We start from the raw sequence: 67,967 nt of genomic DNA, 5'->3' as shown, positions 1-67,967 counted from the left end.
TTCGGCGTTTAAATCCGAGATAACGACGGCCCTGAAACCTCAAATTCCCCAAATCCCCTTCAGCCGTTTGGCCATATTCTTCGCCCTGTACTTCAAATTCAAGCCGGTCTCCGCTTTCGACTTCAAAGGTAATAAAATAACGGGTAACGGATCGGTGGGTCTCCGAATCGCTGCTGTGCCGGTAGCTTACCTCAGTTCTTTTGCTCGTAACCGTTGTAATCACCGACAGAACTGGCTGACGGTTGTTCTGAACCCACCTGTAAATCCCGCTGCCGGCCGAAATCGCCAATATGCCTAGAATAACAATGAAAAAAACAGGAATGACCGAACCCATCGTCCGCCGAGTCGTCATCAGACGCACGCTCGCCATCTGAGCCGAGCTCACCGATCGAAGACCCAGTGAAGATATGGATGCCTTGACGATTCAGCCGAGGTGGAGCACCTGGGGCATAGGCAGGAGGCGCTTGTTCAGCAAGATCGAAATCCTCTTCAATCGCGTCGTCAACAACCTGAGGATCCATACCGCGCGGAGCGAAAACTAAGAAGTCCACGTTCCGAGCGCGGAAGCAAGTATTGTATGGATGGACCGCCGGGTCAGTCAGCCACCAAGCTCGCCAGGGCTCGGCTAGATCCACATCGTGAGCACACTGGACCCAATCTCTCCCGGAAGGAACCCACGAAAGGTTAACGGGAGAGTAATGGGGAACGGACGGATCGAAATAAACTTCTGCGTCCACTAGAGGAGCAGGTTCATCGCCGAGCTTCTGAGTGACCGCCGAGTAAAGCTGGTCGTAGACAGCAACAACCAGAGATCGCAAGGTGTCACTACGACGTTTGCGCTCGCGCTTGTACACCAGCCACAGTTCGTATACCTCAGCGAGCTGGGCGGGCGTGGCAGCCGGGTTAACGTCAGGGTGGAGACCCATCAACACACTCGACTCGACGATCCAATGACGACGCTCATAGAGAGCTACGAAGTAACGAGTCATTTGGCCGTCAGTCTGGATGGGCCTCCCCGCCGAGTCCAAGGGACTGTCGCCGCGAAGCTTCACCCACATATCTCCAAGAACTTGCATCAAAGTTCGAGGTCGGGTCAAAGAAGCCAAACACCGCCGAGCTTCCTCCAGTATCGACGGAGAAAAGAAGAAAGGAAGCTCGGGGAGCATCCGACGAAGACGCTGACATGGATGGCTCGGGTCGAAAACGTCCATGAAAGCTCGAATGCCGTCAAGAGAACACGGCGTAGACGGCACACGACTCTTGCCCCCAACGAGCTCCATCTGCACCCCTCCGCTCAGTGTATCCAATAATGCATTCCAACAACGAGTTGAGCCGAAATGCATGAATGGTACCTCGCGGAGTTGAGCCATGTGAAGAGTCAGGCGACAATCCTTGGACACCGCTTGCGAGGCTCGAGTCCGTAACGTCGCCAGCGGAAGTGTAAGAGCGCTGGGAAGGGCGACCACAGCCGGACGTGAGGCAGTCGAACTCGGCTGAGCGAGAATCGATATAACCGGGAGCCTACTCGGCGAAGGAGCAGCCGGAATGGGCTGAGCCGGAGCTGGATCAGGAGTCGACGGAAGCTGCCGATGCTTGTGGTGTCGATGCGTCTTGTGATGCTTCTTGTGCTTCTTGTGCTTCTTGGATCGCTTCGACCGATGACCGGTAGGACTCGACGAGGCACGACGCTTGCGATGCTGCTGCTTCCCCGAAGCCGGCGCAGAGGCAGAACTCGTCCCGTCACCAGAGTCCTTCGATGAAAGCCGCGAGGAGGGGCGATCACTCGGCGGCAAAGACTCATCACTCATCTCATCGTCAGAACCAAAGATCGCCGCATGAAGACCTCTCGCTTGGGCGGAACGACGAGCATCTGCGGTCGCTGAGTCGGAACCGGAAGGACTGCCAGCCGAGTGCTCTGATAAGGAAATGGGATTCAAGAGCGACCCAACGGCAGGATTTGTCGAGCCGGTGGACGGAACAGAACCATCACCAGGCCCTAACACCTCGTCGTCAGACGCGTCGAGATCCTCAAGCAGCTGAGCAGTCACAGTACGGGCGGTCGCAGCCGATCTCCGAATAGGACGCCCAGATGGGGACGTCAACACGGCCGTGGTCACAGGGAGAGACGGTCTGAGGACACTCACGGCCGGAGTCACTAAGTCAGTCGGCGTGGTGGATACGCTCAGACCCCGAGAGGGCGACTGGGAGTGTCCAACCACCGTTAGCACGACGCTGAGTGGTGCGCTCGACTGGGGCAACCCAGCGGAGATGGGCGAAGTCGAGCCTGGGGCACCCACGCTCGTAGCCGGGACAGGCAGTGAGGCCACGACATCAGATGAAGATATCGGCGGTGGGCGAGTAGCCGCGACCGACGAAGTCACCGGAGGGCCAGAAGACGAAGAACCCACCGAAGTCGTCGAAGCGACTGCAGGAACGGTGTCGGCGGGCGGCTCAGGCAACTCAAACTCAAACTCAGCTTCGCTCGAAGCGTCACCGTCGTCTTCAGAGCGAGCAGAGACAGCGGGCTGAGTAGCAGAACTCAGCTGAAGGTGACGAACCTTCTTCCGCCGAGTCCGACGACGGGACTTTCCAGAGCGAGGCTTTCCCCCATCGGATGCAGTAGCTTGAGGCGAACTTGAGTGCAAAAGGGCACTGATAGCCTCGTGTCCATCCTCTCCGGGGAGTGGACAAGCGTACGGTTGAGGCGGATGCGGCCCGGCGTACGCTGACGAGGACCTGCGGCTGTGGGAGACTTGGGGTTGGCATAACGCCGAAGCTGCTGAGTCGAGGTCAAGTTTGCCAAAGGCGTACGGTGAAGCTGAGCAAGAGTCGGCTCAGCCTGAGTGGTTACCGCCGCCGAGCTGACTGGAGCCGCAGCCGAGTCTGCCAATGAAGTCGTCGAAGACCCTTGACTAGCTGAGGGAACCACACCAGGACCAATAACGGAACTCGCCACTGGAGCATCTCGGCGAGGATGGACAATCAACTCCAACCGCCGAGTTTCACCAGCGGGAATGTTGAGAACCTCAGGAAAGCGAGACTCCAAGACACGACACAGCCGGGCGTTGAGGAGAAGGTCGGACGGATCAAGCCCAGGAACTTGCAAGCCACCGCCAGCAGCAGCAGCCATGTGAGGATCGTGCATCGGAATAATACCATTCCGACGGATGAGCCGCTTCTGTCGCAAGATCACCGCTCGCTGCTCAGCGATCACCGACTGAGCGTGCCGCAAGGGTTGAGTACCGGTGGACTGTACAACCGCACCGACTCCTGCAGCTGTTCGAAGTGTTTGGAAGCGATGCCCTGAAGAGTAACGAACGCCGCATCCCTCTCAGAAATGGATCGAAGAAGGACGTCGATCTCGGCGTCCCGATCCAAGACTTGCTGATGGTGGAGCTGGGCCTGACTCAACGCAGCGTCGACCTTGCTCTGCTCAGCTGCGATGGCCCGAGCAAGTTTCGCCTCACTCAGAGCTACAGCCTTCCGCAGCGACGCGAGGAGATTAGCCGATTGCTTGGCAGCAGCCTCCAATCGAGACACTTGCTGTTGAGCCGACGAGAGCTGAGTTGACAAGTCGACATTACTGAGAGCAAGCGAGTCCAGTCGCCGAGTCAATGCGCGGTTCTCCTCCTGAACAGCTTGGTTGTCAGCTTGGAGATCGCCGATGATCTTGGGGTAATCAAGAGCGGCGTAATTGCCTTTCAGGATATCCAACAGTTCCCCCGCGGAAGCAGCATGCAAAATCGCTCGCCGCTGTACAGGATCGGAGGGTTCCACGGAACGAGTGAATCCGTAAGCCATGAGCCTCGCCAAGAAGGTCAATTCTTCTCGGCGATCATGCCCTTGCTCGTTAATTCTGGCCATGAGGGAGTCAAGACTCACTGGAGCAGCCGAGCTTGGCTGATTGGTGGCGCCCGAAGTGGTGTCGCCTGGCAAGCTCGGTGGACCAGGAAGGCGCACGCGAGAAGACCCCGCCGACTCCGCGTCAGACTCATGGGAAGTTGTCAGGTCGACCAGCCCAGCTTCATGCCGGTCGCTGACCCCACGAGTACCGACGGGTCGAGGAATCGACTCAGCTGGCACGCCTTCACCTCGACGAGGAGTTGGAGAAGAAGGATGGTTCCACGGGTTGTGCTAGAACAACATGCGAAGAGTAAGGAGCTGCCAAGTGAGTGACAGCGGAAGCAACGAACGTACCAAAGAAGGTGGTGGGGAGCCGCGAGACGTCATCAGCCGAGTACGGACCAACGGTGGCAGAACAAAATGAAGGATTAAGACACTCACCAGCTCGGCTCGTATCATAACCGGGGCAGTTGTGGTGTAGGGATTTCCAGATTCGACCATACGCCGACCTACTTTAGGTCAAGAATCGGCTCGGTCTGATAACCCAGAGCTTAGGAGCCAAGGATCACGGTAAGTACTCGGCGATCTGTCCGGATATGCTATCCGGATAGCCGCTGAGCTCAACGGCCGCCTGAAGAGTCGGTAGAGATCCGAAACGACTACATTTCACTAGATATTTGTATGAGAAGCATAGGATTAAATAGGAGGAGCCGAAAAGGCTCCCAGAAGATAAGAGAGCAGAATTTTCCTAGTCCAAGACACGTGTACACTTTTCCGGTAAGTCCCTGCATAGGGCTGGATTATGCCTGCCGTCAATACTCGAGAGGCATAGCTTGTAGGGTATTGACTGGTAGCGCCAAGAGATTAGGTCGGTCCGGGTAGGACAAAGTCTCGCTACGCGCGAAAGAAAGTCCCGCATACTCAGCGGGCCGGTACGTCGGATAGCCCGGGTGCCGTAACACTTCTAGCTGAGCAGCCTCTGCGCTCGGTGACCTGTAAAAGCGCTCGCGCGCCGTCGTCCATCCTTTGGTGGAGGGCACAGGGTTGTGAACGAGCTCAGCCGAACCAAACTCGGCGGAGCCTCGGAAGTGATCTGACTTGGTTAGTCGGAACCGAGTGGAAGCGAGCCACTCGTCTGTCCCGGAAGGGCCGGACCGCGAGGGGACCACCCTCTGCGCAGGCCATACAACCGCCGACCTAACTCGGCGATTCGTTGTGGTTTGTGTAAGGAATCCACATCTGACGATATTTGTGTGTTCTACTACACCACAAGGGTATTGGCCTCCCGAGGAGAGCTTTGGGGCTTACCTCTTCCTGGAGATTCTCGTCGCTCCTCGTGACATTGCTGGTGGCCACACCTCTAAGGGCGTCTACGAACTTACCCTGGTCCAGAAGGAGCAGTTGCTTGTCGACAACTTGGAGGCGGTCCGGTGCGTGCTTCTCGCGCCGCACCGAATCCCTGTAAAGGACATCACGACTTGTCGTAAGAAAATTGAGAACCGGGGTGGTCTCTACCCTCTCCGGGGCTATCCCTGGGTTCTTCCCGATAACTGTCCCAACTAGAACTCATGTGAGGACATGTTCTGGGCTTGGGTGGAGTCTCTCAAGTACGCAGCCGCGGAGTTACGGGAACTCCATGAAGATCAGCTGCTGTGCCATCTTTGACCAGCGTGATCTTCGTGTCTGGTTCGCCCGCTTGGTCAGCAAGCCCATGCTGCCAAGCGACATTCTGAAGCGAGCGGCTTCTAGCGCTCACGATGAGCGCGGGAACGGAGTGTCGTCAACGTCCGTACCCCGTTCGGGCAAGAAGCCCCGGACTACTTATGCCGCCTCTGTTCCCAGATTGCGACAGCCTTCGCGCAGTCAATCAGGAGCCATTCAATCGGCTCCTACGAGTTCTCGGAGTGGGTATAACCTTTCCGCTTCACAAGGAGCTGTCGCTTACCGCGACGCCGTTGCTCCTGGAAGATCCGCTCCACGTGGAAGTGGACTTCTCCATTCCGGTCAAGCAGGGGCGGAGGTGCCCTCGTACGAGTACGAGTACTCGGCGCCTCCCGAACGCCACTCTCGTCCGAGTGCTTCTCCTGCAGGTCCGACGTAGAACCCTGAGGTTGACCGCCTTCGTCAACGCGTCATCGTGCTTGAGATTGCACTTGGCCTTGGAACTGGCGGTGATGCTGCCGCCCAGACCGGGAATCAGGGCGTACTCGCTCGTCTTGCGCATGTTGGAGCGTGAGGTCTCGGGTCTGCATCTGCAGGTGGACCGGCGGGCCTCTTCGTCCGATCTTGACGAGGCCTTCTGCATGATCCGACGTATCGAGGCTTTGCTGTCACGTCAGCAACCCCCTCCGGATAGTACGTCCAACGTAGAACGTCGGGTGTGTCGCAATTGACTTAGGCAGGTCGATGGTGTACGACGCACCATGCCTGACCAGGACGGCGAATGGTCCAATGAAGCGGTGCTTCAGCTTATTGCTGCCGACAGAACTGACAAAGGTGAGCGGTAGGTTCCTCGTGTCTAACAGCACTAAGCCCCCCACCTTAAATACACTTAAGTTTCCTCTTCCATGTTTGTCAGAGTACTCTTTCTGTCTGGCCTGGGCCGCTGCCATGGCATCGCGGACCCTGCTGATAACGCTCAGCTAGGTATCCACAAAAAATTCCACTTGTTTCCGCAGCAAAACTGGTCTCACATCTGAGACCTGGGAAGAAAGAGCTTTACGAGCCTCTCTCTACTTAGAATAGAGGGCGCAGTGTCTCCTCGAAGAGTGAGACGCACTCTGGGGTGACGGAAGCCGTTCAAGTAGAGCGGCGTGAACCCCATGGACGCGTGCACAGCGTTGCTGAGCGCAAACTCAACAACTGGAAGCTGCGTCGACCACGCACGTGGTGCTTCCGCGCACACACTGCGCACAGTGTCCTCGCGCACGCGATTGACGCGCTCTGTCTGGCCGTCTGTATGTGGATGATCCGCAGTGGACATCTGCAGACGAGTTCCCCGTAAAGGAAGCAGCGTTATCCAAAACGCAGCCGTGCACCGCGGGTCTCGGTCCGATACAATCGTTTCCGGGAGACCGTGATAGGGAACACGCCATCGACGAACAATCTCGCGGTTTGTTAGCCTGTAACGGGAACGGGAACTGGGATTTTAGTGTTGCCGTGTCCGTAGGCGGGAAGCCCAAAGACGAAGTCAAGACTCATCGACTTCCAATAGTCAGCCGGAACGGGCAGACTCTGTAGTGGAGCCGAAACGTTCCCTGCGGGTTTTACCCGCTGACATGTTTCACATATCTTCACGTACACTTGTACATGTGGGTCCACCAGAAGACCTGAGAGACCGACAAGAAGGTCTTCACGCGGCCCAAGTGGCCGCTGGAGGGTGCGTCTTGCGCCTCCGCGAGGATGTCAAACTCCAGATCCTCGTCGTTGGGAACGACCACCCGTGGAGGTTCATTGGTCTTCAACCGGTAATAGAGGAGGCTATCCGTCAACTCATATCGTTGGAGCCGGGAGCGCTGTCGCGACGAAAGCCAGTCGGATTTCGCGTTCCTTCCTGCTGCGAGGAACTTGACGATAGGCGCGACAGCCTCATCGCCCCGAAACGCCATGCGTATTCGATCATATAGACCCGTTGTCACCCGTGTGATGTGGGCCAACTCGCAATCTGGACTCTGAGAGAGGGTGTCCGCAAGCACGTTGAGCTTGCCCGGCTTGTACTCAACGCGGAAGTTGTACTCCGCGAAGAATGACCGCCACCTCGCCATCCGTTGGGAGAGGTGAGGCGGATTTTTCGCCGTCCTCAAGGATGCGTGACCTGTGTAGATAACGAAGGGCCATGAGCCCAGAAGGTGAACCCGAAACTTCACAAGGGCATACTTCATTGCAAGGAGCTCCTTGTCGTGAACAGGGTAGTTCCGTTCGGCGGCTTTGAGCTGCCTGGGCTGGAACGAGATGACTAGTTTATGCTCAGCCGTGTCGGCCTGCAGCAGCGCACAGCCGATGTCATAGTCGGAGGCATCGCAGACGACGCTAAACGGCTTCGTCTCGTCCGGCAGGGCCAGGACAGGGGCCTCTTGGAGACTGGCCCTGATGCCGTCAAAAGCATCCTGGTGCTCTTGGTCTCAGCGCCAGTGACGTCCTTCTGAAGGAGGCCCGAAGGGCTTAGCGAAGCCCGCGTACCCTGCGCTGTACTTGTGAAGATAGCTGGACCACTTTCGAAGATCCTTCTGAGATTGGGTCGTTGGCCATGCTGCTATGGCCTTGACCGTGTCTGGGTCAACCCGAACGCCCACGTTGCTTACGAAGCAACCGAGAGCCTTAATCTCTGGTAACGCGAAGACGCACTTGTCGATGTTGGCGTAGAGCTTGTTCGCTTGCAGCACGTCCAACACTCGACGGAGGTGCCCCAGACGCACCTTCATGGCCGTCTTGCCCCCCCCCCCCCTCGACACGGATATGGATAAAGCTGTCGTCAAAGTACGGCTGCACGAAGGCGCGCAATGACCCGAAGAATTGCGTCACCAGGCAGTTGAACGTCGCCGGGGCATTTGACAAGCCCTGCGGCATGACGAGCCACTCCCAAAGCATGCCGCTTGGAGTGCTCGCCGCGATGAGCGGGATGTCGCTCTCGCGCATCAGGAGCTGTTATTATCCGTCTACGAAATCGAGCACACTGTACAGTACGCATCCGGCCATGTTGCTCAACAACACATCCTTTCGTGGGATTGGTGTTTGGGCCGGCACCGTTGAGTGCGGGGACTTCGACTCCTGTATCATGCTTGCCTTCGCGTTCACAGCGAAGAAGGCATCGATGACCTCGCACTGTTCGCGTGGAAAGGCCATTGTCTCGTGACACAGTACTTTGTACCAGGCCCGATATCGATCTCATACCGTACGGTGGGAGTTGGGTGGGTGGGTGTTTGTTCACCACGTCCGCATACCCCGTCACCAAATAATACACACCGGATCCTTGAGGCTCTTAAGGATCTCAGAACCCAAGCGCGTCTGACGCTGCTTGCTCAGCTTTTCCAGGACGTCCTCGTCCAATACAGAGGAGAAGTTCAACTCCTCCGGAGCGGTCTCAGGTCTTAAGAACACCATCTCGGCAGCCTTCCCAGCCTTGAGGTTGACCAGGAAAGACTCGACCGTCATTTCCTCGAGGTTCATTATCTCTACAACCTCTGGCAACGGTTCCAAATGGACACCAGATGCCTTGACGGGTAAACCGGTCTCGTCATCGAAGATGTGATAACACTCTTCCACCAGCCGTGTCGGAGGAGCCCGGGCCCTGGACCCCGAGTCGCTTAAAGCGACGTCGATCTGAACAAGGTTTAGATCAGACTCTCGGCGGCGGCGGCGTCGTCGTTGACGGCAACCGTGACTAGGAGCTTTGTTACCCACGTCTGGGGATGTCGGAGCGCTGACATCCGAGGCACTCGAGGCCTCGTGTGGTACTGTGTTACTCACACAGGAAGCGTATCCGACGTCTTCCTCTTCAGTTAAGGTCTGGGCGACCGTGTGGGGAGCTCTATTACCCACCTTGAACACGGTACTACCAGCGTTCGTGACAGCTGCGCGGAACTATGCTACCCTCTTGTGGACCTAAGTTACCCACTTGGCCAGCGCCTCCTCCACCATCGAAGTGGCCTCGGAGTCGTCATATACGTCGGCGACTCCCAAGCACCTGTTGGATGCTTCAGTACCCTGGCAGCCTTTGCGGGCGCCCCGGGTCCTGACAGAGGTGGGAACATGACTCATCAATGCTCTGTCGGACTTCTCAGGGTGGCTGGCACCCATTGCCTTGTCTCGCCAGTCGATCCAGGGCTCGTGCTTCTCGATGCCCAGGATCATATCGTAGGGATCCATGCCGAGAACAGTGAACGGTCCTAGGCTGTCAAAGTCCTCCAACATGACGGCCAGATCCACTTGGACGTTGGGGACAGTGCCGACTTCCCGTCAGTCAGTCGCACTGACACCACCCCGTTGCCCTTGCTTTCTCTCAAAGCATCGGACAACTTGTTGCTATCACGAGCAACCGTTTGGCGGTGTGCGAAATTCTTCGACGCCCCAGAATCGATCAAGATTCTAAAGGGGTGATCGTATCCCCGTACACATTCGTGTACTACGAGCAGCCCGCCACTGCTCTTCGCCGATTCGAGAGTACGAAGACTCTCAGGGGCCAAGTCCCCATGGTACACGCCACCCACGCACCCCTCACGAAGACTTAAAACTTCCCCAGTAGGGCGCCCCGCCCCTACTGGTCTCTGGCGCTCCACTGAGCCGGGATCCTGGCTTCTGCCAGCGACCCTTGAGGGCGGGCTTGGGGAAGGTCCGCGTGCGGAGTCTCTCCGCCGGGCAGTCGCACTTGAAGTGGCCCAGCTTCCCGCAGCAGAAACAGCGAATGCCGCGCTGCTCGGCGGACCCGGGTTTCATGGGAACTGGTCCGTTGAGGTTTGCTCTACCGGGATTCGACAAAGCATTCCCACGCCATGCTGAGACCGGCGTGCGCGCCTGGCGATGGCTGAATTCTTCCTGAAGAGCCACTTGAATCGCCTCTTCGAGGGCGCTTGACTGCACCCAGAACAGCTGAGTACGCGCTGGGCCCACTCGAAGGCCGTCAATGAACAAAGTCTTCTTGACGTGTTCGTTGAGTGAGTTTTCCACTATGGACGCCGTGAGATCCCGTATCTCTTGGACGTACTCGTGCAGCTCGTGCATTCTTTGCTTGCATGAGAGGAAGCGCGAGCGCTGGCGGTACTCGTAGTTCGCCGGGAGGAACGCGGCTCGGACTGTTCGCACAGCTGAGCCCTCGATGTGAAACATCCAGGGGATGTTGCCTCCCGTGTGTACAACCAGCTCTTAGCACGACCGCTAAGGTTGGAGAGTGCAAAAGCAACACGAACTTGCTCGGTCGAGATCAGAGCCGCGTCTATCGCGAGCTCTACCTCTTGGACTTAGAAATGAAGGCTCTCACCATCCTTCCCTTCATACGGCTTAACCTTCAGCCGTATTGGCTTCGGGTGTGGTGGGTTTGTCTCCGCCATTGGAGCCTGCAGGTTTACCCGCACATGTGCGATGAGCCCCTGCTCGTAAGCGTCAAACGCATTGACGCGCTCGAGCTGCTCGGCCGGTGTTGACGCCACCAGGCTCTGCAGGGCCTCCATCCCGAAGATGCCAGCCATCTTCCGAACCGATTCGAACTGTGGGTCGTTCAGATGGAAGAAGTCATTCATATCCATGGCAACGAGCTTCAGAGAGGTTCAGGTAGTCTACCCACGTTGGCGTGGATTGACTACAAGTGCTACCAAGTGTGACGGGGTCACACAGCACCTTGCGCTAGAGGAAGTTGGCTTCCGAGAGTATACAAACTCTCAGTGAACGGCAGTTCACAGGCCCCTTTTACCTATAGGGAGCGAAGTGACCAATTTAAGGTAGATTGTAAACTGAGTATATTTAAAGGTAGGCTAAGCTTAAGTTAAATATACAACTATAAGTCACCCATATAAAAGCAATGTCATCAGCCAATGGTTGGTCTCCGACGACCCTACCAAATATTCCGAAGTATGACGTGTCACACTCCATGTATCTAGGGGTACACTTAGGACTACGTACACCGTTACATATTAGATATTAATAATCTTTGTTTTAGAAGATTCTTCACGATGCCTTTCGATTGGCGCCACTCCTTGCAGTTATACCCAGTGTCCCACGAGCCCCAAGCTGCGCCAGCCCAAGTTTGGTGACGCGGCTTCATCTGGATCATGCACTTTCTTGGGTTTCTGCGGAGGGATCGCCGCTTGCGAGTCTCTGCTACGGCGGGGAGGCATCTCCACAAATGCTAGACTCTGATAGGAACTGTAAACTCCTCCAACTATTTTTGCTAGGATATAATAAATAATCCAGCTTGACCTCGGTTTTGCTTGCGGGGACCGGGGTTCCCGCCTAACGCTTCAGATGGTAAATACAGTATTAATTGTATGAGAGGAACCAGCTCGAACTTGCTGTTATCAGTCTACTACGGAGGAGATGTTTCCATGTTTAGTTAATCTCCCCCGAACGTGCTGCTCTCCTTGGGGGAAAACAGTTCATTCATTAATTTGCACAGTTTTTATTACATCACATACAAGACTAAGGCATTCGCAAAAATGTCTCGTCAATCTACTCCACACACCCGCTTAGCGAATCGCGACCGTGTCGAATATGTATGTCTGAGCTTCTGAAGCGCCGGATCGAGCGTGACTAAGACTTCGGTCAGTACCCGACTTCACGCTCGCACAAGGTCGACGCGTACGTCTCCAACACACCGATCATGGACCCTTTTCGGGAGCACGGGGTCAAATTGGAATCGCCGGCACGACCGATTGTTTTGTTACGAGAGCTCAACGAGCTCTGGCTTTCGGAACGGGACTTCGTACTGGTCATTACGGCGTTGGGAGGGGAAAGCGGTCCAACGTTAGACCTAAGCATCATTTGTTCGTGACACCGGTCTTAAGCAAATGAGGAGGACTTGGGAGAGCATTACCAGGTTCTTTCGGCTACCGACGACACGTTTACTACGTCGAATCAAGTGGGGATGTTAGGGTTGAACTTCGTTATCTACCTCACTGAATGTTCACTGCTCGACACACGAGAACGCGTGCTTAGGCTCAAATGACAGGAATAGTGCGACCTGGTTGGCGGATCTTTCGCTATTCTGGATTGTGATTGGACGTCAAGTTCAACTCGGCCTACCACGGGACCTTTTGGTAGAGGCCAAGCATGACATGTGGCGTGCACACTGTATACAAATGTGTCCGTTGCAGCTTACTTTTTCATATACGCGGACTGTCCGTAAAAGAAAATTCTAGTGGCTGTATGTAGGATGAAGAAGAAGTGTTTGTACTTCTAACTTAATCAATCTCAATGTCAATTTCCGTGTATCGACTTATATAGACTACTAGCCTCGTTTGCATCGTCCTACACTCTAAATTTGCTTTCATAATATGTCAATATTGTGCATTTCAATGCTTTTGGTCTTTCCACTTAACCTGGTGCTCAATTGTTAATAAATAGAAGTCGTTTTATTAAATCGAGATCTATAAAGTACAAATCGATTAATCGACCATATATTCACATCGACAATGTCGAATATTACTCTGATAATTGACTCCTTTTGCCGCTGAGAAAAAAAATATTTGATCACAGATAAACAAATCGATTCCCGTCTTGTTTTTTTATGCATGATTTTATGCTCCGACTATGCACGATCTACGCTATAAAACGGAGTGACATATCATCAGCAAATCACAGTAACTGGGTCACTTATGATTGAATTGATATCAGACTACCCAACAGCACGTATGTTACAACGAAGTATTGCAAAACAATTCAAATATAAATTGAATTGAATTTATTAAGAAGTAAAAAGTATTGCCCGATTAAACTGAAAATGCCTTATAGAGGTATGGACAGCCACACCGGATCAATTCCACGGTACTGTGGAGATCAAAACGCGTAATGTAATGTGGTCAATATTTGTGTCACCGGCAAAAAATATCTGATGAGAATGATGGATTCGTGAGTTGTTGACAAATTGATTTTTGGTCTGCTTTTATTTTGTTCGTTTCATGTAATCTGGCATCTTGTCTGAAGAGCACTAAACCTCGGACATTTGCTCACAAAACACAGAAAAAATATAAAAAATTGCGTTTAATTGTACTAAGTACTGTAATATACGAGTGTACAGGAAACGATGAAATGAACAATGACAGTTAGAGAAAATGCAAAGAATACAAGTGTTCCCTGGAGCGGCAGCAACTACGGAGCACACGCGCGTCTTGGACCAATTGTGGTCGATCCACGTGCCGTTGCCAAAGGCTTGTGAAGACAGATGTCACAATCTCCCCTTCTTGGTTTACTTCGAATCGGTGAATGCCTTGACGAGTACGTTCCAATGCGAGAGCTTTCGTAGTTTGGAGATCGGCTCCCAGGAGCTCTGCGAGGTGGGTAAACAAGCCATTTGACCAGATACTGAGTTTTGCCGCTGCGAATACGTCGTTTTTCCAGGCGTTCCGCCACGTAAATGCGCTCTCCGGCAGCATCGTAGTTTGCTGGCGCGGCCTTGGCAATTACACGGTGCTCGAACAGAGGCGGATTCTTTATCGAGCGCTTCAGCTGATCCACGTTGAATGATGGATGGCGCCGGGACATTGCATGAGGCAACTTGAGGCGATAAGCGTTGGTACCAATTCGTGCACTGACAGGATACGGCCCGATCCAGCGCGGCAGAAGCTTGTTCACGGTTGGGTCCTTAGTCGGTCCGTACGCAGGCTGACTAATCTCGCTCAGATTGAACACTTTGGCGTCAGTGTAGACCAAATCACCCACTTCGTACGTCACTTCCTTACGGGTTTTGTTGTAGTACTTGGTTTGACGGGCTTGGGCTTGTTCCAGGTGCTTCTTGGTGTTACGAAGTAGTTCCTCACGGTGCTGGACGAACTGGCCGTGGGGCCCAACAACACTTCGGGTCACGCGGATTGCAGTAGCTGGCTGGCCACCGGTGTCTAGCTCAAAAGGTGACAATTTGGTAGATGAATGAATAGCTGTAGCATGCGCATATTCCACCGTCGGAAGAACATCAGCCCAGGCATCATCATAGCGAGATACCTTGCAGCGTAGTGCATCCCCTCCAACGTTCGCACTTGTTGCTCCGACTATCCGTCCGCTTGAGCTCATTTGCTGACAGTCCTTTTCAACTTCACCCCATGCACTTCGTGAGCGCTTGACAAAACTTGCTGCAGAACTTGGAGTCGCATGCCTTCCCACACAAACCATTGTCGAACAGCGAGGTATGTCTTCGTAACTCCAAGGAGCGCTGATACAGCACTGTCATGATAGCCATGAAGAACACGAAGAAGAACCGTGTCACGGACTGGAAGACGGACTGGTGCCATGCAAAACGTACCCTTGAGTATCAGGAGTTCACCGTCGTAAGCGTAGGTACTATCGATGTATTCGGCCCCCTGCTGGAAGCGTTGAGCTAGCTACGCACAGCTCTTATCAAGTTTGTACTCATTAATGATAAGCTGTCGAAACGCGACATCCAGCTGTGTAGAGATCACCACTGCGCTGATTGCTGCGCGTGGCCGGGGAGAGAAACAAACATTGCCCAACACCAACATTTTTTTCAGTCGAGAAGAAAACAGGCTGTCAAAAGTCACTGTCATCATTGGCACAGGTGGGCGAGATAACGCGTCGGCGACCACATTCAAGTTACCCGAATAATGCTCCAGTGTAAGCGAAAATTGACCAAAGAATTTGAGCCATCTTGTCAGTCGCGGTGACGAGTCGGGGTGATCCAAGAACCACCGGCAGACAGAGCTGTCTGTGTAGACGACGAACAGGTGACCCAGCAGATATACTCGCCACCGTCCCATGCAAAGCTTGATCGCGAACAGCTCTAGCTCGTGTGTCGACCATTTCTGCTCTGAGATGTTTAGCTTCTAACTAACCTATGCCATCGGGTGATCAAAACCGTCGTGCTGCTGGCTGAATACCACCGACAGCGATTTTCGATGCATCCATAGAGACAGTAAACGCCTTGTTGGGATCAGGAAGCTATAAAATCGGAGCTTGAAGAAGCAGCGACTTGACCACATTAAATGCTTGGGCTTGTTAGTTGCTCCATGTCCACGGGACATCATACTTGAGTAAATCAGACAAGGGAGAAAGCATGGCGGCAAACTCAGGAATAAAGCGGCGGTAATAGCCTGCGAGGCCAATGAAGTGCTGAAGATCCTTGGGCTTCTGTGGCGTTGGCCAGCTAAAGATGGCTGATGTCTTGTCTGGATCCACCGACAAATCTGCAGCACTGATGACGTGCCCCAAAACGGTGACCCAAGGCTGAGCAAAATGACACTTTTCGCGCTTGACAAAGCGTTTCTCCGCACGAAGGACGTCGACTACACGACGCAAATGCTCCTCGTGAGCCTCACGAGACCGCGAAAACACGCAGATATCATCCAGGTACACAACCACAAAGGATTGAAATTTCTTGCTGCAAAACAAACTCTGCATCAACCAAGTCCACGTGCCTGGCATACCGGCTAAGCCCATGAAAGCCACCAACCACTGATAAATGTCGTCGTTCGCACGAAATGCAGTGTACGACCGAGCGTGCGTCGAGGTACCCGCATTTGATGGTATCCACGCATGAGATCGGGGACGCTGAAGATCACCGCACCCATCATTCGTCCGAACAACACTTCAATATGAGGCAGCGGAATACGAGGCACTAGTGTTGCACTGTTCACGTATCTGTATTCGATGAGCCAACGAATCACCTTGGCGACGTCGGGCACACGAATCCAGTCGATGCACCGAGGAAATTATCCGGTGTGAGGTCTTTTTTTGGTACCGCGAAAATATCGGACACCCACGGCGAGTATGATTTCTCTATCCACTGCTTTTTTCAGCAGCGAAGAAACAAAATCATCCAGTGCGCGCTTCTCTACTTGAGAATGACGAAAAGGATCGTGCATGCTGGGCTTGACATCTGGCTTCATTTGCATGTCATGCTCGATTAGTCGCTCAGGAGGGAGCCAAGAAGGCAGCTCGTCGGACATTACGTCCTTGAAATCGTACCGTAGGAGAGCGACAAATGTTGGAACATCATCGAGCTTGTGCGTCCGACGCATTTCAACCCGATATATTTCCGCGTACGCACCCGCGCGCAACCCACCAACAAATTCCTTAACTTCGAGCGTATTACAGGAAAAGGGAGCGATATCTGGACGGGAATCAGCTGCATGCGTACCGGATTCAGCATCCAGGTCTCTGATCATGCCTCGGAACCGGTCGATGGAACGGTTAGCCTGCTGGAGCCAAGGTTGGCCGAGGATGCCATCTTACGCTTGATCACTTGGCCACTCAAAAACGGAGCCTGGGTGGATTGACAGCGTTCCACCGACACGACCAGCTTACCCGTACACACCATGCGGGACTCAGACTTGCCGTCAAAGCCTCGCGCTGTAATATTCACCTTCTGTTCGACGGGAAACGGCACGACATTACCGGGCTTGCCGATGCAATGCGACACGCCCAAGTCCACCAGCATGCGCAACTTGTGTCCTTCAGCAACATCATCGCAAAATAGCAGGGGTGTCGAGCCTGGCGCCGCCTCGCTTGTACTAACACAGAGGTTAGCAGCCGAAACGTCGCTCACAGCATGCTCTGCTTCCACAAATATCGTCATAGGAGATTCAGAAATGGGTTCAGGCTCAACGAACACTCCATTTACGTTCGCTGAGCGTAGTCGTTTCCCTGCTGTGGTTTCTTGGGGCAGTCGCGGATGCGATGTCAAGGTGCCTTGCAGTAGAAACACAATCGGTGCTGACGACAAGCCTCTTTAAAGATACGACGAGAATCCAAAGCGCTAATGTCCATCGGTTCAGGGGTAGTCGTGGCAGCCGTCCGGCCAGCTTGATCACGTGAGACAATGTTTCCGGTGAAGTGGGCCCTTTCATAGGGCTGTGCGTGTGAGACCGCAGCACTGAGAGTCTGGCAGCGAAGATAGCTCACCTCCTGGCGTGTTTCTTCTTTCAACCCCACACATAAGTGATCGATCTGGTCGAGCTGGCCCATATCACGGACTTGCGCGTCTTGGCGTCTGGCTTCATTTGCATGCCATGCTCGATTGGTCGTTCAGGAGGGAGCCAAGAAGGCAGCTCGTCGGACATTACGTCCTTGAAATCGTACCGTAGGCGAGCGACAAATGTTGGAACATCATCGAGCTTGGGCGTCCGACGCATTTCAACCCGATATATTTCCGCGTACGCACCCGCGCGCAACCCACCAACAAATTCCTTAACTTCGAGCGTGTACCAGGAAAAGGGAGCGATATCTGGACGGGAATCAGCTGCATGCGTACCGGATTCGGCATCCAGGCCTCTGATCATGCCTCGGGGCCAGTCGATGGAAGGGTTAGCCTGCTGGAGCCAAGGTTGGCCGAGGATGCCATCTTACGCTTGATCAATTGGCCACTCAAAAACGGAGCCTGGGTGGATTGACAGCGTTCCACCGACACGACCAGCTTACCCGTACACACCATGCGGGACTCAGACTTGCCGTCAAAGCCTCGCGCTGTAATATTCACCTTCTGTTCGACGGGAAGCGGCACGACATTACCGGGCTTGCCGATGCAATGCGACACGCCCAAGTCCACCAGCATGGCGCAACTTGTGTCCTTCAACAACAGCATCGCAAAATAGACAGGGGTGTCGAGCCCTGGCGGCCGCCTCGCTTGTACTGACACAGAGGTTAGCAGGCCGAAACGTCGCTTCACAGCATGCTCTGCGTTCCACAAGATATCCGTCATAGGAGACTACAGAAATTGAGTTCAGGCTTCAGCGAACACTCCCATATTACGTTCAGCTGAGAACGTAGTCAGTTTCCCTTTGCTGTGGTTTCTTAGGGGACAAGTCCGCGAGATGCGATGTGGCAGAGAGTGCCTTGGGCAGTAGAAACACAATCGGTGCTGACGACAAGCCTCTTTAAAGATACGACGAGAATCCAAAGCGCTAATGTCCATCGGTTCAGGGGTAGTCGTGGCAGCCGTCCGGCCAGCTTGATCACGTGAGACAATGTTTCCGGTGAAGTGGGCCCTTTCATAGGGCTGTGCGTGTGAGATCGCAGCACTGAGAGTCTGGCAGCGAAGATAGCTCACCTCCTGGCGTGTTTCTTCTTTCAACCCCACACATAAGTGATCGATCTGGTCGAGCTGGCCCATATCACGGACTTGCGCGTCTTGGCGTCTGGCTTCATTTGCATGCCATGCTCGATTGGTCGTTCAGGAGGGAGCCAAGAAGGCAGCTCGTCCGACATTACGTCCTTGAAATCGTGCAGAGGGCGAGCGACAAATGTTGGAACATCATCGAGCTTGGGCGTCCGACGCATTTCAACCCGATATATTTCCGCGTACGCACCCGCGCGCAACCCACCAGCAAATTCCTTAACTTCGAGCGTGTACCAGGAAAAGGGAGCGATATCTGGACGGGAATCAGCTGCATGCGTACCGGATTCGGCATCCAGGCCTCTGATCATGCCTCGGGGCCAGTCGATGGAAGGGTTAGCCTGCTGGAGCCAAGGTTGGCCGAGGATGCCATCTTACGCTTGATCAATTGGCCACTCAAAAACGGAGCCTGGGTGGATTGACAGCGTTCCACCGACACGACCAGCTTACCCGTACACACCATGCGGGACTCAGACTTGCCGTCAAAGCCTCGCGCTGTAATATTCACCTTCTGTTCGACGGGAAGCGGCACGACATTACCGGGCTTGCCGATGCAATGCGACACGCCCAAGTCCACCAGCATGCGCAACTTGTGTCCTTCAGCAACAGCATCGCAAAATAGCAGGGGTGTCGAGCCTGGCGCCGCCTCGCTTGTACTAACACAGAGGTTAGCAGCCGAAACGTCGCTCACAGCATGCTCTGCTTCCACAAATATCGTCATAGGAGATTCAGAAATGGGTTCAGGCTCAGCGAACACTCCATTTACGTTCGCTGAGCGTAGTCGTTTCCCTGCTGTGGTTTCTTGGGGCAGTCGCGGATGCGATGTCAAGGTGCCTTGCAGTAGAAACACAATCGGTGCTGACGACAAGCCTCTTTAAAGATACGACGAGAATCCAAAGCGCTAATGTCCATCGGTTCAGGGGTAGTCGTGGCAGCCGTCCGGCCAGCTTGATCACGTGAGACAATGTTTCCGGTGAAGTGGGCCCTTTCATAGGGCTGTGCGTGTGAGACCGCAGCACTGAGAGTCTGGCAGCAAAGATAGCTCACCTCCTGGCGTGTTTCTGCTTTCAACCCCACACATAAGTGATCGATCTGGTCGAGCTGGCCCATATCACGGACTTGCGCGTCTTGGCGTCTGGCTTCATTTGCATGCCATGCTCGATTGGTCGTTCTGGAAGGAGCCCAGAAGGCAGCTCGTCGGACATTACGTCCTTGAAATCGTACCGTGGGCGAGCGACAAATGTTGGAACATCATCGAGCTTGTGCGTCCGACGCATTTCAGCCCGATATATTTCCGCGTACGCACCCGCGCGCAACCCACCAACAAATTCCTTAACTTCGAGCGTGTACCAGGAAAAGGGAGCGATATCTGGACGGGAATCAGCTGCATGCGTACCGGATTCGGCATCCAGGCCTCTGATCATGCCTCGGGGCCAGTCGATGGAAGGGTTAGCCTGCTGGAGCCAAGGTTGGCCGAGGATGCCATCTTACGCTTGATCAATTGGCCACTCAAAAACGGAGCCTGGGTGGATTGACAGCGTTCCACCGACACGACCAGCTTACCCGTACACACCATGCGGGACTCAGACTTGCCGTCAAAGCCTCGCGCTGTAATATTCACCTTCTGTTCGACGGGAAGCGGCACGACATTACCGGGCTTGCCGATGCAATGCGACACGCCCAAGTCCACCAGCATGCGCAACTTGTGTCCTTCAGCAACATCATCGCAAAATAGCAGGGGTGTCGAGCCTGGCGCCGCCTCGCTTGTACTAACACAGAGGTTAGCAGCCGAAACGTCGCTCACAGCATGCTCTGCTTCCACAAATATCGTCATAGGAGATTCAGAAATGGGTTCAGGCTCAGCGAACACTCCATTTACGTTCGCTGAGCGTAGTCGTTTCCCTGCTGTGGTTTCTTGGGGCAGTCGCGGATGCGATGTCAAGGTGCCTTGCAGTAGAAACACAATCGGTGCTGATGACAAGCCTCTTAAAAGATACGACGAGAATCCATAGCGCTAATGTCCATCGGCTCAGGGGTAGTCGTGGCAGCCGTCCGGCCAGCTTGATCACGCGATACAATGTTTCCGGTGAAGTGGGCCCTTTCATAGAGTCTGGCAGCGAAGATAGCTCACCTCCTGGCGTGTTTCTTCTTTCAACCCCACACATAAGTGATCGATCTGGTCGAGCTGGCCCATATCACGGACTTGCGCGTCTTGGCGTCTGGCTTCATTTGCATGCCATGCTCGATTGAGCGTTCTGGAAGGAACCCAGAAGGCAGCTCGTCGGACATTACGTCCTTGAAATCGTGCAGAGGGCGAGCGACAAATGTTGGAACATCATCGAGCTTGTGCGTCCGACGCATTTCAACCCGATATATTTCCGCGTACGCACCCGCGCGCAACCCACCAACAAATTCCTTAACTTCGAGCGTGTACCAGGAAAAGGGAGCGATATCTGGACGGGAATCAGCTGCATGCGTACCGGATTCGGCATCCAGGCCTCTGATCATGCCTCGGGGCCAGTCGATGGAAGGGTTAGCCTGCTGGAGCCAAGGTTGACCGAGGATGCCATCTTACGCTTGATCACTTGGCCACTCAAAAACGGAGCCTGGGTGGATTGACAGCGTTCCACCGACACGACCAGCTTACCCGTACACACCATGCGGGACTCAGACTTGCCGTCAAAGCCTCGCGCTGTAATATTCACCTTCTGTTCGACGGGAAGCGGCACGACATTACCGGGCTTGCCGATGCAATGCGACACGCCCAAGTCCACCAGCATGCGCAACTTGTGTCCTTCAGCAACAGCATCGCAAAATAGCAGGGGTGTCGAGCCTGGCGCCGCCTCGCTTGTACTGACACAGAGGTTAGCAGCCGAAACGTCGCTCACAGCATGCTCTGCTTCCACAAATATCGTCATAGGAGATTCAGAAATGGGTTCAGGCTCAGCGAACACTCCATTTACGTTCGCTGAGCGTAGTCGTTTCCCTGCTGTGGTTTCTTGGGGCAGTCGCGGATGCGATGTCAGGGTGCCTTGCAGTAGAAACACAATCGGTGCTGACGACAAGCCTCTTTAAAGATACGACGAGAATCCAAAGCGCTAATGTCCATCGGTTCAGGGGTAGTCGTGGCAGCCGTCCGGCCAGCTTGATCACGTGAGACAATGTTCCCGGTGAAGTGAGCTCTTTCATAGGGCTGCGCGTGTGAGACCGCAGCACTGAGAGTCTGGCAGCGAAGATAGCTCACCTCCTGGCGTGTTTCTGCTTTCAACCCCACACATAAGTGATCGATCTGGTCGAGCTGGCCCATATCACGGACTTGCGCGTCTTGGCGTCTGGCTTCATTTGCATGCCATGCTCGATTGGTCGTTCAGGAGGGAGCCAAGAAGGCAGCTCGTCGGACATTACTTCCTTGAAATCGTGCAGTAGGCGAGCGACAAATGTTGGAACATCATCGAGCTTGTGCGTCCGACGCATTTCAACCCGATATATTTCCGCGTACGCACCCGCGCGCAACCCACCAGCAAATTCCTTAACTTCGAGCGTGTACCAGGAAAAGGGAGCGATATCTGGACGGGAATCAGCTGCATGCGTACCGGATTCGGCATCCAGGCCTCTGATCATGCCTCGGGGCCAGTCGATGGAAGGGTTAGCCTGCTGGAGCCAAGGTTGGCCGAGGATGCCATCTTACGCTTGATCACTTGGCCACTCAAAAACGGAGCCTGGGTGGATTGACAGCGTTCCACCGACACGACCAGCTTACCCGTACACACCACGCGGGACTCAGACTTGCCGTCAAAGCCTCGCGCTGTAATATTCACCTTCTGTTCGACAGGAAACGGCACGACATTACCGGGCTTGCCGATGCAATGCGACACGCCCAAGTCCACCAGCATGCGCAACTTGTGTCCTTCAACAACAGCATCGCAAAATAGCAGGGGTGTCGAGCCTGGCGCCGCCTCGCTTGTACTGACACAGAGGTTAGCAGCCGAAACGTCGCTCACAGCATGCTCTGCTTCCACAAATATCGTCATAGGAGACTCAGAAATTGGTTCAGGCTCAGCGAACACTCCATTTACGTTCGCTGAGCGCAGTCGTTTCCCTGCTGTGGTTTCTTGGGGCAGTCGCGGATGCGATGTCAAGGTGCCTTGCAGTAGAAACACAATCGGTGCTGATGACAAGCCTCTTAAAAGATACGACGAGAATCCATAGCGCTAATGTCCATCGGTTCAGGGGTAGTCGTGGCAGCCGTCCGGCCAGCTTGATCACGTGATACAATGTTTCCGGTGAAGTGGGCCCTTTCATAGAGTCTGGCAGCGAAGATAGCTCACCTCCTGGCGTGTTTCTTCTTTCAACCCCACACATAAGTGATCGATCTGGTCGAGCTGGCCCATATCACGGACTTGCGCGTCTTGGCGTCTGGCTTCATTTGCATGCCATGCTCGATTGAGCGTTCTGGAAGGAACCCAGAAGGCAGCTCGTCGGACATTACGTCCTTGAAATCGTGCAGAGGGCGAGCGACAAATGTTGGAACATCATCGAGCTTGTGCGTCCGACGCATTTCAACCCGATATATTTCCGCGTACGCACCCGCGCGCAACCCACCAACAAATTCCTTAACTTCGAGCGTGTACCAGGAAAAGGGAGCGATATCTGGACGGGAATCAGCTGCATGCGTACCGGATTCGGCATCCAGGCCTCTGATCATGCCTCGGGGCCAGTCGATGGAAGGGTTAGCCTGCTGGAGCCAAGGTTGGCCGAGGATGCCATCTTACGCTTGATCAATTGGCCACTCAAAAACGGAGCCTGGGTGGATTGACAGCGTTCCACCGACACGACCAGCTTACCCGTACACACCATGCGGGACTCAGACTTGCCGTCAAAGCCTCGCGCTGTAATATTCACCTTCTGTTCGACGGGAAGCGGCACGACATTACCGGGCTTGCCGATGCAATGCGACACGCCCAAGTCCACCAGCATGCGCAACTTGTGTCCTTCAGCAACAGCATCGCAAAATAGCAGGGGTGTCGAGCCTGGCGCCGCCTCGCTTGTACTGACACAGAGGTTAGCAGCCGAAACGTCGCTCACAGCATGCTCTGCTTCCACAAATATCGTCATAGGAGATTCAGAAATGGGTTCAGGCTCAGCGAACACTCCATTTACGTTCGCTGAGCGTAGTCGTTTCCCTGCTGTGGTTTCTTGGGGCAGTCGCGGATGCGATGTCAAGGTGCCTTGCAGTAGAAACACAATCGGTGCTGACGACAAGCCTCTTAAAAGATACGACGAGAATCCAAAGCGCTAATGTCCATCGGTTCAGGGGTAGTCGTGGCAGCCGTCCGGCCAGCTTGATCACGTGAGACAATGTTTCCGGTGAAGTGGGCCCTTTCATAGGGCTGTGCGTGTGAGATCGCAGCACTGAGAGTCTGGCAGCTAAGATAGCTCACCTCCTGGCGTGTTTCTTCTTTCAACCCCACACATAAGTGATCGATCTGGTCGAGCTGGCCCATATCACGGACTTGCGCGTCTTGGCGTCTGGCTTCATTTGCATGCCATGCTCGATTGAGCGTTCTGGAAGGAGCCCAGAAGGCAGCTCGTCGGACATTACGTCCTTGAAATCGTGCAGTAGGCGAGCGACAAATGTTGGAACATCATCGAGCTTGGGCGTCCGACGCATTTCAACCCGATATATTTCCGCGTACGCACCCGCGCGCAACCCACCAGCAAATTCCTTAACTTCGAGCGTGTACCAGGAAAAGGGAGCGATATCTGGACGGGAATCAGCTGCATGCGTACCGGATTCGGCATCCAGGCCTCTGATCATGCCTCGGGGCCAGTCGATGGAAGGGTTAGCCTGCTGGAGCCAAGGTTGGCCGAGGATGCCATCTTACGCTTGATCACTTGGCCACTCAAAAACGGAGCCTGGGTGGATTGACAGCGTTCCACCGACACGACCAGCTTACCCGTACACACCATGCGGGACTCAGACTTGCCGTCAAAGCCTCGCGCTGTAATATTCACCTTCTGTTCGACGGGAAACGGCACGACATTACCGGGCTTGCCGATGCAATGCGACACGCCCAAGTCCACCAGCATGCGCAACTTGTGTCCTTCAACAACAGCATCGCAAAATAGCAGGGGTGTCGAGCCTGGCGCCGCCTCGCTTGTACTGACACAGAGGTTAGCAGCCGAAACGTCGCTCACAGCATGCTCTGCTTCCACAAATATCGTCATAGGAGACTCAGAAATGGGTTCAGGCTCAGCGAACACTCCATTTACGTTCGCTGAGCGTAGTCGTTTCCCTGCTGCGGTTTCTTGGGACAGTCGCGGATGCGATGTCAAGGTGCCTTGCAGTAGAAACACAATCGGTGCTGACGACAAGCCTCTTAAAAGATACGACGAGAATCCAAAGCGCTAATGTCCATCGGCTCAGGGGTAGTCGTGGCAGCCGTCCGGCCAGCTTGATCACGTGAGACAATGTTCCCGGTGAAGTGGGCCCTTTCATAGGGCTGTGCGTGTGAGATCGCAGCACTGAGAGTCTGGCAGCGAAGATAGCTCACCTCCTGGCGTGTTTCTTCTTTCAACCCCACACATAAGTGATCGATCTGGTCGAGCTGGCCCATATCACGGACTTGCGCGTCTTGGCGTCTGGCTTCATTTGCATGTCATGCTCGATTAGTCGCTCAGGAGGGAGCCAAGAAGGCAGCTCGTCGGACATTACGTCCTTGAAATCGTGCAGAGGGCGAGCGACAAATGTTGGAACATCATCGAGCTTGTGCGTCCGACGCATTTCAACCCGATATATTTCCGCGTACGCACCCGCGCGCAACCCACCAACAAATTCCTTAACTTCGAGCGTGTACCAGGAAAAGGGAGCGATATCTGGACGGGAATCAGCTGCATGCGTACCGGATTCAGCATCCAGGTCTCTGATCATGCCTCGGAACCGGTCGATGGAACGGTTAGCCTGCTGAAGCCAAGGGTGACCGAGGATTCCATCTTACGCTTGATCAATTAGCTACCCAAAAACGGAGCCTGGGTGGATTGACAGCGTTCCACCGACACGACCAGCTTACCCGTACACACCACGCGGGACTCAGACTTGCCGTCAAAGCCTCGCGCTGTAATATTCACCTTCTGTTCGACGGGAAGCGGCACGACATTACCGGGCTTGCCGATGCAATGCGACACGCCCAAGTCCACCAGCATGCGCAACTTGTGTCCTTCAACAACAGCATCGCAAAATAGCAGGGGTGTCGAGCCTGGCGCCGCCTCGCTTGTACTGACACAGAGGTTAGCAGCCGAAACGTCGCTCACAGCATGCTCTGCTTCCACAAATATCGTCATAGGAGACTCAGAAATGGGTTCAGGCTCAGCGAACACTCCATTTACGTTCGCTGAGCGCAGTCGTTTCCCTGCTGTGGTTTCTTGGAGCAGTCGCGGATGCGATGTCAACGTGCCTTGCAGTAGAAACACAATCGGTGCTGACGACAAGCCTCTTTAAAGATACGACGAGAATCCAAAGCGCTAATGTCCATCGGTTCAGGGGTAGTCGTGGCAGCGTCCGGCCAGCTTGATCACGTGAGACAATGTCTCCGGTGAAGTGGCCCTTTCATAGGGCTGCGCGTGTGAGACCGCAGCACTGAGAGTCTGGCAGCGAAGATAGCTCACCTCCTGGCGTGTGCTTCTTTCACCCCACACATAAGTGATCGATCTGGTCGAGCTGGCCCATATCACGGACTTGCGCGTCTTGGCGTCTGGCTTCATTTGCATGCCATGCTCGATTGGTCGTTCAGGAGGGAGCCAAGAAGGCAGCTCGTCGGACATTACGTCCTTGAAATCGTGCAGTAGGCGAGCGACAAATGTTGGAACATCATCGAGCTTGTGCGTCCGACGCATTTCAACCCGATATATTTCCGCGTACGCACCCGCGCGCAACCCACCAGCAAATTCCTTAACTTCGAGCGTGTACCAGGAAAAGGGAGCGATATCTGGACGGGAATCAGCTGCATGCGTACCGGATTCGGCATCCAGGCCTCTGATCATGCCTCGGGGCCAGTCGATGGAAGGGTTAGCCTGCTGGAGCCAAGGTTGACCGAGGATGCCATCTTACGCTTGATCACTTGGCCACTCAAAAACGGAGCCTGGGTGGATTGACAGCGTTCCACCGACACGACCAGCTTACCCGTACACACCATGCGGGACTCAGACTTGCCGTCAAAGCCTCGCGCTGTAATATTCACCTTCTGTTCGACGGGAAACGGCACGACATTACCGGGCTTGCCGATGCAATGCGACACGCCCAAGTCCACCAGCATGCGCAACTTGTGTCCTTCAACAACAGCATCGCAAAATAGCAGGGGTGTCGAGCCTGGCGCCGCCTCGCTTGTACTGACACAGAGGTTAGCAGCCGAAACGTCGCTCACAGCATGCTCTGCTTCCACAAATATCGTCATAGGAGACTCAGAAATGGGTTCAGGCTCAGCGAACACTCCATTTACGTTCGCTGAGCGCAGTCGTTTCCCTGCTGTGGTTTCTTGGGGCAGTCGCGGATGCGATGTCAAGGTGCCTTGCAGTAGAAACACAATCGGTGCTGATGACAAGCCTCTTAAAAGATACGACGAGAATCCATAGCGCTAATGTCCATCGGTTCAGGGGTAGTCGTGGCAGCCGTCCGGCCAGCTTGATCACGCGATACAATGTTTCCGGTGAAGTGGGCCCTTTCATAGAGTCTGGCAGCGAAGATAGCTCACCTCCTGGCGTGTTTCTTCTTTCAACCCCACACATAAGTGATCGATCTGGTCGAGCTGGCCCATATCACGGACTTGCGCGTCTTGGCGTCTGGCTTCATTTGCATGCCATGCTCGATTGGTCGTTCAGGAGGGAGCTCAGAAGGCAGCTCGTCGGACATTACGTCCTTGAAATCGTGCAGAGGGCGAGCGACAAATGTTGGAACATCATCGAGCTTGTGCGTCCGACGCATTTCAACCCGATATATTTCCGCGTACGCACCCGCGCGCAACCCACCAACAAATTCCTTAACTTCGAGCGTGTACCAGGAAAAGGGAGCGATATCTGGACGGGAATCAGCTGCATGCGTACCGGATTCGGCATCCAGGCCTCTGATCATGCCTCGGGGCCAGTCGATGGAATGGTTAGCCTGCTGGAGCCAAGGTTGGCCGAGGATGCCATCTTACGCTTGATCACTTGGCCACTCAAAAACGGAGCCTGGGTGGATTGACAGCGTTCCACCGACACGACCAGCTTACCCGTACACACCACGCGGGACTCAGACTTGCCGTCAAAGCCTCGCGCTGTAATATTCACCTTCTGTTCGACGGGAAACGGCACGACATTACCGGGCTTGCCGATGCAATGCGACACGCCCAAGTCCACCAGCATGCGCAACTTGTGTCCTTCAACAACAGCATCGCAAAATAGCAGGGGTGTCGAGCCTGGCGCCGCCTCGCTTGTACTGACACAGAGGTTAGCAGCCGAAACGTCGCTCACAGCATGCTCTGCTTCCACAAATATCGTCATAGGAGACTCAGAAATTGGTTCAGGCTCAGCGAACACTCCATTTACGTTCGCTGAGCGTAGTCGTTTCCCTGCTGTGGTTTCTTGGGGCAGTCGCGGATGCGATGTCAAGGTGCCTTGCAGTAGAAACACAATCGGTGCTGACGACAAGCCTCTTTAAAGATACGACGAGAATCCAAAGCGCTAATGTCCATCGGTTCAGGGGTAGTCGTGGCAGCCGTCCGGCCAGCTTGATCACGTGAGACAATGTTTCCGGTGAAGTGGGCCCTTTCATAGGGCTGCGCGTGTGAGACCGCAGCACTGAGAGTCTGGCAGCGAAGATAGCTCACCTCCTGGCGTGTTTCTTCTTTCAACCCCACACATAAGTGATCGATCTGGTCGAGCTGGCCCATATCACGGACTTGCGCGTCTTGGCGTCTGGCTTCATTTGCATGCCATGCTCGATTGGTCGTTCAGGAGGGAGCCAAGAAGGCAGCTCGTCGGACATTACGTCCTTGAAATCGTACCGTAGGCGAGCGACAAATGTTGGAACATCATCGAGCTTGTGCGTCCGACGCATTTCAACCCGATATATTTCCGCGTACGCACCCGCGCGCAACCCACCAACAAATTCCTTAACTTCGAGCGTGTACCAGGAAAAGGGAGCGATATCTGGACGGGAATCAGCTGCATGCGTACCGGATTCGGCATCCAGGCCTCTGATCATGCCTCGGGGCCAGTCGATGGAAGGGTTAGCCTGCTGGAGCCAAGGCTGGCCGAGGATGCCATCTTACGCCTGATCACTTGGCCACTCAAAAACGGAGCCTGGGTGGATTGACAGCGTTCCACCGACACGACCAGCTTACCCGTACACACCACGCGGGACTCAGACTTGCCGTCAAAGCCTCGCGCTGTAATATTCACCTTCTGTTCGACGGGAAACGGCACGACATTACCGGGCTTGCCGATGCAATGCGACACGCCCAAGTCCACCAGCATGCGCAACTTGTGTCCTTCAACAACAGCATCGCAAAATAGCAGGGGTGTCGAGCCTGGCGCCGCCTCGCTTGTACTAACACAGAGGTTAGCAGCCGAAACGTCGCTCACAGCATGCTCTGCTTCCACAAATATCGTCATAGGAGATTCAGAAATGGGTTCAGGCTCAGCGAACACTCCATTTACGTTCGCTGAGCGTAGTCGTTTCCCTGCTGTGGTTTCTTGGGGCAGTCGCGGATGCGATGTCAGGGTGCCTTGCAGTAGAAACACAATCGGTGCTGACGACAAGCCTCTTTAAAGATACGACGAGAATCCAAAGCGCTAATGTCCATCGGTTCAGGGGTAGTCGTGGCAGCCGTCCGGCCAGCTTGATCACGTGAGACAATGTTCCCGGTGAAGTGAGCTCTTTCATAGGGCTGCGCGTGTGAGACCGCAGCACTGAGAGTCTGGCAGCGAAGATAGCTCACCTCCTGGCGTGTTTCTTCTTTCAACCCCACACATAAGTGATCGATCTGGTCGATCTGGCCCATATCACGGACTTGCGCGTCTTGGCGTCTGGCTTCATTTGCATGCCATGCTCGATTGGTCGTTCAGGAGGGAGCTCAGAAGGCAGCTCGTCGGACATTACGTCCTTGAAATCGTGCAGAGGGCGAGCGACAAATGTTGGAACATCATCGAGCTTGTGCGTCCGACGCATTTCAACCCGATATATTTCCGCGTACGCACCCGCGCGCAACCCACCAACAAATTCCTTAACTTCGAGCGTGTACCAGGAAAAGGGAGCGATATCTGGACGGGAATCAGCTGCATGCGTACCGGATTCGGCATCCAGGCCTCTGATCATGCCTCGGGGCCAGTCGATGGAAGGGTTAGCCTGCTGGAGCCAAGGTTGGCCGAGGATGCCATCTTACGCTTGATCACTTGGCCACTCAAAAACGGAGCCTGGGTGGATTGACAGCGTTCCACCGACACGACCAGCTTACCCGTACACACCATGCGGGACTCAGACTTGCCGTCAAAGCCTCGCGCTGTAATATTCACCTTCTGTTCGACGGGAAACGGCACGACATTACCGGGCTTGCCGATGCAATGCGACACGCCCAAGTCCACCAGCATGCGCAACTTGTGTCCTTCAACAACAGCATCGCAAAATAGCAGGGGTGTCGAGCCTGGCGCCGCCTCGCTTGTACTGACACAGAGGTTAGCAGCCGAAACGTCGCTCACAGCATGCTCTGCTTCCACAAATATCGTCATAGGAGATTCAGAAATGGGTTCAGGCTCAGCGAACACTCCATTTACGTTCGCTGAGCGTAGTCGTTTCCCTGCTGCGGTTTCTTGGGACAGTCGCGGATGCGATGTCAACGTGCCTTGCAGTAGAAACACAATCGGTGCTGACGACAAGCCTCTTAACAGATACGACGAGAATCCAAAGCGCTAATGTCCATCGCCTCAGGGGTAGTCGTGGCAGCCGTCCGGCCAGCTTGATCACGTGAGACAATGTTCCCGGTGAAGTGGGCCCTTTCATAGGGCTGTGCGTGTGAGATCGCAGCACTGAGAGTCTGGCAGCGAAGATAGCTCACCTCCTGGCGTGTTTCTTCTTTCAACCCCACACATAAGTGATCGATCTGGTCGAGCTGGCCCATATCACGGACTTGCGCGTCTTGGCGTCTGGCTTCATTTGCATGCCATGCTCGATTGAGCGTTCTGGAAGGAACCCAGAAGGCAGCTCGTCGGACATTACGTCCTTGAAATCGTGCAGAGGGCGAGCGACAAATGTTGGAACATCATCGAGCTTGTGCGTCCGACGCATTTCAACCCGATATATTTCCGCGTACGCACCCGCGCGCAACCCACCAACAAATTCCTTAACTTCGAGCGTGTACCAGGAAAAGGGAGCGATATCTGGACGGGAATCAGCTGCATGCGTACCGGATTCGGCATCCAGGCCTCTGATCATGCCTCGGGGCCAGTCGATGGAAGGGTTAGCCTGCTGGAGCCAAGGCTGGCCGAGGATGCCATCTTACGCCTGATCACTTGTCCCCTCAAAAACGGAGCCTGGGTGGATTGACAGCGTTCCACCGACACGACCAGCTTACCCGTACACACCATGCGGGACTCAGACTTGCCGTCAAAGCCTCGCGCTGTAATATTCACCTTCTGTTCGACGGGAAACGGCACGACATTACCGGGCTTGCCGATGCAATGCGACACGCCCAAGTCCACCAGCATGCGCAACTTGTGTCCTTCAACAACAGCATCGCAAAATAGCAGGGGTGTCGAGCCTGGCGCCGCCTCGCTTGTACTGACACAGAGGTTAGCAGCCGAAACGTCGCTCACAGCATGCTCTGCTTCCACAAATATCGTCATAGGAGACTCAGAAATTGGTTCAGGCTCAGCGAACACTCCATTTACGTTCGCTGAGCGCAGTCGTTTCCCTGCTGTGGTTTCTTGGGGCAGTCGCGGATGCGATGTCAAGGTGCCTTGCAGTAGAAACACAATCGGTGCTGATGACAAGCCTCTTAAAAGATACGACGAGAATCCATAGCGCTAATGTCCATCGGTTCAGGGGTAGTCGTGGCAGCCGTCCGGCCAGCTTGATCACGTGATACAATGTTTCCGGTGAAGTGGGCCCTTTCATAGAGTCTGGCAGCGAAGATAGCTCACCTCCTGGCGTGTTTCTTCTTTCAACCCCACACATAAGTGATCGATCTGGTCGAGCTGGCCCATATCACGGACTTGCGCGTCTTGGCGTCTGGCTTCATTTGCATGCCATGCTCGATTGGTCGTTCAGGAGGGAGCCAAGAAGGCAGCTCGTCGGACATTACGTCCTTGAAATCGTGCAGTAGGCGAGCGACAAATGTTGGAACATCATCGAGCTTGTGCGTCCGACGCATTTCAACCCGATATATTTCCGCGTACGCACCCGCGCGCAACCCACCAACAAATTCCTTAACTTCGAGCGTGTACCAGGAAAAGGGAGCGATATCTGGACGGGAATCAGCTGCATGCGTACCGGATTCGGCATCCAGGCCTCTGATCATGCCTCGGGGCCAGTCGATGGAAGGGTTAGCCTGCTGGAGCCAAGGTTGGCCGAGGATGCCATCTTACGCTTGATCACTTGGCCACTCAAAAACGGAGCCTGGGTGGATTGACAGCGTTCCACCGACACGACCAGCTTACCCGTACACACCATGCGGGACTCAGACTTGCCGTCAAAGCCTCGCGCTGTAATATTCACCTTCTGTTCGACGGGAAACGGCACGACATTACCGGGCTTGCCGATGCAATGCGACACGCCCAAGTCCACCAGCATGCGCAACTTGTGTCCTTCAACAACAGCATCGCAAAATAGCAGGGGTGTCGAGCCTGGCGCCGCCTCGCTTGTACTGACACAGAGGTTAGCAGCCGAAACGTCGCTCACAGCATGCTCTGCTTCCACAAATATCGTCATAGGAGATTCAGAAATGGGTTCAGGCTCAGCGAACACTCCATTTACGTTCGCTGAGCGTAGTCGTTTCCCTGCTGTGGTTTCTTGGGACAGTCGCGGATGCGATGTCAACGTGCCTTGCAGTAGAAACACAATCGGTGCTGACGACAAGCCTCTTTAAAGATACGACGAGAATCCAAAGCGCTAATGTCCATCGGTTCAGGGGTAGTCGTGGCAGCCGTCCGGCCAGCTTGATCACGTGAGACAATGTTTCCGGTGAAGTGGGCCCTTTCATAGGGCTGCGCGTGTGAGACCGCAGCACTGAGAGTCTGGCAGCGAAGATAGCTCACCTCCTGGCGTGTTTCTTCTTTCAACCCCACACATAAGTGATCGATCTGGTCGAGCTGGCCCATATCACGGACTTGCGCGTCTTGGCGTCTGGCTTCATTTGCATGCCATGCTCGATTGGTCGTTCAGGAGGGAGCCAAGAAGGCAGCTCGTCGGACATTACGTCCTTGAAATCGTGCAGTAGGCGAGCGACAAATGTTGGAACATCATCGAGCTTGTGCGTCCGACGCATTTCAACCCGATATATTTCCGCGTACGCACCCGCGCGCAACCCACCAACAAATTCCTTAACTTCGAGCGTGTACCAGGAAAAGGGAGCGATATCTGGACGGGAATCAGCTGCATGCGTACCGGATTCGGCATCCAGGCCTCTGATCATGCCTCGGGGCCAGTCGATGGAAGGGTTAGCCTGCTGGAGCCAAGGTTGGCCGAGGATGCCATCTTACGCTTGATCAATTGGCCACTCAAAAACGGAGCCTGGGTGGATTGACAGCGTTCCACCGACACGACCAGCTTACCCGTACACACCATGCGGGACTCAGACTTGCCGTCAAAGCCTCGCGCTGTAATATTCACCTTCTGTTCGACGGGAAGCGGCACGACATTACCGGGCTTGCCGATGCAATGCGACACGCCCAAGTCCACCAGCATGCGCAACTTGTGTCCTTCAGCAACATCATCGCAAAATAGCAGGGGTGTCGAGCCTGGCGCCGCCTCGCTTGTACTAACACAGAGGTTAGCAGCCGAAACGTCGCTCACAGCATGCTCTGCTTCCACAAATATCGTCATAGGAGATTCAGAAATGGGTTCAGGCTCAGCGAACACTCCATTTACGTTCGCTGAGCGTAGTCGTTTCCCTGCTGTGGTTTCTTGGGACAGTCGCGGATGCGATGTCAAGGTGCCTTGCAGTAGAAACACAATCGGTGCTGACGACAAGCCTCTTAAAAGATACGACGAGAATCCATAGCGCTAATGTCCATCGGCTCAGGGGTAGTCGTGGCAGCCGTCCGGCCAGCTTGATCACGTGAGACAATGTTCCCGGTGAAGTGGGCCCTTTCATAGTGCTGCGCGTGTGAGATCGCAGCACTGAGAGTCTGGCAGCGAAGATAGCTCACCTCCTGGCGTGTTTCTTCTTTCAACCCCACACATAAGTGATCGATCTGGTCGAGCTGGCCCATATCACGGACTTGCGCGATAAGGCGGCGGAATTGCGATACATAATCGTTAATTGTGCCGACTTGGTGACATTGTTGGAGGCCGGCTCCGACACTATACTGCTGATCTGGTGGGACAAATGCTTTAGTGAGGGCAGCTTGAAATGCCGCAATATTTTGCAGGGACCGCTTCTCGATGGCAACCCTGATGTGGTATCACGACGAGAATCCACCACGCAAATTTGACGCGAGCATCGCCACGACGCGGATGTTGTTGGCGCACTGGTGTAGTCCACATTCTTGCCTTGCATGAAGAGCTAGGCGGCAAAGATGAATTTGTCCACACTCCTCGGGGACACCAGAAAAAGTTGGCATTCTGGTGCCCTCAGCCTTGAACCCAGGAGCAGGTCGTTGAGCATGGAGCTGCTCAAACAACGACGACTGGATCTGATGGTTTTGCTGCATCAGATGGTCAGCAAGCTGACCCATAGCGGCCGTCAAACCCTTCATGAGACTTGCGCCAGGACGAAATGCTCTCCAGAATCCATGACAGATAGCGATTTCCAAAATCTCCTCAGAACGAAGCGGCAGAAGCGGAGCGGACAGTGAGACGACGAGATGGAGTGGAGCGGAGACGGACGAGCAGAAGCAACGGTGAGACAGAAGCGGGACGAACAAGTGCTACCAGCTGTATTATCCGTGTGTGCCGGAAACGGTGGAATGAACAATGACTGTATTGAGAGCTTAGAGAAATGCAAAGGATGTAACTGCTTCCTGGAGCGGAAGCAACGACGGAGCACACGCGCGTTTTGGACCAATTGTGGTCGATCCACGTGCCGTTGCCAAATCCACGGCAAGGCACGTGCTGTGACGGGGTCACACAGCACCTTGCGCTAGAGGAAGTTATCTTCCGAGAGTATACAAACTCTCAGTGAACGGCAGTTCACAGGTCCCCTCTTTATTTAAAGAGAGCGAAGTGACCTAAATAAGGTAGATTGTAAACTGAGTATATTTATAGGTAGGATAAGTTTGGGTTTAATACAAACTATAAGTTACCTATAGAAATGCAATCGATGGTTGGCTTTGAACGACCTTGGTACCTTGTACCAAATATCCCGGAGTATGACGTGTCATACACCTGAAGTGTGAAGTGTCACACTTCATGTAACCAGGGTACACTTAGGGCTACGTACCCCGTTACACGTGCCAACGTGCAATCGCAGAGCTTGGCAGATGTCACAAGTACGCTGTACCGGCACTTAGTGCGAAGACAAGAAAAAAGTGCGCGGCCGTAGGTACGAGCCATAAAAGCTGATCCGATGTAAGGAGTCTTCTATGTTGTCTGACTTCCTGTTTCATTAAAGAGGCCTTTTATCTCTAATATGAAGAGTTGCCCACTGCCATCGAGAATTTCTGAGGCGTATTGTGCAAATTCGGTCATTGAGCAATACTTTCGCGTGGTCACAACTATTCGTCGCCGCAGTCGCTAGACCACTCTTCATCAAGTAGGAGTGTGTTATCAACAAATTTGGCAACAAAAGAAAAAAAAGAAACAGTTGCAAAATGGATCTGCGGGAAGCAAGAAAAGCAGTTTGTGCTGCTTTTGTGGGCCAGATATATTTATTTAAGAAATTGTATTTGAAGAAAGATCGATTATCCTCACAAATTTATCAAGTGAATCCAGGCACAAGTTGCCCAGTAGTATGTCCCTTCTATCATTCATGAGGTGATTCATAGTTGATCCATACACGGAAATACTTTCTATAAATTAAATTTTACCTATCAAATCTCGAAAAGAAAACAGACCCAGTTAAAAAAACCCTGTATTTTTGCAATTCCACTGTAAGTCGCAGACGACCTAGTATGACGTAGGGATGTGGCGAGTTCATCCACCGATCCCCGCGGCTTTAAAAATGTTCGGCCAGTAGCTCTTGTAGTAGCTGATGTAATCGCCGAAAACACCCCCATTTATCGCGTCCTTCCGTTCTGTTAGCCGTTTCTGAATGATACCGGGTGTCATGTTGGCATTGTACCATTTCTTAAACTGCAGTGACCGCAAGCCAGCAATAGTTTCTTTCATAACCGTAGCATCTTTCTCAGCCCTATAAAGCATACGTGCAAGATCCATATCGCCACCAAATCGTTTCTCCAACACAGAGACAGCGGCATATTCGTCTTGTGTTTTCCCGGTCTTGTAGAGGCTGTTGACGTAAGAAGTCCACGTACCCAACGCTGGATTCTTAAAAAGATTGTCCCCCTTTTCAAGCTTCCGATAGCTAAACGCATCGTCTGCATTTATTCGATACATTCTCCACAGTTCGTTTCGCCGTATCGATTCTGCATGGCGACAAACATTAGCGGAAATGCGTTTTCCTTTTTCAGGTCCTTTACGTACAACACCCACGTGTTCAGTGCAGGATTCTCCAGAACATTGTGTCTACTTGCTGTATCAAGACGTAGAAGCCTGAAAGCATCATCAAGCGTTTTCCCTTCTTTTAACCAGCTATCGGTCAAGGCATGGTCCACACTCATCGCCGTGTATTTACCAGGTAGGTTCCTAATGTCAGATTTTGCCGCAGCGACCATACGTGCTAATCCGTCTTCACCATTACGTTTGGTGAGTTTGACCGCCAGCCATTCGTGCGGCTTAACCGTTTTCAGTCTTGTGGTGTAAGAGATCCATGTTTCCAACGATGGACTTAAAAAAATATTGTCCACTGTGTCCAGCTTCAGAAGATCGTAAATGTCGTCCACCGTTTTCCGTTGGGCGAGCCAGTTGTCGATTTGAGCCTTTTCCAACTGTTGTGCAACGCTCTTCGTCGCTGAAAATTGACGTGCTTGAGCCAGAAGGTTGGCCAGAGCCTCATCACCGCTTTGCCTACCAGTGTTTGAAACATGGCTGCTTGACCCTCTTGAGGTTTCTTCTTGTAGAGTTTGCTTACAGAGCGAGCCCACGCTTGATAAGACTCACTCTCTAGAAGTTTGGTCTTCAACGCGCCAACGTTGAGGTTCCGGAAAAGATTTTCTGTGAGCTTTTGCTTGTCCGACGTCGACCTTGTTGCTAGCTTTGTAAGCGTTTCTTCTCCCGACTTGACCAGGGATATAATCATCGCAGTACCCGGTACCTTAATACCGATGGTTCTCTCTTCGAGCGCGTCGCCGCCTTTATCGAAAGCTGACCGGGCGTGTCTTCTCAATATTCGATGAGTTAGAACAGCATCATCTTCAGTTTTGATCGTGTTTTGGCTGAATGCACCATCAACCCGTCCAAGTAGAGCAAACTCTAAGAGCGTTATTGATATAAGTCAGCCTAACAGGGAACACATTGTAAGACACTACTGTGGGCTTGTCAAACAAATGTGAAATGACAAAAAAATTGGAGAGAGTCAGATGCATGCACATACATACCGGTATACGGTACATGCATGAGGGCGGGACGAGCCACAGGTGAGCCCTTCGGTAGTCATAGTGTCGGGAACCAACATGTTTTCCTATCTAAGGGTATTCTTGTGTGGAGTGGCTCAGCCAAATGTACTTTCGAAATGGTACATTTACAGAAGCCCGAGTTGAGCCTATTCATCTTTGCTGCTGCAACAGCGACCATCTCAAATAACAATGTCTAAGATACTAAAGCATGAGACGGCACTGGAGGCTATGTGTTAACCGAAAAGTCACGAGCTGGACACCGCGCTGGTCGAGTGGGTGGGCTGGTGCGAGGAGGAAGGAAGGAAGGACTGTAATCGGTAAAGCCATCAGAGTAGAGGCAGCAAAATTTGCTGCGATCTACGTGGTCGAATCCGTGGCTTTACAGCTTCTGTGGAATCGAAGTGGAGGAAGTTCCCGTGAGTGGTAAGTCGATGGGTGCCTGCGAAGATACTGGAGGCGAAGCAGAGAATAATGATGTGAAGCTCGATTCTGTGGAAATAAAGGAGCACCTCAAGTGGATTGCAAAGCTGCTTATTCGAGCATATTCAACGGGCGTGTCGAATAAAGTGAACAAAGGCTTAGAATGATGCAAAGAGAACTGCGAGACGACCTAAGCAGGAAGGAAGGGTGCAGGCAGCAAGTTGCCTACTTTGGACGTGCAGCACAATGGTCAGTTTCACATAGTTAAGCACCTTAGAACAGTCATTTTTCTTAATTTGTTTCTTATATTCCGATCGAGGAGTGAGAGGTATTTTTATCTAAGGCTTGTAAACTACAAGACAATACTCTATTCTTGTCGGAGGGTATTCTATGTGCAGGGATTACTATCAAAGAAATGTGCTTGTATTGATGATCCATGAGTGGATAGGTTTTCAGGCTTCGTCAACAGTGATGATGTAGCTTCCCATCGCCAGCATGGAGCCGGTATGCCAATACTGTGAAGAAAGCATTCGAAGTCAAGCTTTTAATTTTTATGAGAGTCTCCCATCCGGCTCTCAAAATTATAATTGAAGATAAGTTTTTGGGCTCACATTGAGCCGGTATTAAAAGAGAGACCAGACCCCACTTCTAGAAAAACACAAGTTCTAAAGAGTGCGACGGGTCTTTTCGCTGGTGAGCTCGGCGCTGGGCCCGTCTCTGCAAATACCACGTGGCCCACTTCCGTTTTCGGGGCTTGAGGCTCGTGATGGGCTGCAAACTCAAATCAACATGTGTAATCTGGCTCCTAGATCCGTTTACGAACCATTTTAATTTCTACCATCTCAAAATTTAATACATGTGTTGTGGGTTTCGTCCTCTCGTCGGCCGTGCTGGCCTCTGGAGCTCTGGTCTCCACCGGAACTTTAGCTCGGCCCTCAGCTCGGCCACGAATCTACTCCTACAGAAAAGACAAGGGATCCATTTTAGCCCCAGTGGCTACGTTGTTAACGATCTCCGAGCACGCTGGGACGAGACCGATTCCTTAGCAAGGATTCGGGATGTAGCTAGATGGGCGCTGGCTAATGAGAGAGAGAAGTTGGCCATCTATTTGGTTTAGGTTTCCTTTGCTAATGTCGTGCTTTATTATTTGGATCAAATACAGGTATCATGCAATCAGTATTAGGATCAGCGTTTCGTGCCACTGGATCAGTATCAATTGATACTATCCTTATTGCGTGGATCAGTATCAATACCGATAATACTACAAAAAGAGCCGCTGCTCCTAAGATTTATGCTCCCAGTACGAGTCGGGCTCGCGTCTACAAATTGATTGGCTACTCCAAGTGGGTCTCAGACACAGTTTGTACTTGTTCACAAACATTATTTCGGAAAATATATTATTAAGCGATTACCCAGCATTTTTTAAACATGCTTAAGTAATGCCATACTCATGGACCTTATCTCCTTCTTTGTAGACTCATAGCTCTACAAATGCATAGCGGCTACGTGGGCCATTCTATCACTTTGCTACTTCGTCGTCGCCGTACACGCGCACCCCATCGCAAAGGTGAAATATTTTTTTCGTCTTGATGGTTGGAGCTGTATATTGCCACTGTCAGCCGTATATTTTTTGATGACCCGGCTACGACTTCGGGCATGCTCCGAATCAGGCTGAAAAATAAAATATTTTTATTATATCGAGCTCAGTAATATACCGTACATTGGTACATTGCAATACAGTCCTAATCAATAATAAGGTACTTTGACCAATTATTGCAATAAATGCATTATCCAACTTATATTTATACCGACATTTTGTACATCATTAAGTATTGCAGAATATTTTACATATTTACAATGTATGGGAAAGAAGAAGGAGCAATAATAAGCTATTCCGATCAAAAAATATAATTGCTATTTTATTGGTTTTAGTTTCTGCAACCTCTGCTCCGAATGCCGCTTTGCTAGCGCTTTGCTCCCAGCCCTGGTTTTCACATTTCTGTTTGTAAAGCTGACGTCCCACCGACAACGGGTGATGCATAGAGCGATCGTCAGCCTCCTATGTGTTGAGCGTGATCTGCTATAGTTGTACATATTTTGTACAAAATCTTTATCCGACCTGTTTCATTTCGAAATATTTCTGATACGCAACAGGCCAAGGCTTCGTCAAGATATCGATAACCATGCGGTTTGCTTCGGTGTTGATGTTGGTTGCAGTTTGAACGACTACAATTGCTAGCTCAATAGAACAACTGGTCTCACCTTCTGCAGCCAGATGATGCAACACGGTGCACCCAAGTAGAGAGAGCATTAAATCTTAAGCCGCTCATTTAGTTTTTGCCACGAACCAGCGTTTTTAAAACTGCAAGCTCGCAGGGCTGCAAAACACACGACCAGCAAGGCAGAGACAGCAGCGAAGAGACAGACAAGTGGCTCACAGCCAGCTCAAGGACGACGACCCTCTCTTCTCCTCAGCGTTTTAAATATGGAAGAAAAGCGGTTGGTCTTCCACCGGTATTTTGAAAGACTGGTAAGTCTGGTGACGCGGTTACATCGATCGCTGGTCGCTTCAGCGATTAACGTCTTCGTAAACCAGTATTTTCAGTGAGCGACCTGCTCTCGATGTACTAAAGCAGTAGGACAGCCGATATGGACGTTTATAGCTAGCGGAAGAAGCTTCTAAATAGAAGAAACTTACATGCTGTCGGTTTTCGAAATACCCCGGTCGTTCTTAAGTAAAATAATTTTACCGAGTGATAGATGAGGCTCTGCTATAATAGTAATCAAGGCGTTTTCATGGACTGCAAGAGCGTTGATAAAAAATGGGTTGTGTTTGTATTAAGGCTGTTTGTTTGTACTATATGGTCGTCTATGGATTTTTGCGAATCAAACAAAAAAACTTAAGAAGTTTGTAATTGGCTTACAATCCGGTAATATTAAGCAATATGGTATCATGGACTGGAGGTTTTCCACGCTCGTAGACTGGAGAAATAAACCATATTGGAAGAAGGCACGACCTCTCTTAAACTTAGCATCTTGTCAACGACGTGGAAATGCTCTTTGATCTGTGTCCTCGGCGTTCACGACCAAGTATGGGGGACAAAGTAAATTGCAAAGTGATTGAATATAAAGAGATCGATACCTGGCACTACTCCTGCTGCGCCCTTGTCTGTTTGCCTCCTTGATGAGGGCTTGCACAGCCTCTCCTTGGAGCACCATGGACTTTGGCTGCATCTCATGCGTCCAAATATACGATCCCAGACTTGATATCTCACCAGCTGGTCCATCGCCACTGGGGGATCATCAAGCCACACAGAAATCCTTAGGCTTTAGCTTCGTTCTCCGCTCCCAGCCTAGGATATCAGGCTTAGTAAATCACACGCTGGTCCATCGCCACTGAAGAGCCACCAAGCACTGCATACAGTACACGCAAAGTTAATGGTCACGCCTGTTCGCCACTGATGCCCATCATCTGGGGGCATCATATCAGCCGGCGGCAGATTACTCTTATAACATCAATACTTTCTGTCTTAACAAATATAATTCATTATGGATTTGATGCAACGTTATTGCGTGGCGACCTATAGATGGCCAAACTCAAGACAGCGAAATGAACTGCTTGCCGACGAATGCATTTGCCCAACCTTGACGAGCATCGTCAGAGAGGAGAGTTGCTACGTGCTCTCTGAAATTCATTTTCAGAGCTATGTGTAAGAATTAGGTCTTATTCTTCCCGTCTTCGATACCCTCATTAAAGTATTTACTTATTCAAGCATTTTCCGCGAGAAAATAAATGCTTCAAGTAATTCAGAGCCCAAGAACCCTTAATCACCCGCTCTCAAACGTTGTAAATAAAAACATGCGAGGTTTGGCTTTTTCTTAACATGTTGTATATACAACATGCTTAAAAACCGTGAAATGCATGTGGTTAGGAGAAAAAAATTGCATGGACCGAGCAGCAATGAGATAAAAAGAAGCCAGAGTGGATGCACTGATTTGCGACCACATTAGCTGGGTTTTGGTAGCTCGGATCTACATTATTTTGGAAAAAGTTAAGATGCAAAAACGTGGCAGCCCGATTTACATACTTACATACATAAATTAATATTATACTTTATGTTGTTTTGCCAATGAACAGAGCTATTAACCAGGACTTTTAACACCTACTCGGAGTAACAGCACGATTGGTACCGAACACAAGCTATCAGAACTCCCGGAGTGGGTACAGGTCCACAAGGGCTTCCGAAAACGCCCGCAGCACCAGTGCAAAGTTTGTTTCATCCGAAAGACCATGGTTGGGCAAATCCATACCACCAAATATTACTGTGAAGCCTGCAATGACGAAAACAAACGGTGGGTCTTGCCAGCTTCACCCCTGTATCAACATTTATAAGTTATGGTTGGTGTAGCGTCTACCTGTGCGAGCGCGTGCACCCCAGTCACTATGCAATTAACAACATGACGTGTCATCAAATATGGCACATCAAGTAGAAGAACGGGGAGGAGCGCCCGCGGCCAGTCGACCAAAACACCCAGACGCGAGTGCTTGATAAGAAGCGCCACCCGTTCAGCCCTTGACCCCAATGCCGGTGAGAGTGGATCAGAAGAAGGGACGAGTGAAGGCGACGAGGAGGGAAGGAGGAAGCGTCTGATCGCGAGGAATAATAGTGCGTAGGAGTAAAAGAAAGTCGGATAGCAGAAAGTATCCATCTGCAGAAGCTAACAAACATAACCGGGCTACCATTTGTTCATTTCAAATAAACGGACCAAATTCTAATGTTTTATATACTCCATGTTCTAGTCCCTTGAGCACGTGGCGGTGTATGTGACGAAATCGCTGGTGCAGAGCACTGCGCCGAGCTCACAGTCGGTTTGATCAACTTCCCGCAAGGCATAAATCGGTCTTGTACTTATCGCAGGCAATAAAATATCAAGTTTATGCTGGTATTTTCATGGTTTTTACCAGCACTATGCAGGGGCGGTTTTGGCCGTGAGAGATGGGGTAATAATCTAGTACCTGTAGTGCTTTTATAAATAAACGAAGGTTACCTGTGCAGTCGCTCTCTCTGATAAGACCGCGTTTGTAGTGTAGAATGTGCGTCAGCAGTTCGTTAAAGCTAAAACCTGATTAAGGTGCTACAATTTAATTAGATACGTATGAAATCCGGGGCGATAAACTGGTAGGCTCCCAATGCAGATTTTATAAGTGCTTGGCTTATATCCGTCACAGACATATTTCGGGCGAGGACATATTTCGGGCAAAACGTCCTCACATACAAAGTCTAGTCAATAAGAAGAAAAGAGGTTCAATTTTAGTCCTCTAATTTGAAAACTGCTCACCTCGCATAGCACGTATACCTTTGGCTAAAAAGGCGCAAAAACCTCCTTTCGAACGAGCCATCGCGCGCTTCTTCGATCTCACTAGCCAGCACACCGACCAAGAGAAAACTTCATCAAAACCCTCATCATGAAGAAGCCTGTGAAGCAGCAGAAGAAGAAGGTCAAGCGACAAAAACATACGGTGTATCTCGCGAACCACTTCGCCAGCGGCATCTAGGCCTAGTGCCAATTGTAGTGCGTCCTGGACCTCAACTTGTTAACATTTCGGAGGGTGGTGACAGAGGGCTGGTAGAAATTATCGTTTATCGAGCGCTTCATGGCATGTGCGTTAGTTTCGACGAACTGCGGTGCATGCTGCGCCGGGCAGCGGAGGAGACTGGTACTCGTCCATTGACAGATGAATCCCGCAATGACAAGTACATAACGCGATGGATCCGAAATTACCGGGAGATATCTGTCCGTCGTTCTCAGCAGTTGGACGTAAAGCGAGCTGAAAGCCCCTATCCTAATGTTGTGATGAGGTACTTCAACAATTTGAAAGCCGTGTTAACAAAGTTCGATCTCCTGGACAAGCCGGACTGCATCTGGAGCTGTGGTGAAACTGGAATCTGCCCTCAGGGACTTGGTAATGAACGCGATATTTGTTCAAAAGTGATTCGAGCCAGCGTCCAGGCTCTAGTGACCGTGAAAATACCAGTATAGTGGCCTGCACTAGTGCATCCGGAGCTCGAATGTTACCCATGTATATCTTTAAAGGCACGTGCCGCAAGCTGAACTTGATGGAAGGAACGGAGCCAGGAGCGGTGTGTGCGATGAGCCACAGCTCGAATATCAATGGTAAGCTGTTTTTGAATTGGTATAACTGGTTCGTCGAGCAATTGCCCCCTGCGCGGCCGCAACTGTTGGTATTAGATGGTCATTATTCGCACATTCAATTTGAAGTTGTGAAGTATGGCCAAGAGCATGACGTGCATCTTTTCGTGCTGCCTGCACATACCTTGAACTTCCTCCAGCCTCTAGACGTGTCTGTCTTTGGCTCGGTCAAGCGTCCATACCAGCTAGCTTTAAAGCGATTCCCATCAACACACTACTACATGCTACCAAACAAAGACAGCATTGCTGAAATTTCCCGCGATCCGTTGATATTGGCGTGCCGACCTGAAAATGCAAAACGGGGGTATGCGAAGGCAGGTGTATATCCATTGTCGATTGATAAAATGATGAAAGGGATTGTCTGTAACGCACCTGTGGTTACCCGCGATTCGATGCCACATCTATCAATATTTCTAGGCCCGATTGCCCCTCCTTCAGGACGGTTAACCGTCATTGAGCGCCAAAAGAGAGTCCTCCGCGAATTAGATTTGGATGTGGATGGACTTAACTTGGTCAATCTTCTGCGTACTTCAGCCACAGCTCTAATACCGCAGAAGCGAATAGATGGGAAGTGGGTAGACGAAAACTAATATGGCGGCGACTTGTTGAGCTATGAGGAGATGAAAGCTGCTGCTCAAGCTAAAGCGGACGCCAAAGCGCTGAAAGAGGCCAACAAGAAGTCTACTTCACTCGAAAAGATAGAGCAAGCGGCAATGAACCTGCACGACAAAAAACAATATCAAACAGCAAGAACACAGCTGGTGCTGCAACAGGAGGAGAACCGCCACGCGAAGGCGCAAAACGCTGCTCACCGAACTAACAAGAAGGATCCAGGTGCGTCGAAACCGCGCAAGAAGCCATCCTTCTGCTAAACATGCGAAAGCGCCTCCAAGTGACGAAGCCTTTTTCCCAATGTCAGTGGTTGTGTGAGCGTACTTAGTCAGGAGGTCACGGTGCTCCATAGTTAAGTCGCGCTGCCTGAAATGTGTCAGAAGCCCTATCCAATGCATACAAATTTCAATATACTTGAATTCCTGCCCGAAATACGTCTGTGACGGACACAATGTATAAAAAACGAATCGCACGCGTTACACCTGGCAAATGATATGGTTTCCAGCTAGCTGAAGATGACAAAATTACAGCAACAAATGCCGGCACACACCAAACGCATTTTCATTCGCTAGCCCCCCACCCCCCATGATACATGCAGCTCGACGAACAAATTCTTACCAAAGAAACTATTGTTCGTTGTGTTCCCCCTGGAGTTGGCCCGCTCGTCGTTGGAAGGAAAGTGGTGTAAATTTGCAATACGGAAGCGATCTTTCTCGGTCACCGTCGAGCAAATGCCTCTCACGCCTGCGGGTGCTTTAACTACCGAAACGTGCCTGGGTCATTCAGCTGAAAAGGTCATTATCGGGACGCTACGACATCCCACCCGTCGTCAGCCTCAACGCTCTTCCTTTTACGTGGCTGTAACCAGAGCTAAGTCATTACGGCGCATTACCTTGTCGAGACCCTTACGCGTAATTGCTTACAGTATTTGAGGCCTTAGCAGGCCGCTCTAGGGCACAGAACGTCTTAAGCGCCTGGAAGCAGAGTGTGACCAGCTCCACGCTTATTAAGCACTCTATTTTTCATAATTAACGTTATCAAAGCTTTTTCGTGCAAGGCACGACTTTGTTGAGTATAGATCGATGATTGTGCAGTAGCTCGATTAAAATATATGTATGATAGGGTTTACGGTTAGGTTTCATGTTGCGTTTGGGCGTGCAGTCGGTTAAGTATTTGTTTTCGTGGAAATGCCTTCATTTTTCCCGAGGCACGGACAATCCGCTACTGGGGACCGTGCTTATGGCTGGGGCTGGCTAGGGTGTCGAGGGGATCGTGAAACGTACATAAAGTGCTCTAAAATGTCCTAATTGTTGTAAAAAGAACTTTTTTTTGCATGCTGCTAATTATATTACATACTGCGATACGGCTTCCCAATGAAGGTGAGCGGGTGCGAGCCGCACATTGCACTCTCCGGTATATCCCATCGTTAAATTCCGAGCGAAGCGAATCGAGGGGGCGCCCAGCCAAACTAACCGCGGCTGATTATTATTATGGTGTAATTATACAAACGAATGCAAGTAAAACCAATGTACTGTCAATATAATTATCCGGCTTCAAAACCAATTCAATTAGAGCAATAAGAACGTTTTAGAACCCTTTTGTGTAAGGTTTTACCAGCCAAGGGAGGTCGTTTCTCTCGTAGATAGTGAAGTGTTCGCGCGACCAGGTCCATGCTGCTGTTGGAATTTTCTTAGGTGGGCCACGTGGCATGCCTTGATCAAGAGCATCTCATCTGCTCTTACCGTCATACAGAATATCTGACCAAATTTTTAAAGAAAACGCAGAGCGGATCAGACCGCTTCACGAGGGATTTGAGCTGGTAATAAAGGCTTTTCACTGGGAGGTATGTAGCGAAGCTAGATACTGGGAAGCCCAACGGGGATCATTCTGAAGTCAGGTCAGTGAATGTTCGCCAAAGGTATTTCTCGTGATAATATAGGACTTTAGTCTCTAAAACTAAAGCTTTCTATTCTCTAGATACTCCAGGGTTATAAACGGTATTTGTCAGAAAATAAGGAATCTCTTTGAGCTACCATTTTGTTCCAGCGAAACATCGCGATCCTTCAAATTTCCACTGGGAGTACGTTTTGGAACAAAGCTATGTAATTTATTCAAATTTCATCGGGAATATTGTCGTTTCAAGGCGACGCCTAACCATAAGTATACTCGACTGATGAAGGTAGCGACCAGTATATAGCCTGTCTATACGCCGACGACAAGCGCATGGCTACGAAGGATAAGGATATTATCGCTTCGGTGCAGGCAGTGGTCACCGACAAATTTCGAGATCAAAGACCTCGAAAGTGTACGATTCAATTTTTCAAGATCCAGATTGTCTACGACATGGAGTACAAAACTCTACGCATCAGCCAACAAGCGTATACAAAGTCAACCATTTAAAAGCTCGGGCAGATGACGCGAAGTCGTGTCTAGATCTAATAGAAGCTGGGGTTCATCTACCAAGGCTGGCCAGCCTCAAATGAAAACAACAAGGCCAGGATATTTCGAAGTCGTGCCGTTCGCGCGTGTGTGGCCTACTGTACCTGGAATGTGGTATACGACCCGACATCTCCATTGCTGCAGCTCACTTGAGCCGTTTTTTTAGCAATCCAGGAGAGAAGCGCTGGGATGCTCACGTCAGCGTGGGCGCTACCTGTTAAAAATATAAAAAGCTGGCTTTACGTACGGTAGACGCCAAGAAACAGAACTTGTCGCATACTCCGATGCAGATTGATCCGGCAACCGTGACGTCAGGCTGTGCGTGACTGGCGTGGTGCTGACGATGTGTGGTTTTCCGGTGCTGTCGCTATCAACGTTTTAAAAATCCGTCGCGTTGAGTTTGACAGGACAGAGGCCGCGTACATGGCGCTCAGTGACTACTTAAAGATGGTCGTGTGGATGCAACTTCTGCGTAAGGTAAGGACATTGGCTCGGAATAAGATAAAGTACGTACTGGCGCCCGTAACAGGCTCCCTTTCGCAGCCTGGACGGCTTCGTCATGTCACCACTATGCATCCTTCTAGAGTAGACTCGACAATGGACGGACCATCTCCGCGTGTTTTGCGCTGTACGTTTGTAAGTAATTGGCTAAGCCCAGCCACTTGCAAAATCAGCACCAACCAGGAATCCTGCAAAAATTGTCGGTGCGTCACAGTAAAACACGACGATTGCTTTCTCTCAAAGAACCCCGAATAATTTGTTTGACTCACCATAACACGTCGGAGGATGCGATTTCCCAATCTGGTGTCCCTTATGCGTTTAGCTTGTCGCCGAGCGATATTTAGACCGACGCCTTGCAGCTTGATGCGGCGGTTAGCCTACTATTGCTGTCGGAGGCATCTAGGCTCGAAGGCAGGCCCGAAAGGAGCCATGATGAGCAGAAAGAGGCGGATTTACCCGACCAAACGCTACGCCCACACACGCATGTCAAGTATGACGTGAAGTTTGTCCCGGAGGACGAGTGCAGAGGGGCTGCCGTAGCTTTAGCGTCAGAGAAAGACGTTCGGCTCAAAGAGTCACGGACACTAAGTTCCTTATCCAAAGGACACTTACAGCCCAAGACCAGGGTTCAAAGTTAATACCTTAACTTTTATGCTTCAAAACCAGAAGTGTTTTATTTACTATTATTGCGGCCAAGCCGCCTAGGCGTAAATGTATCTCTTTAACTATCTTGAATAGTTAAACCTAATCAGATGCCTAACGTGTGGCTTTCAGCCAACGTATTGATAGACCTTGTTAACTCTACAACTTATGAACTGAGAGTTTCTTAACTCTTCGGGTATTCGTACCTCGGTGTGTTCCACACCATGTAACCCCGTTACACTCTCCCCCACCAAGATGTGAACCTTCCGTTCTTGAAACTTTCCTCATCGAGGTCACGTCTTGTTAAGACGGCGGAGGTTACTACACCTCACACCAGTGTTGTACAGCTCCGTGAGCTCACAAACGCCGACGCATCGTTGATGCCTAACTTCTTGTCGTCGGCTCACGGCCCAATGTTCCAAGCGCAGCGCGCATCTTGCTCTTAAGCGGTCGCAGACCTACGATCGCGCTCCGCGCCTACTCCAAGCGTTGCAAACCGCTCAGATCTATGCTCTTGACTCATCCGAGTTGTCGACAACAGCTCAGCGGTTGAACACTCGCTTCACAAGCGATAGGTCGGTGGTTCGATCCCACCAAGGCGTCGTCCTCTCGTTCTATGAACGATTGTCCACACTTGGACAAGCTTAAAAGCAACACCCTTTTAGCTCAATGGTTGAGCGTTGGCTTCGAGAGCCACAGGTCGTTCGTTCGAACCCACCAGGGCACAGCCCTCTCGTTCCATGAACTGTTGTCCTTGAATGGACAAGCTTAAATGCAACACCCTTTAAGCTCAGTGGTCGAGCGTTGGCTTTGAAAGCCACAGGTCGGTGGCTCGATCCACGTCCAGGACACCACTTTCGCTGTTACAGCGCATCCACATTTCGATTATGCTCATCGAGCAAGTTGTTTCAAAACAACTATGCGTAAATCTAGACGCTTGTGCCTGAACCTTGTTCAGCACGACACGAAGCACCTGCTTCCTTCGGGACCATGTCCCTAAATCCACGAGGTCTCTCCACCTCCTGCTCCCGCTGCGAACACCGCTCATACGTACGAGCTGGCTGCTGCATCCACTGGTCAGAGCCGAAGCATAGCTACAGACCTGATCGCCTCCCACTCTAGTGGGAGGCGCCCAGCTCCTAGCGACGCTGTCGCACGCCATGGTAGCGCTTTGACACATGATGTGCCCGGTCGTAAGCGTCAACGACGTCAGGGCAATCTTGTCGGAGGATAACCTCAAACTCCCATGAGTTCTGTGAGAGAGGGTAACCCCTCCACTTCACCAAGTACTGGGAACGACCCTGGCGTTTACTCCGTGCCACAAGGCGTTCCACGTGAACGTGGAGCTCACCATGCTCATCGGGCAGAGCGGGAGGAGGCCTTGCCTCAGCGGGGCTCTCGCGGGGATAGTCAGCACTTGCCAGAATGGCGTCTGCATCCATACGACGCCGGCGTCCACGACGCGAACGTTCACGTTCAACGCCCATCGGTCGATCTCGAAGCGATGATCCACCTTGTGGATAGGTTAGAGACACCACTGTTGCCTCACAACTAGGTCTCGGACCTTGAGCGTCCAGTCGCTCGACTGAACGTTCAGCTTGCCTTGCTCCTGCATCTCGATCACTTTGCTCCGCGATCTCTGGCTCTGCCACATGCTGTTGATCATCCATCCGTGGGTCCACCACTTGCTGTCGCTCAGCCTCCCGTGGATCTACCACCTGCTGCCCTGCAGCTGTCCGTGGTCCAGCCACCGTTGGTGCTAACGCGTCCGCGCTCACCTGAGCAGGGCTTGATATGGCTTAAGCAAGCCAACATAGAAGACCGGATGCGTGCGCATCTTCTTCGGAAGGTTGAGCGTATACGCTAGGTCCTTCCTAGTCACGACCTTGAACGGTCCTATGAACCGAGGTCTCAACTTCGTCTTGAAGACTGCAGACACTGCATGAGTAGATAGGTTCTTAGCGTTTAACAAAACTTGGTCACCGACCTCAGGCCTCTCAACATTGCTTCTGCCCATGTCAGCGGCATGTCCCTTCTGCGCGTCTTGGCTTTCAGCCATAGCGTCGCGTACTTGGCGCATTACGCTCAGTCTCAAAGAGACGAAGTCATCGACTTGCTTGCGAACCGCAACCGGGATGACGTCAGCTAGCCGCTCGGCTATCCCTCCCCCCATCAAGCCCTGAGCCACTGCGTGGCGGCGTCAGTGGGACGCGAGGGCTAACTAAGCCGTTCACGTAGAACGGAGTGTAGCCTGTCGATGCGTGCACTCATTATATTTAATGCGAGCTCAACGAGTGGGAGCATCTGGCTCTAGCGCTTTGGCGCCTCAGCGCATACGCTTCGGAGGGTATCCTCTACAACGCGATTCACGCGCTCGGTTTGACCGTCGGTCTGCGGATGGTCAGCTGTGGACATGTCCAAACGAGTGCCGAGCACCCTGAAGAGGGACGTCCAGAATTTCGCGGTGAAGCGCGGGTCTTGATCCGAAACAATTGCCTCAGGCAAGCTATTTGGAGAAAGCCTCGGTCTTAAAACAGCAAAGCTGCACTGTCACCATCAATGGTGTCCGACACCGCCGCTAAATGAGCCATCTTGCTCAATCGGTCTACAAAGCCCACAATACCCGTGGTTTCCGCCTTATCCTTGGGGAGGCCAAACACAACGTCCATACTCATGGACTGCAAACATCCCTTGGGGTTGGGGACAGGCAAACTCGACAATGACGCTGCCGTGCTCGGCGTGGGCTTTCTCCGTTGACACGTCTCACACGTACGTACACATGTGCTGACCACTTATACAACTTGGACCACGAGTGCATCGAGCTCACCGAGCCATAGGTCTTCTCCCGACCTAAGTGCCCGCTCACAGGCATATCATGAACTTCATAAAGGATTCGATACTTTAGATACTCATCATGAAGAACGACTTCACGAGGGTTATTCTCAGAGTCGGTGCTGTAGTACAGCAGGCCGCCATCGAGCGAATATCGATGCAGCCTCGCGCGTAAGCGCCCAGACAAAATTTGTCAGAGTCTTTAAGCGCTTCGCTTTCAAGAGCCCATAGCAGCGCTTCGCACATGTCGATCTGTGCATACGCTCTGCGTATCAGGTCAGGCACTGACGACGTCACTGTCGTGACATGAGCTAACTCGTAGTCCGGCCTACGCGAGAGCGCATCTGTCACTACATTAAGCCACCCCGGCTTGTACTTCACTTTGAAATTATACTCGGCAAAGAAGGAAAGCCATCTTGCCATTCTTTAAGAGCGATGAGGCGACTGTGTCGCAGTGCGTAGCGACGCATGATCAGTAAAGATCACAAAAGGCTTAGAGCCTAGCAGGTGTACCCTGAATTTGACTAGAGCATACTTCATAGCAAGTAGCTCTTTGTCATGAACCGGATAGTTCTTCTATGCAGCTTTGAGCTGGCGAGACTCAAACGCAATCACGCGTTCACACCCTTCGGCATCTGCTTGTAGTAAAGCACAACCGATTGCAAAATCGGAGGCGATACAGACGACGCTAAACGGACTATCCAGGCCCTGTAGCGCAAGGATCGGAGCCTGGAGGAGGCTATACTTCACAGCCTCAAAGGCTCCGTCGTGCTCGACGTTCCAGCACCATGGTGCGTCTTTCTTAAGGAGATCTGATAATGGCCGAGCCATCTCCGCGTAGTTCGCGCTGTACTTGCGCAAGTAATTGGCTAAGCCTAGCCACTTGCGTAAGTCTTTTTAGTTCTTGGGAGCCGCCCAGTCCACGATGGCCTTGACTTTGGCAGGATCTGCCTTAAGCCTCGCTTTACAATGAAGCACCCGAGTAAAGGTATTTCCTCCGCGCCAAAGACGCACTTGTCCAAGTTGGCATACAAGTTATTAGTGCGCATGCTCCGCTCGCACGTGGTCAATGTGGTTATCCACGTCTGACTTTCCGTGCTCAGCACGACTATGGACGGATATATCGGCAAAGTACGTTTGAGCGTACGCCCGGTGGGGTCTAAACAGCTGCGTCACAAGACGATTGAATTTTGCTGGTGCGTTCGACAGCCCCTGGGGCATCACCAGCCACTCCCAGAGCATACCGCTCGGAGTACGCTCCGCTGTCAGCGGAATGTCGCTCGCTCTCATGAGCAATTGGTAGTAACCATCGACAAAGTCGAGCGAGCTGTACAGCGTACAGCCTACCACGTTGTTCTGCAGAACATCCTTGCGAGGAATCGGAGTTTGCGCCAGGATAGTGACCACATTTAGCTTGCCAATAACATGATCAATGCGCCACTTGCCGTTCGGCTTAATGACACAGAACATGGGTGTCGAGTGCGGAGACTTACGCTCACGCACCATCCCTGCCTCGTGCCTCGCACGGAAGAATGCGTCAATGACGTTACACTGCTCTCTCGGCAAAATGCCATTGCCTTGTCACGTAGTGTTTGGTTCCAGGAACCAGGTCAATCTCATGACACACGCATCGATCCGGAGGCAGGCCCATCGGTGGGTCTTTCGAGACAACGTCTCCATACTCCTTCACCACAGGATAGAAGGGATCCGAAGAATCTTTTAGGGTCGCCGATCCGCTTCTTGCGCTCAGCGCCTTCTTGGCGTCCTCAAGGACCGCGTCGTCCACGACGGATGAGGAGTTCATCTTCTTCTCAGGTCCCAGCAGGACCCTCTCGGCTAGCTCCTCTGCCTTCAAGGCTTCGTCAAACCCGGCAATGGACATCTCGTCCAGCTCTAGCAGAGCGTCTGCAGCGGGCGGAGTGTCAAGGCTGATGTCGCCTTCGAACGCACCCGTCACTACGTTCACGAGTGTGTACAGCTGCTCACAGCAATCACGTGACGCCTCGCCGCTCATCACGTTGGACGCCTTGTCCGACGTCGAAGACGTCACAGACGCCCTGCGTCTTCTCCTCCTCTCGCTCTGCGACAGAGCCCGGCCGGATGAGGGCGGTATGGCGACATCTCCATTCCCGCCACCGGGTGCAGCAGCACCATTACTACTCGAAAGGATACAGTGTCTCGCAATACACTCGGCTGAAAGCCAAGAGGTCCTTGACCTTCACACAGAGATCTACGTGGGACTTCACCTGCATCTCCTGGGCCACGCCCATGATGCCTCGACGCGCACTCGACCGCGACCCGCGGGCCACGCAGCGGTAGGTCATTGATCAGATTCGTACCACTCAGTGGATAACGCGCCACTCCGCGTTCGTCCTCACCAGGACCCAGCAGTGGGTCATTAACCTGACCTACTGCGCTCAGCGGATAGCGTACCGCACCACGTACGCCCACAGGGTAAACAGCACCCTCGTTGCTAGCAATTTCGGACATACCTATGGCCAGCTCTACGGCCGCCTCGGTCTCGTGCTCGCGCCAAAAGCGCTTCTGCTTCCTAGCAGAGGTGGGTTCATGACTCACCAAAGCTCCACTAGGAGCAGGGTGCGACGCACCCAGCGTTTTCGACTTCCAGTCGATCCATGACTCATGACGTTCCGGCCATGCCATGCCAAGGATGAGGTCATACCTCGCATCCAGGTCTAAGACCAAACAGCGTTCCACGCTATCAAAGTTCTCAAACTTCACGCCAAGGTCGACAGAGACCTTCGACACAGTTGCCAGTGTCCCCGTCGCGAGACGGACAGAGATCGTATCTCTCGTTGGCACTTCCAGTGCCTCAGCATACAGCTGACTCCCTTCCCGGGTGGAGCGACGGGCGTAGTTGCCCGAGGCTCCCGAGTCAATCCAGACTCTCCATGGCTTTGCAAAACCCTTCACGCTCGCTTGAACGACCAGCAAGCCCGGCTTGCACACACGCTTCTCGTAAGAGAGCGTAACTTTCTTCGGGGCTGAGCCTCGTTGCCCTCTATCTCTTCGAGGTACAGCAAAACTCCGTTCTTCCCAGTAGGCCGCCCCGAGCCTACTGGGAGTTGGTGTTTTCCGGCGATGCCCCGGAGGGTTGGGAGGCGCCGGAGCCTCGCGCTTCTTGCGCAGAGGGCAATAGGCCCTCAAGTACTTAGTGCTATTGCACTCAAATCATCGGCGGATACCGGCGCGCCGCCCCGCAGCAAGAAGCTCCGCTTCTTCATCTTCAGCACAGCTGAGGTCCATCGGCTCTGGACCGCTCAAAGAGCTTGCGCTACTAGCGCTCCAATCAGGTCGCGCCGACGTGAAGTTGTACTCGGCATTCAACGTCACATCCACCGTCTCTTCGAAAGCGTTAGAGTGTACACAGAACACTTCCGTTCGAGCTGTGCTCACACGACTTAAGGGGTCCAGAGAAGGACATTCTCTCCATCCTCCCCCTCGAGAGGTTTTACGCTCCCATGAGCGGTTTCAGTCTCATAGAGTCTTCACGCGTCATCGACGCCGCCGCCGTTGCGGCACTCATCTTCTCTTGGACGTGCTTCGCGAGCGCGTTCTCGTAGCGTGAGAACGATTCCAGCCTGGTGGTAACCGACTCTGGACCTTGCGATACAAGATGAGCCACGCCCTCCGGGTCAAGCAAGGCCATAAGCTTATTAAGCGCGTCCTGCTGCGCCGGGGGGAAATTCGCGAACACGGGATGTTCCATCCTCGCAGAGGATACAGTCAACCGGCTCAGGAGCCGGATTGACTACAAGTGCTACCAAGTGCAGCGGGGCTGCCGTAGCTTTAGCGTCAGAGAAAGACGTTTGACTCAAATAGTCACTAATACTAAGCTCCTTATCCAAAGGACACTTACAGCCCAAGACCAGGGCTCAAAGTTAATACCTTAACTTTTGTTCTTCAAAACCAGAAGTGTTTAATTTACTATTATTGCGGCCAAGCCACCTAGAGGTAAATGTATCTCTTTAACTATCTTGAATAGTTAAACCTAATCAGATGCATAACGTGTGGCTTTCAGCCAACGTATTGATAGACCTTGTTAACTCTCCAACTTATGAACTGAGCGTTTCTTAACTCTTCGGGTATTCGTACCCCTGTGTGTTCCACACCATGTAACCCCGCTACAACGAGGGCAAGTACGAGCTTTTGCTCCGGCGAAACGAGGCTAAAGATGGTGGTAAGGATAGCAATGAACCAGAACGTGGTGATAGTGAAGATGACGATGATGTCATCTCGTAGGGCGACGCCGTTGACATGAATGAGGCGTTCATGATGAAGCGTTCGTCGCTTCTCTGATGGTAGGAGAGAACTCGCTGCGGGGGGCGGTAAAGAAGCAGCGCGAGGCCAGTACTTTTACGGATAGCGCTTCACTGGATCGGCTAGTCTTCGAGTCGTAGATGCGAACAACTCGTCGATAAATGATATCTACAACATTAGACTCATTCTCCTCGGCTTCCTCGTCATTTGGCAAAAGCGCAATGGTGCCCCGCTCACGTGGCCGCTCAAACAGTATACCCGCTCTCCTCATCTCGTTCAACCTTCGGACCACAGTAACGCTTGGTGTCGGTTCGATCGAGAACGCTTTCGCCGGCGTACTCTCGTTTGTGCAACAGGCCATCAATTGATGTAGCCATTACCCCATTTTTTTCCAATCGCAGTGCGTTAAATCTCTCTTTAAAAGCTCTTGACAAGGTTATTCGTGGTTGTGAATGCTGGGTATGGAAAATCTGCCGTGGGGAAAACCGACTCGACAACCATACCTTCGCAAATCACCCTTTGAATGATAAATGTCCCATGGACTGCGACCATTCCTTGAACACGCGCCTCTTTGAGTTGCAATAACCTTAGTCTCGGCTGTAGCGTAGTGAAGCCCGGTCTCGTTTTATGATATCGTCTTATCGTCATGATGCTCTCAGGTGCTTTGGTCACCTTATGGTGCTGGCAGCACCGGTTTGGTGTTTTCTGTACAGAAAACGGTGTTGGGGGTACCGGTAGGGTCTCTATGCGAATTCAGTGTTTTTCAGATCCAGTTTGAATAGCGTTTAGAAGTCGAACACAGCCTTAGTTTGATTATCTGTATGCCATTAACCCGTTTACTAGCCTCTGAGATTTTTTATACAGAAGCTCGGGTGCGCACAGTTTTGCTTGGCACGTTTTGCAGGTTCGACCACAGGATCATTTTTATAAAAGCAGCAGCTCATTTAGTATTGCAGCTACTGAAGTGACAAGCTGTTATTGGGCAGCCACGTGCTCCAGAAGTTCCTCGGTCACTTCTAAGTCCTTGTCGGCAAAGAACTTCAGCCGCGAAGCATGTGCATCAAGTTCTTCGCCGCTCACAAGGTGCTAGACCTTAAAAAGGCTATGTGGCTCCGCTGTAGTGACCGAGTAGGGACCAATCTACGTGACGAGTAGCTTTGTTTGTCTCTTCTCATCGACACGTGATCGCAGTACATAATCGCCCACGTTGAAGTTGGCGATATTGTCGCCACGTTCCTTTTTCTTGTTGAGCAGTGTCTGCTTGAGACGGGCGTCTGTAACTGCTCTGTGCATGTCTTTCACACTAGCTCGCAATCGGGCCAAGCTTTCTATCGTCCGAAGAGCGTGTTGGCTGTACGCCTGAAGCACTTTCAGGCCCAACGAACACTGCTTGCAAAGGTGGGGGGGGGGGCGGGTCTAGACCGGTGAACAACTCATCCGGTGTTTTCTTGGCCAGTGACGGTACTACAGTATGGTTGAGGCTGGCCTGCACGACTGGAATTTGCCTGGGCCAGTCACGGTGGTTGATCTTGTAGTCTAGTATCAGAATCCTTAATACTTGCAATATATGACACGTTCGACAGACCCATTCATCCATGGGCTTTATGTTGGCGAGAATATTTGCTTGCACTTGAGTCTATTACAAAGCTCCTCAATCACTTCGTTCTTGAAATGAGATCCTTGATCACTGATCCAATCTTTCGGAATGCCGAAACGGCTGTGCCACTCCATAATAGCATCAGCCGCAACGGTACTTGTAGGTAGCTCACACTTAACCAATTCACAGTAGTGACTTGCATCATCCTTCAGCACCCACAGATATTTCAAGTCACCAAACGATTCACCAAGGTATAGAAAATCCCAGTAAAGCGCTTAATTTCGCTCGTTGGCCCGGTAAGGCTCGCTCCAGGGCCTTGGCACTATCTTCCCTCCTTTAACGTGATGACAGAGTAAGCAACGTTCCAGAAATTCGTCTACGCATTGGCGTAGCTGAGGCACGTGGAAGATGCGTCCCAAATGGGCCAGCATCGCGTCCCTTCCACAAAGGCGTTGAGGGCCGCAATGTGCTATAACACACATGCGTTGGAGAAGTTCAGTAGCATCTGTAGGGACCCACAACTTGTTGTCTTTGCTTTGGACCCCGTCTTCACCTTCCTCTAAGCCGTTTAGCACGTCCTCGGATCCGACCTTGAGTTGAGCAGCCGCGATAGTGTCTAGTGTTGGCCACACAAAGTCATCCTGGTCAAGCGGCCGCAGTAACAGTCGTTCGCGCTGGCGGCGTGTTGTACTTCGCGTAGCCTGGTACAGGTCGGCGTACATGCCCAACGTGATACCCTGTCCGCCCAAATGTTATCGTCTCCGGCGATGTGATGTATCTCATACCGAAATTCTCCAAGTCTCATTGCCCATCGAAGCAACTTCCCGCGTACATCCTTTTTCACAGTGTCTTGTGGGGCGAACACATGGATTAAATTGCGGTGATCACAGTGTAATCGAAAGCCCGTTGGTCGTAAGAGGATGTGGGGTAGTTTGTCGCACGCTGCAACTATTGCGAAGGCCCCCTTCTCAAGCACACTCCATTTTTCTTGTGAACCCGTGAATGTGCTACTTAGACAGTGGAGCCGTCGATGAGTTTGCTCTGCAATCGGTTTGCCCATTTCCCACTTCTCAAAATCCGTCACAATAACACTTCATGCTACGTCCGAGGCGTCTGTGAATACAAACAGCACGCTTTGTGGACTAGGGTATGACAATGTAGCTGTAGTAGCTAAACAGTCCTTGACTTTATCAAATACAGCTCGTTCCTTGTCTGTGAAGGTCACCGGTAGCTTTGCTGCAGCACGCTTGATCCGTTTTCCACTTCCTAGTGTTACATCAAGTCGCTTCTGTAGTGATTGTACATGACCAGCATAGCTAACCAAGCTGTCTCGCATCCAGTTACACGAGCAAAGCAATTGCTGCAATTCGCCTGCATTGGAAGGCAACGGCATTTTGCGTAGAGCAGCGACTCGTTCCGGATCATGATGAACGCCATCTCCGTCAATAAGTTTACCCACCACTTCACTGAGACGACTTCGTGGCGCTCAATTTGATGCCAAACTCGTCCATCAGCGAAAAGAGCTCGCTCAACTTTTCCAAATATATATATCCACATCTTCTGCATACAGGAGCAGATCGTCTATCCATATCAAAAGGTTTTTGTGAAGCAGACTAGCGAAACAACGCTCCATCGTCACTTGGAAGTGTAACGCTGCGTCACTGCATCCCGGTGGTACACGCGTTGGTGTATACACATTGGCGTCCGTTATGTAGCTGAGCGTTTCCTGGCTGGCCTTAGCCAAAGGTAGCTGCCAGAACCCTTTGATAAAGTCGAAAAGTCCGAAGAAACCCATGCCTCTGACGGGTTCCGTGATCACGTGCAAGATCGGCATGACACCTGCAATGGGCTCCGTCTCAGCGCTAACCGGTCGATAATCACTTGTCTGTCAAAATTCATCTATGCCTGGTTTCTTAATGGGTAAAGCTGGGCACGCCCACCGACTAGAAGCGTTCTCGAACACCCATCCGAAGCGGACTAGTTCATCGTTGTATCCCTTCAGAAATCTTCTGATGTGCGGCGGGTATGCTCTTTACTTGCATCGAAAAGGTTTCGCATTCCTCCTTAGACGGATCTCTAAAGGGTCAACCTTAGCCGCTTAATCAGGCCCAAGATGTAGCCTCCAGATGTCGTACATGTACACAATCGTACGAAGCCGGTCCTCCTTCTCTGCAGGAAATCCATGTTCCAAAGCGTTGGCGATCATCCCCTCAACTGATTGCCGAATCTCATTGTCAGGTGAAGTTCCACTGCAAAAACGCTCACTGTACTTGATCGGGGCGCAGTCGTCTGTCAGGGTCTGCTTGGCCAATTGTTCCAGTTGTCTATCAATGCTGATTCCCAAATCACTGATAATATCTTCACCCACGATAAATCCATCTTCGTCTTCTTCGATCACTAGCACTTCGTACGATTTAGCTGGCCTCACAGGTTCAGCCGCAGGGTGCATCATGAGTTGTAACAGCACAGACTCCTTTGCCTGAATCGTGTGCTTACCCACTGTCTCGCATACAATGAGTATCTCCAGCAAAGTGGTTTTCACAAGTCCACCCAACTTCTTAAGCTTCATCAGGTAGCGAGCACTGATGATGCTTTTCGCGGCCCCAGTATCTGCGCAATAGGGCATGGACAATCTCTCTTCCAATATGATAATCTTCGCTTGCTCCAAGAGACAGTCCTTGATGCGCTTCAAGCTTCACGCACCAGTATTGTGGTGTTCGTGCCCTTATTGCTGTCACAACGCTCATGCATCCTACGTAAGAGGTCTTTCGTCTCATCATCTGTAGCGGTCGGACACCGCGTAAGCCAGTGGTCGTCTATGCACTTAAGGCAGCCACCTGTTGGAGGCTTGGAGCTCTTTTGCTTTTCAGTACTCTGCTTACGAACAATAGCTCTTGCTAGCCGTTTACCGTCGGCTCTCTCCACTTTCCGGATTTTCAACCGAGGTTGAGACAGGTCACTGTCGTTCGGGGAGTCCTTCCTCCTTCGATCGCTGTAGTCATTCGACCGCGGCCGCTTGCGCCGCTGAAAATCGCGGTTCTGCTCAAGAGCTTTGGCCAGTATGAGCTTGAACAGCTCTTTCTCACTATCTTTGGCTGTCCTGACTTGGTACTTGACTGTGGTTATCACTTCATCACGCAGGCATCGCGGTTGCAATGACTCCATCAGCAGTTTACATATTAGCCGAATACCTTCGTTTCCAGTGAACAATTCTTGCTAACCTTACTCTTCAACAAACTCTCTGCCTCGAGCAAAGAATTGCATGATGCGTTCTTTCACGTCACTCTCAGTCATGTCGATCGTGAAGTTTTCCTTGAATAAAGCAGCGACGTCAGGAACAGAGTTGTTCTGGACGGAGGAGATGATCTCGTCAATTTTGGTCCGTATGAATTCATCACTGACAGTATCAACGCTGACGTCCCAGTCAAATGCGGTTGTCAAACGATTTTTTCACGCTCACAATCACTTCTGCCATCTTGTCTGCGTCGTTCTTGCATCGCATTGCCACCTCGTCCTCGTTTTCGCGTCGAGTGTTCGCCACCGCACCAGGTAGGCGTGCGAAGTACTCTTCAGCTGGGGTGCAGCAAGTGGCATGAATAGCACCACTGGTACAGTCGAACTTCCGTCAGAATCTGTCGCTTTTGGTGTCTGAAGCATCGGGTTGCTATGCGTTGCTCTTGTCAGCTTTAGCTTGTACTGCTAAAGCAATATTTGTAGTAGGTCACGCTCAGAAGAAAGCTCAAAGACACTCGAAGAAAGCTGGCACTTCCTGTAAAGCATTGTCGCCGATTGTATTGAGCATGTCGACTAGCTGTCAAAAAAGAAATTAAGAAACTAAAACATGTACCTCGACTTGCTCCGCTACACTACCATCACCAGCGTCCCAGTGATGGTGTTCAGCTCGTAGAACTTCAACTTGTACCAGCTTGAGTAGACGAACAGCCCCAGAGAACAGCAGGCAGTTCTGATAAGCGACTATGACTTAACAAAAGATGCTCAGCTTCAACTTCATTACTCGCTGAGCCACATCTATATGGCTGACTGCAACCACATGATGCTGGTCAACATCACTGACGTACTCGACGGCATTGTGTGGGCTCAGTTGGGATTTTAAACCACGATTCACTACACAAACACAAATTTCACTGATGGGCATGGCACATCGCATAGACATTATATGGCAAAGCGAATATCAAGCAATTTCCATACATCAGTAATACGATCTGTAAAGTACTGATCTTTACGTTCTGTCAAAATATCGACGGTTACTGTTTTCACATCTACTATCCACCGCGTAATCAGCGACGATCAAGTTTTTCTGAGAAATCGGTGTGAAATAAGCAGACTCAGATGAAAGCCACGCGTGAAATACGTGTTTTTTTATCTTAGCACTTGATGTTCAGCTGATTTGGACCAACTACACGAGCTTTAGCCGAAATGTACGAAATGAATTCGCTCTCTCCGTGGAATTTTATCGTCCTAAATGTCCATTCTCCATTTTATTGTATAAATGCTTGAACACAGTGGCGCGAATGGACTTGTAATAAACAATGCGGCATTTTTCGAGGCATTCACGAAGCTATTTCTGTATCTGGTACTACTTGATGTGAATCTGTTTTAGACACCTACTTGCGGATAATTTGATTTGTCCGCGGTTCTAATTCCAACATCTGTGTAAGTGGGGTTCTAACTGTCATTTATGTAAGCAACGGGCAGATGCTACGGCTGTGAAGCAGGCGCAAGAAGTATATCAACGCTTTAGCGGCTTACAGGGCGGGATATATTTTACACTATTAGTATGTGTCAGCTCAAACACGGCTCTAGCTCAATTCGCGCGCAATAGCGGTTAAAAAAAATACCAGGTACTACCACTTAGTCACACATATGTACCAATACGATTTTAAAATCCACTAGATAAAAATCAGTACAATTGCAGACAGCATAACGTTCCAATTCGTCAGCCGCTTAGTTATCGTAATACTTGGGACGATAATGCGTGAGAAAAAAACTTAAATTCAAAATTTGTATTTAGCGTTATCGAGATAACGTTGGCCTATTGATTTTCGCACTTAACCGAAACAAAACCATTTTTTGTAAACTTCCATCGAAAAAACTGTAAAACTACCCTTATTCAATTGCTTTTAACAAGAGCTTTTAAAAAACACTTAAATCTCTAAAATTGAAAAATATTGAGCTCACAACACTCCTAAATGTATCGTCATTTCGAGGGCCCATAAATGAAGGTAATATTTTTGAGCGACCACAACTTCTTCAGTTTTAAGCATTCCGCAGCTTATAAGGGCTCAACAGATAGAGGAGATGGGGTGCTTAAATCGCGATTCGTACTTAGGTTCATAAGTATCATTTTGTTTTGGGTTGTCTCAAATGTGAATACCAAATTAGATAAATCTGTATTTCACATTTCAAAGCTTCGTGCAGAGCAATAATTTTTTTTCGAAACTGGACTTATTTCAGGACGATGTGAACAGCATATAGACACAGCAGAGGTCAGAAGTAATTGCGATCCCAAGAACTAACCTGGCAGCCGTCGTCAGACCTACCACAGAACATGATAGCGACTTTTAATGATGAGGAGCTTGGCGTGGCTTGGCCAGTCGACTATCGGGCCAGCATACTAACGGGGATCATGGCAGTTGACGGAAGGCCAAGACATAGCTAGATATTGTTCCAATATATTTAAATTGCGACAATTTTTATGATTGGGAGTGCTCATATTGGAATTTTTATTGCGGCAAAAAATTGCCATTAATACAATACAGTATTGTATTTTTCGACCTCTGAGACACAGTAATCGCTTACATTTCAAATACTGTATGTACTACTGTAGTACTTGTACGCAATATTCATTAATTAATAATGTACCCGTTGGGTGTTTTTGCGCGTCTGTGAAACGACGATATTTCAGATAAAATCCGAATAAATCCAGTAATCTGTCTCAATGAAGAACACCGAGAAACTTATATGTAGCCTTCAATATGTTATGTGGCTGATCTTGCGTCAACTTACTATTCATATGTAATGGCTCCCTGTAACCTCGCCTTTATCTTTTATATTGCATTTATATATTCATCAGGTGCTCTTTATTGAATCGGAATACTGTAACATAGATTCGTTCCAGTAAGTAGTCGAAATAATATGTTAGATCAAAGGAATTGACCCTTTTCTGACAAATATTGTTCCAAACCCTGGAGTATCTAGATAGTAGAGATCTTTAGTTTTAGCAGCTACAGTCCGCTTTTATCACGAGAAATAACGTTGGAGACTTCTAACAAAGAACTTATACGAATTCGCTTCGACGTAGAGCTTTACCAGCAGCGCATCCACGCTCAACACAAAACCGAAATAGTATGCTCAGCGACAATGATACTGGCTCAACCCAATACTATTAAGAGTAGCCAACGATACATTGTCTTGTGGACAGATACACTGCTAAATGAAGCAATAAATTTTGCATTTATGAAAACTGTCAATATGTAAAATTGCTGGAAGAAGGAATGTGTGGGGCTGTTGGTTTGCTAGTAAAAACCGAAGTGAATAAGATTGATGTTATCGTTCTTCTACTTGTCTTTCCTGTCCTTTGTGCACTACCTGCTCCAACCAACTGTCGCTACCAACCATGTAGGTGCTGTACTATATGGACCAATCACAGGACGGTTCACTACTGAACCGGTCCAACGGCCCGAACCGAGCATGAGCGGTGCACTGCTCAACACTCCCACTCACCGCTTACTGCACGGTATCCACCTTCTCCTTGATACCGCTAGCGTTCCGCAAATACTTGAGCGTCTTGGTGCCAAGCCCCTTTGTGGGCATGTCCGCGAGTTGGTGCTTAGTGTCCACGTAGTCGATCTTGACCGTTCCGTTTGCTACACTTTCCCTCGTGAAGTGGTGCTTGATGTCGACATGCTTCGTTCTGGCATGATAGCCAGCGTTCAGGGCCAGTGCTATCGCCCCTTGGCTGTCTTTCCAGATCTGCGTAGCCTCTTCCTGGTCCTTTCCCATGTCCTTCAACATCGCGCGCGTCCACAGTACTTCTTGGGTGCACAGGCTCAACGCCATGTACTCAGCTTCTGCAGAACTCAGCGCTACCGTTCTCTGAAACTTCGACTTGAAAACCACTGGGCCGTTCCCGATCATCACCATCACACCTGACACGGAACGCCTATCGTCGATATTGCTCCCCCAGTCAGCGTCCGTGAAAGCCTCAACCGTGACCTCGCCCGATCCTCCGTTGTACACGATCCCAAGTGTGCGTGTCGTCTTCAAGTACCGAAGCACACGAATCGCAGCTCGCCAGTGCGGTAGACGAGGGTTCTCGAGGAATCGCGACAGCTGCGTCACCACGTAGGCAATATCCGGCCTAGTACACGTCGTAATGTACATCAGACATCCGATTAGGGAACGGTACGGTCTTGCCTGCATCTCCGTACACTCCGTCTTCGTTCCTGGTGACTGCTCCTTCGACAACTTGAGATTGGACGCAGAAGGGATGTCGGTACCCTTAGCGTTTTGCTGCCCGAACCGTTCCGTTACGTCGTCGATGTACCGCGTCTGCTTGATCATCAGTATTCCAGCGCTCTTGTCGTGGTTAATCTCCATCCCCAAGATAAACTTCGCGTCGCCAAGCTTTTTCATCTTGAAAGCGTTCTTGAGGGCCTCTTTGACTTCACAGATCTCATCGCGGGTCTTGATAGCGATGATCATGTCGTCCACATAAAGACAAACATAGATGTAACCGTTCTTGGAATGCTTCACGTACACACACTGATCTGCACCGCAGCTCTTGAAATCGTTCTTCATGAAGACTCTGTAAATGGTTTTGTTCCAGGCGCTCGCAGCCTGCTTCAGCCCATAGATTGCCTTGTTTAGCAAACAGACGTGATCTTGAGCGTTCTTGATGCCGAACGGTACCTCCATGTAGACACGGTCCTTCAGCTCACTGTTCAGGAACGCTGTGTCTGCATCCAACTGTTCCATCTCGTATGCGTCCGCAACACACACAGCCAAGACTACACGGATTGAGTTCATGTTCGCCACAGGGGAGTACGTCTCGAAAAAGTCAACTCCGTACTTCGGCTTAAACCTCTTAGCCACCAACCGTGCCTTGTAACGAATCACTCGACCGTTCTCATCACGCTTCTTGACAAACACCCAGCGACAACCAATGCAACGGACCGTTTTTCGCGGTACAAGTGTCCAAGTACCGTTCTTCTTGTGCGATAGAAGTTCTGCCTCCATCGCCTTCCGCCACTCCGCTGCTTCATTGCTTGCAACTGCTTCAGCGTACGAGTTTGGCGTGTCAGGTACACCGTTGATCCTTGCCGCATACGCCAACACTGCTTCTGCAAGTAGGCCACCTTCGTCGATTCTTGGACGCTTAGGTGCTGGTGGACCATCACTTCCTTCCGACTTCCGTTCCTCATCACGCCCCAGACCGTCCTCCAAAAGAAACACTGGCACTCGAGAGCGCCTTGAGCGTTCTACTTCCGGACAGAATACTAAGCGATCCTCCTGGAACGGTTGCGGGTCATGGTACTCTGCCAGTTCCAGCCCAGTGGAGGTCTCACCTTCCAGTGGCAGAGATTGTTGTACACTGATATCCTGATCCGGTTCCACGTTGTCCATCTCGATATCTTGAACGGGTTCTTTCGACATCTTCCATAGATTCATCCACTACGGGACCCTCAACCGGATTTGGGGTCACTGCTACATCAGTGTCCTTGGTCACGTGAATGACCGTTCCTTGTCCCGAGCACGGTGTATCGTATATACCGTTTACTTCACGTTCGTCAAGCTTGACTGACCGTGCCACCTTGACCTTGGACGCTTCCAAGTCGTAGACACGATACACCTTTGTGTTCTCTGCGTATCTGAGGAACACACACTTGAAACTCTTCGGATCAAGCTTTGCTCTCTTTGCGTTGTCGATGTGAGAGTACCCATGAGACCCGAACACACGCAAGTGTTCCATTCGTGGCTGCTCCTTGAAGCCCACCTCGTACGGCGTCATGTTTGATCGCTCCGTGTTCACCGAACGGCTAATCAGGTACGCTGCGGTACTCACAGCCTCTGCCCACCATGTCGTCGACATACCCTTGTAGTGCAGCATGCTTCGTGCCTTTTCCATGATCGTACGGTTCATCCGTTCAGCCACACCGTTCTGCTGAGGGCTGTATGGCACAGTACGCTGATGCATGATACCGTTTCGAGCACATAGCTGCGTGACCTTCTTGTTCACATACTCCGTTCCGTTGTCAGAGCGAAGACACTTGATCCGTTCCCCCCATTGATTCTCATAGAACGCTTTGAACTCGGCCAGCTTAGTGGTGACTTCGCTTTTGTTCATCATGAAGTACACTACCACGAACCGTGAGAAATCATCCACAAATGTCAGCACATACCGTGCTCCACCTTTGGAGACCGTTCGCATAGGCCCCATTACATCCGTGTGGACTAACTCCAGCACATGTGAGGTCTTGCTCGTTGACCGTTCCGGGAACGGTGTCACAGTCTGCTTCCCCTTCATGCATCCACCGCATAAAGTCTTGATGCCACGGTTCACGACTGGCATACCGTTCGTGGCAGACTGATTCCTGGCCATACCGTTCTCGCTGGGATGCCCCATACGAGCGTGCCAAATCTCCCACTGGTTGTCAGCCCCAACGTATTCCACGAACCGTGCTTCTTCTTGTTCACAGTCAAGCACGTACGCCTTGCCAACCTTCTTGCCCAGTGCCACAGCACTGTTCTTGCCCCAGATGACACACGAGGAACGCTGGAACTCCACACTTAAACCGCGCTCCGCAAGCTTCCCAACCGACAGCAACCGTCTGTCAAGTCCTGGGATGTACAGAACTTCCACCATCTTGATGCGCTTGCTATCCATGCCGGTCAACTTGACCGTTCCTCTGCCTGCGACCTGCAACTTCTTCTCATCTGCAATTGTTACCTCGATGTCCGAGACCATTCCCTCATAGTCGAACGGATCTTCACGGTACGGTGTCATGTGTGAGGTCGCACCGCTATCGATTAGCCATCCAGCGAACCGTTCTTCGCCCACAGCAAATACCGCGTCGTCCTCAGCACCGTTGCTCCCTCCCGAACAGTCCCGCTTCATGTGACCAGCTCGATTACACTTGAAACACTTGCCCTTGAAGCTACCACCGTTCTTCCTTGGATTGTTCCCCTTTCGACCGTTACTTCGGCCGCCCTTGAACCGTCCACCGCTACCGCTCACAGGAAACGCTTTCTCCGTCGTCTCCTTCTTTTGCAACCGTTCGTGCTCCTTCAACAACTTCTCCTTGACCTCAATGAGCGTGATATCCTTAGCGTTCTCCATAATAGCCGCAATCAGCTCATACTCCGTCGGAAGGCTGCTCAGCAGTACAACTAGCTGTCTTGAGTCGTCGACCGGCTCTCCTAGTGTCTGGAGACCAGCAACAAGTTCGTCGAAAGCGTCCAAATGCTTGGACATGGTCGAACCGATCTCCATCTAGAACTCATGGAGACGGCGTGTCATTTCGACTCGGTTGTGCAGAGTGGTACGGTAGTAAAACTCATGCAGAGTGTTCCAGGCGTGCATAGCAGTCGTCGCAGACCGTATCTTCGTCTGGAGTTGCAGCTCGACGCCTTGGGCGATGATTCCCAGTGCCTTAGCGTCGTTGATGAGCCACGCTTCAGTCACCTCCGCTTCCTTCTTGACGACTTGGACGTGCGCCAGCAACCCCTTGCGGCGCCAACGTCATGCGCCCTATTAAACTCCCAGGTGGGAAGTAGGTTCCCACTACCCCAGGAGGAACTTTCGGCTCCGCTTGGGACGGTCATTGGAAGAATTAAGGGTGTTAGAGCCGTGCTTGGGTAGGGGTTCTTTGTATGCGGGCTGGTTAACCTGGTTGGTTTTGGTGGGGAAAAACCCGTAAAGTGAAATAAAGAATTGAA

General features: G+C 51.6%; 1 protein-coding gene and 1 non-coding gene across 2 annotated transcripts; one reads left to right on the top strand and one right to left on the bottom strand.

Annotated features, from left to right (window-relative positions):
• The first annotated feature begins 49,079 nt into the window (after nucleotides 1-49,079).
• PITG_25908 lies at nucleotides 49,080-49,147 on the top strand. Its single transcript has one exon. It is a non-coding gene; the product is annotated as a tRNA-Ser (tRNA).
• A 7,919-nt stretch (nucleotides 49,148-57,066) lies between these two features.
• On the bottom strand, nucleotides 57,067-57,820 carry PITG_04119 (uncharacterized protein; the record flags this gene model as incomplete). Its single annotated transcript, XM_002905779.1, has 3 exons — nucleotides 57,067-57,128; nucleotides 57,562-57,745; nucleotides 57,794-57,820. The coding sequence occupies 3 exons, from the start codon at nucleotides 57,818-57,820 to the stop codon at nucleotides 57,067-57,069; spliced, it is 273 nt and encodes a 90-aa protein (XP_002905825.1).
• Nucleotides 57,821-67,967: the final 10,147 nt, after the last annotated feature.

Source organism: Phytophthora infestans, genomic scaffold (assembly GCF_000142945.1).
Source record: "Phytophthora infestans T30-4 supercont1.5 genomic scaffold, whole genome shotgun sequence".
NCBI classification, from domain to species: domain Eukaryota; phylum Oomycota; class Peronosporomycetes; order Peronosporales; family Peronosporaceae; genus Phytophthora; species Phytophthora infestans.
Note: the sequence above shows the minus strand (reverse complement) of the source record. Positions and strands in the feature narration are given on the sequence as shown.